At 33.4% G+C, this 72,089-nt stretch overlaps 2 protein-coding genes across 2 annotated transcripts; one reads left to right on the top strand and one right to left on the bottom strand.

The window, feature by feature from the left end:
• Positions 1–26,477: 26,477 nt before the first annotated feature.
• LOTGIDRAFT_229327 (hypothetical protein) lies at positions 26,478–51,234 on the top strand (the record flags this gene model as incomplete). Its single annotated transcript, XM_009063885.1, has 6 exons — positions 26,478–26,984; positions 43,454–44,178; positions 45,774–46,066; positions 46,468–47,065; positions 48,100–48,865; positions 49,183–51,234. The coding sequence occupies 6 exons, from the start codon at positions 26,478–26,480 to the stop codon at positions 49,366–49,368; spliced, it is 3,075 nt and encodes a 1,024-aa protein (XP_009062133.1). The 3' UTR covers positions 49,369–51,234.
• Positions 51,235–69,342: 18,108 nt separating this feature from the next.
• On the bottom strand, positions 69,343–69,876 carry LOTGIDRAFT_97844 (hypothetical protein; the record flags this gene model as incomplete). Its single annotated transcript, XM_009063884.1, has 1 exon — positions 69,343–69,876. A coding segment is annotated over one exon (534 nt), but the record flags the coding sequence as incomplete, so codon positions are not given.
• Between the last annotated feature and the right edge of the window lie 2,213 nt (positions 69,877–72,089).

Raw genomic sequence — 72,089 nt, 5'->3', positions numbered from 1 at the left:
CTTGATTAAAGAGGTCGGCATTGCTATAGACCAGTGATTTTCAACCTGTTTTTGTATGTGTCCCCAAATCGAATCAGCATGAAAATGATGTTCCCTAATATCGAAAGTGTATCTATGATTGGATTCCAGGCACGTTCTGATATAGTATGGTAGTAATAATTCTCCGAGTACTCAGAGACAATGTTAATTTAGGCTGTATATAGTGTAGTCATCATATGAGATGTTGTATATATTGTAGTTGGAAAGTTTTTATTTTTCACAGCATGTAACTGGCTGTGACACATCAAATGTGCATGCCGTTAAAAACCTACACTATAGGCAAAATATCAGAGTAACCTCATATTCATAACGGCTTTTGTGACAATGTATGGACCGTAACGGTGACGGGTAATTAAATTGAATGATCAGAATCTGCAACCATCCAGTTTGACCAGTCGATCGCAGTTACTTCAATGGATCGGATGGAATTCTTTTAATCTTCGACGTGAACCCTGTTTACTTAGACCTGTTTAAAATATATCGTGACCTAGATTTAAATACTGGGTATGTGGAAGTATATTGGCATTGTCACAAATAAAATGTGACGGTTAAATTATAATAGTAGGAAAAATTATTCTGATTCAACGGAATAATTGCGAGTTCGGTAATCGCCTTAACAATGGATTTTATATTCTTTGGAAATATTACATTATTTCATATAATGTGTTTCAATGGTATCTTAAAGTCTCAGAAACAGGATTTATTTTTAGCTATGCCAATCAGTAATAGTGTTAAGCATCGAAATTTGAGTTTTCAAAAGCATGTGTCCAGAATTATTCGCGTTTGATTGTTAAAATTACGACTCGTCATTTTAAGATACTCTGTAATATATAGAAAAGACATTTAGAAATAGTGAGTAAATCTCCTAGTTTGAAGTATTTTTGAAGGAATTATACGGTATTAGTACTTCTGAAGACTATTTACATATTTTCAATAATCAAATTAACCCCCAAAATGGCGCATCTGTCCCTTTAAGTCTATATATGACTATATTTGCCAAGAAGTTCTTGGAATGTTTGATCACTTATGATCTTAAAAGAGTTATTTATAGTCTGAACTATTTTCGTTTTATAGGAGTTACTTCCCGTTAGTTACAATAAATTAATGTGATATAAAACCCTGAAACTCTTGACTCTTGAAGGGGAGATAGGTTGTATGAATGTGTACTGAAATACAGAATGATATTCATTTGATTTCAAATATTATAAATTTGAGGGTCGTCTTCAACATTTCTTTTGTTTATAGAACAGGGTTCACTTCCTAAAAGTTGCTGGGCAGTATAATAAGCCTTATTAATAGATAATTTTTAAGTTAATGCTTGAATTATGTACCTAAAATAATTGTTTATACATGTATATCATTTTTATGAAATGCCACGGAGCATCCATCTAGTCTATGATCTTGAAAATGAATTGTAAATGATGAAGCCTACAGGCACGACATTTTATGACATATAAAATGGTGAAGTTCAGAATAGTTGGTACAATTTTATACATGTTTCCAAACAGTGAATAAATATGGAGGTTTCAGAAATCGTCATTTGAAGAGAAGTCCCAAAGCTGGTGTCTGGTATTTTGGACTTTGTATTTTGTGTTAGTTGATAACCATTACGACATATAAGAATTGTCACATTCTTATGGTTTCTGACTATACAGCGGTTGCATTTTCATTGACAAAAAATGTTTCCAACAAAATCTAGAGAGCATTAAAGGATTGACGTAGTTATAAGTGTAAAGAAAAGTAGAAAAGGTTCTTGGTACCACTTGTGCGCTGCATGTGCAAAGATATAATAAAAAAAGACAACAATCAATCACCATAAGGGAGGTAACTATGACAACTTACTTATTCAACGCATCTATTTCGAAAGGAGATCAGCGTTAATTACTTTAATAAATTTCCGATGCCACAAGCAAATCTGTTACCGATATCAAGACCGAAACTGTGATTGAAACATGCTGTTCTTGTGAATTGTAATGCGATAACGACCATAAAACTTTCACAAGGATGTATGCCAAAGTTGACGATAATCATTTTAGCTTCCTTTCATTAGAAAGATCTATAATCATAGTTTCTGTAAGAGTAAGGGTTGCTCTTACGAGAATATTTAACAGGACTAGTATATTTCATCATAATAAAGTACTATTACAAATATTCATATACTTACACCAACCAGAAGTTAAGCTTCTAAGAAGAAGAAGTTTCATATGTTGGTTTTCTTGTAGATATTTTAACACACGCCTACATGTTACCACGGGTCTATAATTTCACCCAACAACTTTTTTTATAATAGACTACGGTACATCTATTCTCATCTTATATATTCTGATCATAAAACATTACCAGAAAAAACTAAGTTGATTAGAATATAGAGACAATTACTGAAATGTCATGTTATGTACATGATAATATTGAATCAAATATTTAGTGCTGTGTTGATTGTTTTCATTGATTAGGCTAAATACTGGAGCTTATTAATACCATCATTATAATTAATTATCACCCTGATTATACTCACATTATCTTTGTTATAACAATTAATTTTACATATTGCAAGATACATAATTACTTTAGGATTCAAAACGAAATGTCACAAGAGCAAGAATTATATATTTTATTTCGATGTAGGTGACAAAATATTGCGCATTTTGTATCATTTTCTTCGATGGGTTAACATGTGTCCAGAATTACTTCCAGCACTATTAAGGTAAATTATATTTTTTTCTTTTAGTTATCTTTGGCTTTAAGATTGTAGAATAAATCGAATTATGTTAATTCCAAATACGATAAAGTGTCACTATATCTTTCTGGTGGAAGAGCGAAAAATATGTGGATTTTCTTAAACTTTGTTCTACTATCGGTGGTTGTTGCTTATACAGAACAATAGTTTCAGACGAATGCATTTTCATTAATGTGACTCTTTCCAAAGTACAAGATAGCAGAAATAACATAAATTTGACCTACAAAGAAATTTGGTTGCTAGTGGATTCTTTTGTTCAGACAATACCTTATCGACCTCTATTTTAACATTTTCCGAGTCGGAAATAAGAAATTGACGCACTTCCGGTAACGAGCAAGACAAGTAATTGAGATGTAGGGATGTCTGACGAAAATGGACAAATCGTTGGTTGCCAGAACTCTTATAATGACATCAATATTTCTACAAAAATCGATTTGTCGTGAAACTTGTGAATGGAAAATTATAAATGTTGATAGTTTGGCATCAACTGATGATAAAGGAGGATATCATATGGTTCTGATTTTAGGACTTGAACTTGTGAAGAAACCACGTTAAGGCATAGGATAATTTTGTAAAGGAACATCTTTAAGTATCAAGGTACCAATATACGATGTACTGTGTTCAGTTCGGGTTTATCCAAATCTAAACAGAACGCAATACAAGAAGCCACTTGTGTGTTTACCAATGCCCCATGTGTATTCTATTTTATATCCTATTGTATAACCTCGCACCGAACACCGGACCTCGTCTATAAATTGGCACCTTTCCTCTTGATCTATCTACCCAATCTTAATGTCATTTCAGTAGTTTTATAGCATGCTTAGTAAAGATCGGACACAGTTCGAAGAATGACAAAATTCTATAAATGATTAAATTGCTACACGAATCTAATTAAGTTAAACATCATGAAATGATCAAAGCAATTTATGCGTCTCTATTTTCTTAAGATAAAGATGACTGGAGTCTTAAGATGATGGTATGATCAGATAAAGCATTGACGGTATCACGCTCTGATAATTTCAACCTAAGAAAACAGAACCGTCAAAGACGAGAATAAAACTCCCAATTAGAAGCAAATTAGCCAGTTTCCTGGAATAACGAAACGCTTGTAGATCTTAAAAGAGTCGTGAGTTGAAAAAAACGTGATTGCGTGATGAAGTTAGATCAATTTAAAGCCAGCCAATGATTTATGATAGTATGTTGTTGGTTGGATTGTTGTAACAGAATCGATATTGCTATAGGATATTAGCAGACAACGGCCATTTACTTACACTTAGATTTACATCCATCAAATTTCAATTTGAAATTGTTACCTTTGTGGAAAAACGGATACCTTCAACTGAGTTTGTCGACTCGGTTATCAGATCAGACAACCTTGTAACCCGGTCAATGCTACCAATTACTAGTATATATAGTCTATAGTATGTATTGACAATATAAGCATACTTACCTGGAACAGGACTGAGACCTTCAATAATAAACGTTACTAGCGCCCAAATATACCCTCAGTAAACATTTTGTGCCTATCATTATTTTATGTAATTATGAGGTACACCTATCTCAAAACTGTGTGAGAGTAGACTCGTACCAGAATAATATTCCGTGTTCAAGAGGTATAGATTTGAAGTTTTGTTCCTTTTAGGATTGTTATTTTGTTTCTTTTTTTTTCAATTTATAAATCGAATGGTTTGATAGATGGCATTCTACAGCTTACAGAACTCAAATACAACCTAGAGTACATAACACATTTTGTAAAATTATAACAAGTGCGCTATATTCCGCTATATAGTCTGTGAAATATGAATTATGCAAATACAGTTATCATAATTAGTATTAAATTTCATATCGTGGTTAGAATTAACAGATGATTCACAAATAACATATTATTCATAACATGACATTTTAATATGAAATAATTACCTCCCTTTAAAGGAAATCTTCATCTCAAGCATTTTCTTCCGTGTACTCAGAACGTACAACATTGTAAGCGTGCATAACCGTCGGAGATGGAAAAAAAATTATTAAGGGAATCATTCTTGCAGAACAAAAATAAAAATCCATATACAACCAATAAAATTCTATTTCAAGTTACATATGAGAAAACATATATGTTTGAAAATCAGTAATATGATTTAGAAAAATACTTCGGAGAAAACTATATACATCCTTATTGTAAGGCATGTAGGCACAAACGTTCAGTTGATCGGAAAATAGTCGAATGCAGTTGGCAAAACTAACAGACCAGATGCCCCATTAAACACTGCATTGCTTTGCCCGTCTACATTTTCACATAATAATGTAATTGTTTAATTTTAACGTTTTAAATGAGGGATAGAATTAATTTTGTCATATTTTTTTTTATACGGTAACGTTATTTATTCACCATTGTCCGGATCGTTACTATTGTTTTCTGAAACAGGAAGTCAATTTGATCATCCTCGGAAGAATCCAGAAAAAAGTCAGTGTGTTGATTGAATTGGGAGAGAAATAAAAAGTCAAGTGTCAGTTTGATAGCAAATTTAATTGAAAAACAAGGTAAAAAGTCTATTGACAGTTTGGCAGAATGTCGTTGATTCTGTTGATTTGATTGTATTACCGTCAACCAAATAGTCTAGTTCATATTATACACGTGTTAGGATGGCTGAGATATTGAGCGAGAGAGAGATTTAGTTTCGCCAACTTTCCACGCTTTATTTGTAAAATCTTTTTCTATATGGGCTACAACGGAATGAATTATGGATATGGGTGTTGGTTACTACATAAAATACCCCCTGTTTGCCCCCTAAAGATGAACGATAGCTATCTTTTACATGCACAGCCTGTAGCCCTAGGGAGCTTTGGCTTAAATTTTGATTCGAACGAGTGGACGATTTTCTTCAAAACAGCCCTTCCGACATGGATCACTGACAGAGCGAAGCCGGTTTTGAAAACCGAAAGAACTATCTCGTTTTAGGCTGGGATGCAGTTGCATTGTGATATTTTTGAATTTCATTGTAACCCAGATACATTCTATACATCATTCTGATATATGTGAGCAAATTGAGCTGTGGAAACAACACTGTGTGCGGGACGAAATCACTTTGGGTGCCTTCATAGTCGGTTACATAGGTTAGAAGCTGAAACATGGGACTGGATTGATTAAGCAATTGTTGTGTTATATCTGACAATTGTCGTTTGAATCAAACGTTTGTTGTGGGTAATATAATATTATTGCTTGATAAAGCTCCATATTTCATACCTTAAATAAGTTAACCTACTAACTTCTCGTCTCAATCCTGAGGCTTGAGTCGAGTCATTGACATTTATCTTCTTCTTACTTCCTAGTTACAACATAATCGTGTCTTTATCAGCTTTAACAATATATCTTAATTCATGGCACAATTCTTACAACAGAAAACTTGTCTTCTCCGTATGCCAACCCGTTGATAATTTCTCGTTGGTTTTTAAGAACGAAAAGAAAACCCAAGTCCTAATGATCCGAACCGCAAAACAAAAAAACGGTACGGAAGTGTAGGCGTGCTCATTTAATAGAACTGCCGATTGATAGCGTGTATTTTTTTCAAATATGTAACATTCTTGTTATACATGTATCTCTTTGGAATACATATAAAAAAAGTCACTGTATTATTCTCTTTGTTCGTTGTATAACAATTATCGCTTTTCAGTAAATAGTTTATGTTCAACTTACAGTAACGGCAGATTCTTCTGGAACTATTTTAACGGAATATATAACCGGAAGTGTATGCATGTTCGCTTAAGTTCCGTTGTCCAAATATCGTAAACCTACATGACATCGACAAACTCCATGGGATGAAAAAAGACTTAATAGGATAATTTCTGATTATCGATTAAGAATTATAGCGAAGTTTGAAACTTGGTTTTTTTCTTGTAAAAACAAGGGAAAGACGAATCACGAATATTTTAAGTAGAAGATGAGTAATTTACAGAGCCATTGTTCAGACTGATAATTTGCGTGACGAGGAGACAAAATGGAGAATCAATAAAAATAGAAACATGTCGATTTGGTAGAAGAGGCTATTATTCCTAATAGACAAACGGTAATGTCTGCCGTAACTAAAGCAACGTGTACCCCCATCTCTTCAGCACGCACTATCTTCAATTAAATTCAGTCACGATCGACAATTAAGTTTTTTCGACACTGGTGAATTTCGTGAGGGTTGTGTCGAGTTACGGAGTCGTAAATAAAGAGTAAAAGATAGCCTGGGGAATCAGACGTTCAGTAGGTGTTCGTAAAGAAAGTCTCTAAATCTAGGTTAATATTCGAACTCGCTTCTAAACTACTAAATACATCACTTTATTAAACAATGTACACTAGGTTAGTCGTTCAGGGAATATTCCTACAAAGAGATTCTTGAAGATTCAAATAAGATACGAAAACATCTTGATAAACAACTTCTTTCACAATATGATTATCCATCGACCTGGATATCCACCCTCTTTGGCTATGTTTTTGCAATTTTACAAATAGGGTATATTCTTTGGATAACTGTCCTTTACTTGGTCGAAATCTTACAGAACTCATCGTCAAATTATTTTATGAACCATGCGTTCAGTTTCGATTTTGAACACAGTTAAGAAAAACTCTTATGTCGTTTGTCACCTATTGTGATGAGATGCCACGATTTGACTCACCAACCGAGCGATTCGTGCAGTCAATGTAAAAGGCCGGAGCTTCTAGCATTTTGCATGGCTGATATCCATCGCCACATGGGCGTCATACGTTGTGACGCAACCACTTGATCTTTAAATATATATCAAGATGCGTAGTAACTTGAGTTGATGACTTTTAGTATGTTTTACAATGTTGATAATATTTCGAATTATTCCTGGGCTTCTGAGTTACTTCCCTTCGATTTCTGTTCATTAAAATTAGAGTCAATTTAATTGCAATATTTGAAACTACCACACCTTAACCACTTGTTTAGCAGATACAAGTAGTTGCCTTTGCAATTATATAAATCATAACATATACTTGTTGTTCTTAAACTATTGATGGTAAAGATTTTTCTTTTTTACTAATAAAACTTAAAAACCATTTAAAGCTCTGCGAAAGATGGTGATTTTGCTGAATCTTTGTGTGATCAGTGAAATTGTTGATAAGGACGAGTTCGAATTTGACGAGTTTTTTACCGTTTTGACACAATCGGACATGATCAGGAATTTTATTTTTCTATGAACGATTCTGGAATTGAGGCCCTTGGCTAGGTTCAATGATCCTAAATCTGATTTGGATGGAGTTCAAGGTTGACTATTTTTGTGTTTTCCTTGCCTAGCAAGCGAGGTTACATATTGCACATTATTGAACAATATTAAGGCAGATGGAAAGTGGTTTCAGTTTTGATATGAAGGCCCATAGGACATGTTTTTTCAAACTTCCGTTGTGTTTTTTATGTTAAGACAACATTTCATTTAATCCCAACACAATAGTCAATGTTTGAAAAACGGTCGAAGTAAACTTGTGAATCCGATACATGTTTCTCGATGCCCATTTTTTACAAGTCTGTTTTCTATACTTTAGTGAGAAGTTAAACAATACTTTTGTCAGGTACGTTTTGATTTTAAAGTATTTGATGTCCATTAGAAGGTATTTCAACTATGATATTGATGACACTTCTGTTATGAACGTTCAATACAGAAACAATGTCTTCTGTTCCTTGTAACACGCTTCTCAAACAGACTCCTCTGTTATTCTTCATACAAAATAACCGTTTTTACCTTCTGAACATATGTTTCACTGTATTGACATGATCCCATCTGACCATTTTACCGCAAATATTGAACCTTTAATTAACTCGCAGGTAAATTTACTTCTAACCGATTTTCACCAATAATTGGACATATCATTTGTTTGAGTTGTCTGCTCTTGCCCTCATGCACTAAACCTAACAACTATTATATAAGAAGCAACAAGTTTTCTATGACTGTTAAGAGTCAGGACTGGTGAGACAGCGAGACTTCCGGTTGTAAGTACCTTGGTGGTGGTGTTCATTGTATCTGTATTATGATAAAACAAGATTATCAGTTTATGCCTTACCATTCAACATTTTACTAATCTGAATGAAGTACAAAACGACATCGCAATATATTGGGTTTATTTTTAATCAGGTATAATTCGCCTGTGGATGATACAATCAGTTAGCTGTTGTATACCATCATAAGGTTAAGTATGGAACTTGTATTGAAATCAGTCTGCGTTCAACAATTAAAGAATAATATATCTTGTCTTGATGATTAAAAAAGACATTCCAGTCTACTTTTGTGATGGATAACGTATTTTAATTGGTAGAATTCCCGACCCTATATATTCCTCGTCATGGAGCACGTGTATTAGCTGTCATCATTTTTAATATAAGAATTTTGATAGTTATTGATTAATTCTTTTTCCCAAATTTTATTGACGATGAAACTCGTAAGTCGAAGTAATTATGTCTTATTTAAAGTTTATTATCGATAATACATTCAATAATTAAATAATATTGTCATTTATTAGGTTCCGAAAAAATTACATTCATCCTTTGATCTCATCTCCAGCAATACCGAGGACAACATCAACCCATTAAATCATGTTTTATCAATTATAAGGAAATATTTAGCCGGCCTCGGTTACCCTGTAAAATATTTGAATGAAATATCATATAATAATTTTCATTTGAAAAGCTCACGCTTTTTTGCAAAAAGTTTTTATTATTTAAACGTCGTAAATTATACCTGATCATTTTTAAAAACATAGAGTATATTAATTGTTAATTAATTAAGCAGTTTTGGTGTTTGGCTCGATATTATTAGTTGAAACCTTTATAATACGTAGGAAACATATTTCTCTACACTAATATTTTTGGCGTTAAAAAATTAACGGACGGATTTTTTAAGTTAAAACTTTCAGATACGTCAAATGGCACATTTCTCTAGATGTTGGTGTATAGTTTTCACAAATTTGAGCAGACTATTTTTTCGGCCTACAAAAAGAGCGGAATGTCTACAGTAGAACTGTAGAACAATGTTATTACTACTATTGTTGTAAGAAATCACACACAAAAATTAATCAGTGCACACAAATGGGTACCAAAGAATCGTTAAAGATTTTCAATTTTGTAATCAGAAATTATTTTCATCTGTTCAAGTAACTAAGTCTCTGGTACATAGATTAATGCAGAGTCGAAACGAAACCTATTTCAGAAAAAATATGCAAGAAGAAGTAAAAGTGGCCAATATCAAAACTTCATAATATCTTTTTCAACATTTTTTTCAAACTTTTAATGTATAATTTAATTTATTGCTTTTCTAATAGAATACAAAGTATATCTTTACTTTTCTTTACTATCGTCCTGTAATTCCTAGTTTTCATGAATATTTTTTGAAGTTTCTGGAAATAAAATATATGCTTGTTTTTGATGTTATTGTAGGCCTATCATAATAATTCTCTAAAATAACGTTATATAAAACTAAGGTTACAATAAAGCATGTTTTCATTGTTCCTTTCCTGCAAATGGCAATTAAATATATTATAAACCTCTAAAAATTCATTAGGCCTTGGATATCCATAATTGAGGGCGTCTGAAAAATGTTTTTTAGAGAATATTTGTTTTGAAAATCTGACCTTGAAATGATGCATTCTGAATAATATCTAGATAAATATGTAAACGGCTATTTCAGAAATAAATCTAAGCGGTTGTTTCAACATTTTATCTATGTGTGAATTAAAAGGGATTGTTAAGAGTTTTTTAAAAAATTTTTATGTGTATCGGGGACACAATTTGCACCATGCCGATTTTCATTTCGATGTCTGTGGTTCTTTTAATTCCACTAAAACTAACGCGTTTTATGACGTTTTTAGAAAATCTTTTTACAATCCCTTTAAAGATTTAAGAGACACTCGTGAAGAAGATGGGTAGTGGTCACAATAGCTATTTTGACTGACGATAGGCATCATGTACACCTCTCACCCAACATCCCACCAATTCAGTTTTTCATATTTTGGCTTTTGTTATTGTATCTAGCCCGTGATGATAATAGGCATAGAAGTCTCAAAACATAAAAATCAGATATAGTGTTTCAAAAAAATGTCCGATTTTTTATAATTTATATAAGTCAATTTAAGCTAAATTTGTCTCATCAAAAATTAATACCCTCAAATTTCACAACAGAAATTTTTCTTTTTAATTACAAAATATTTTCAAGATACCCTATTTCAGTCTCTGTTGGCCATTTAAAATTGCGTGCGCAGCCAGTCATCGTTAAGGTAATCTGATGCTAAAAAACACATCTTCGGAGGTTGAAAAATCCACATGGTCTTTTTTTCTGCCTCTACTCGAATATCTATTAGAGGCTGCAATAAGGGAAGATATTTCGGACTAGGGTATAAAGAGAAACCCTTTCATCGGTGATCTGATTGTTGTATACAAGTTTCAAAATTCAACGATATTACTGCGTCCACAAGTCAAGTCTAAATTCTAAATTAAGGACAAAAAGTCAGAAACCATTATTCAAGAAATCGAATAATTCCATGGCACCAATTACAACAAAATAAGTAAATTGCCATGGTAGAAATAAGAATTATTCAAATTTCAAAGAACTATTATTAAAATCTCTTTTTATTTCATTTTGAACAAATTATATGCGCCATTTTCTTTAAAAACAATAATTTATGCAATATTGAGTTTTATTATGAAGAAGGTATTTGCCACATACTAGAATAATAGCCTCAATAAAGCCATTAATGATAGTCTATTAGGAATGAAATCGCGTTCTAAGAATAATGGAGTTTTCACAAGATCACAAGAAATATTTAAAATTTTGAAAATGACCTTTAAAAAAAGACTTTACTAGCTACCTTACGCCTTGTTCTTTCATAAGTCCATATAGCTACTGTAGGTAAATATTCGCTTCATTCTGAAAGATTTTCTCACAGAATGTCAAAAATTTGAAGGGGGGCATTTTTTCTTGGACGGCTTTTTTTAGTTCCTGTTATTGAACGAAGTACGTTCAATGTTTAAATCAGACAGACCTTACAATCGTAACACCTCCACACTAATTGATTTTTAAAACACTAATATTAATAGTGTTAACAGTTTGACACGTGGGGTCTTACAGACATTTTACTGTATGGATACAAACGTTTACCAACATTAGTAGGTTTTTTTTATGCACCATTCAATGACTTCGATTTCGTTACGTACTATTACTACTTCAGGTTCAGTTCAGTTTTTAATATTTTGTCCCTGCAGAAATAACGGAAGGTGAATGGAAATCTTTTAGGCTAACAATTTGGTGAAATTGGTTTTCAAATACAAATTAAAAATGTTAAATGTTTTTAGTCCTCGGAAATTAATTCAGCACCCCAGTCTCTTTTAGGTGAAACACGTGTTTTTATCTCATCAGTTCTGGTATTTGATTTCGTTTCGATGTTTCATTGTACGTGACCAGACATCGGTTTCGAACAAATTTTGAACTCAAATACACGAAACGAACAGCTATTTAAATTTTAATCAGATTGCACCCATGGTATGGTAATGAAAGACGGTATAATAATATGAAGTTTGAGACTGGATTGATTTGTCAAGTCTCTGGAGATCAATATATATTGTCTTGAAATGAAAATCTCGAATACAATTGTTTGGTTAAATTCTATTCTATGCAATACGTTTTCAGCTAGAACTTGGAATTGTTTAAGACGGGTACCCTTATCATACATATTTGTAATGACAAATTTCCATCCCATATTGAAAGAATGATAACATTATAGGCAATAATATTAAACTAACCTTTTTTCTGGAAGATGTTGAGGTTCCCAACCAATCTTATTAAGAGGTTTTCGCAAGGGCTTTCTTGAACACTCTTGCAATAGAATATTAGAACACAGAGAGATAACGAGAAAGACGACGGTGTTGCTGGGAGTGTTTAACAAAAAAAACGGGAAACAAATCCGTAATCAATACACATTATTTGATTGTTCAGTACATGGGTTCAGTACAGTAGTGGATGTCTTGTGCGTTCGTAACAAAGATCTCTTTTATGTCGTTCTTTAGTGATCAAGCAAGAAGGTTCGAGAAGACAGGAGGAGGGCGATGGTAAGCCTATGTCTTTTACCAAAGGTACTGACCACGAGTAAAATCAATTCATATGTCTGAGTTCTTGGATTCATCTCCAAGTGGCGCTCAATGTTGTTGGTAATTAGTTCAATATCTCATCGATAACCCAAGATAAAATAATTTCTTCAATATTTACATTACAAATCATCTTTGATTATATTTTCGGTGTATCGAATTTACAAACTTTTTTCTCGATGAGCTGTCACGTTAATTGTTTTTCCTCCTACGACAAAACCTATATACAGACGTCCTAAAATCAACAAAGTTAAATTTCAAGTTAACAGATCAGGCAGAAAGTAAAAGATACTGTTGACAATCATTGTTATATTTTCTTCTCGTGATATGCTGCGTGTTACAGCCGTACTGCCTCATTTACCTTGCTTCTCAATGTCTGTTAAGAGACAACGAATGACAAGAGCTGGTTTGGTAGGGTCAATATTGGACTCCGTGAGATACTATATTATTAAACTTGATGGTGTTGACAATTCTTCTAGTGTCATAATATTGTCTCAAGTCTTGTCTCTATTAAATCGTAATTTACTCTGATCTCTCACCCTTCAACCGGCCATTTACATCATCTCTAACTCCGATATGGCGAGTTTCATTGCTTATTTTACGTGATGCACCATCCTCTAGCCTAATCGATCTAAAGACCCTCTGATTTTACTGATTAGATCGATGTAACAGGACATTTTTTCAAAAACAAAGGTGTGCTTATTTCTTCTTATTCTGTCGTTTAAAAACATCCTTCTGGGTTCTTTCAAAACATCTTTCTGGCTTGAGTTTCAACCAATCTGAGAAATCTGGAATCGATGGTGTAATGTAATTAAACATGATTTTTTGACGATCTGTCACATCTAGCCAACGTTTATGTTGGACAAACTGTATTGGCAAATCTTATATTGGACATGAAGAGGACCAATGTACAGGATGGTTTGAGTTCTTCAGAAGGATGAATACTATATGTGTTTTGCGAGCAACCAACATCTATAATGTAAGTTATTTTCATTTATCACAGTGCCACAAAAAGTATTTCATGTAATTGTAGGTGACTGCAAGAGATCCTTTCCCTAACTTTTCACTTACTATCAGCGTTTCACTTGTGATTACTAAGCGAAGTGGAACTGTTGACAATTAATAGATTATCATTAACATTTACCATTTCAGTAGAGTTAACATGAAAAATGTTATTTTGTGTCATGGATTCGAATTTTATTGATGATATATTATCATATTAATTAGAATGTAAATCAACTAAAATGATGAGATATTTCGATTTCCCAAAAATGCAGATTAGAAGCTAATACGGACAGTAGTGTTGTAGGGTCGAATTGTGCTCAATACAAGATAATTTAAATCGTCAGATACAATTGACAATAATTGAGTAATCGGTTCTTGTTATGAATTATGCAGAAAGTATCATACAGGGAGACTGTTCGTGTTTCCAATATAGATTTATATTGGCTTAAGGCTCAAGGTTTGAGTTTGACAACGCTCAGCGCTAACAAGTTATCGTTGTAATATATAGACAAATATGATAAAAGGACAATAAGATTATCTATGGTGAACTGTACGTATCTTGCTAATACTGACAATATTCTTAATCCGGGATTACCTTAATCTTCTTTTGTCTTGTACAGGTCTATCATTCTTCATAATCTACCATACACGTCATAATATTACCTTACTATATACTGAAACTACTCTCAGGCAGTATATTTTGACGGGATAAGTTGTATATATCAATAGATTAATAACTATGATAATGAATAAGGGATATAGAGATATGATTTTGGTGTTATTTAATTGTATTGATCAGATTATGACAAGCGTGCCAACAAGATAAGTGAATCTAAGTTTGATACGTCGCCCTGTCATTCTACTTAGATTATATTTCTGAAAAACAATGAACAAAGTAAGTCATTATTTCTATTCACATTTTCTCTAAACCATCCTATCTCTTGTTGTCTAGTTATAGCCACTCTCTCGGGATTCAATTTTGAATATGTTTACTTTATTTTAACTCGAGGTAATGGGAAGTCTCTTAAATAATAATTACTATTTACAATATCACTTTTATGGACATTTAGTTTTTATGGGAAGTTCCAGACGGCATAAAAAGTCACTTCCGGTTTGAAATTATCAGTGATTCCGTTGATGTCTGTTAGAAGATCAGATCTATGAGCTCACAATTAGGAAATGACTGTTGTATCTCACAGGGTTCTGATTAGGGTTAAACACTACCACTCCGATACTTCACCGATTTGATTAACCTTATTATATCGATAATAATATTTATGGTATTTTGGTGTTTGTTATCTGCCTGTGTGACAATTTGTCAGTTTAACATTTTACTACAATAAGTGTTTTCGCCCTGTTGTGCAGGAGATAAAGAGGTAAACCCCACTCACAAACTAACTAACTAACTAACTAACTAATATTTTCATGTCTTTTAACTGTTGTTATGTTTTGGTTTTCAAGTCCAAATGATGGCACAGTTTTATAGTAATGGCATGCTTTCGAACTTATTTGGTGCAGATTTTAATACTTTTGTGAGAGTGTTGGTTATACTAGTCAGAGTGTATATACAATCGAATTGAAAATGGCATAATCTCTGTTAACATAGCACATTCTTGCAACTTTGTAATATCTGTTAAATATAGCTTTTGTAATTACAAGATGTTCTTTGTTAAGTGATTTAGTTTTCAAACATTCTTCTCAAGGATTCACTGAAGTAATATTGAAATATCTTCATTTTGTCGTATGACTTGCGGTGGCGGTGGAAAGTATACCGAATCGCCTGGAATAATAAATAATTATGCTAATCTATTTACACCATGTATACATGCCTCTTTATAATAGAAACAGATAATGGAATTATAGTAACAGAGATTTAACTTCCTGATTATAAGTACATCCTAGTCGAGTATTTTATTATCTACTTTGTTTAATTTGCTGCATTTCCCGGGTTATTTAGATATGTCTCTTATCTCTAACAGGATGATTTCTGATGTATGGGCCAGATATTATTCATATACATATACATATCAGACAGGTTTGAGATTATTGATATCAAAAAAGTCCTTTGTATTTTGAATCCTTCCATATATATATGAAAAACTATTGGGTCGAGATAGATTATCACTTCGAATGCATTCATTTATAAATACAGTTTGTCGTGAGGTTAGGTATATTACACAAGGATTTTCCTTAACTTGCGTACCTTACAAAATAGCAAGAAGAACCTACATCAGAATATACTTCTCGTGAAACTCTTCGTAACTAGCAGGCTCTTGAACAATGATTTACAGGACGATTAAATTAGATATCTGACGTTTCGCTCAACACGTAACGTATTCAACTGTAATCTGCGTAATCGTTTAAATATGTAGAAGATATGACCTAGTGTCTGATTTTAACACAGATTATTGAAATTTGATGCACGAATTATTTCGCAACATCTAATATTCAAGTAAATACTCTTCTACATCTTCTATCATTTATAGAAATCGGGCTCAATGGTTTATGTACATGTCCTTCAAGGCCTACTTAACATTGACTGGTATTTTTAACTTGCCAAACCACCAAAATATTTACAATTATTGATAAGGAACTGACTTTAAAAAGGATTAAGTAATCATATAATAACAAGATTAGAATCAGTTGGTAGTTTCATTTTCCGTTAGAGGGGAAAAGTGTGTCGATGATTTAGAATCATAAGTTTGTCTGTTCCAGATTACAAGTTCCCAATTAAATATGGAGTGTTAAGAACTTAACTCAGATATGACTTTTATATTTAATATACTGTAACTTCGACAATTTCCTGATGTACATGGTCAGAATAAAGACCTATCATATTATGGAACTAACACAAACATTTATCTATTAAACTATTCCCACTTTTAACGTTTCTTTGATTTGCGTAACAACCTTGTGCCAGTGCCAGTGCCTTCTGTTGGAGGTTGACTAGTTGCTCGTCAATAGTAATTGGTTTCTTTTCTAAAACCCCAATCCATACTAATGTCACTGTCCTTATGATAATCTTTCTAATATCGATTTTACACCAAAACAAGACTATTTGAATATTTCACGCCTCTGGTGTGGGAATAAAGATCTTGTCGATCTATTCAAGTAATTAAAATTGTAACATCGGGGAAATCTGTTATGTAGTGAAATGACAAAAGTAAGAAAGCAGTGTGCAAGAGAAAGATTAATGACTTTTCAAAATTGACAGTTTATATTTGAAGCTGAAGTACGATTCATTAATCACATTCAAATTCTATTCAATTTATTGCTTTACTCGACTACGCCGTATACATATAACTATCAATTTTTTCAAAATCTCCAGTATTCTTCAGATTTCACTAAGAATACAACAGATTTCACTGACAGCTGTTGAAAGTATCGATAAAAATGATATATATCATAACTTTGAATCATTTATCTTCAGATATGTCCTCCAATGTCTTGGTGTAGGTTTTTATTGGTTTGTCCTCTGTGGTATAGCTATCCATAAAACTATCATTCTAGTAAATAAACCCAACCCACCGATATAATGTATCTTACAGGTATGTCAGTCTTCATGATATTGAATTGAATAGTAGGTAGTTCCTATTGTCATGCCATGCATTATATAAAAAACTTTCTTCATGTAAGAGTAAGGCTACATTTATAGTTCATATTGAGCTACGAAAAGCACATATATTGCAATGCTTTTCATTACTGAAATTTGTCAATGAAGATTGATTCCAACATTTGAAGAGTCGCTGCAAGTAAGTGTCATTCTTAACACTACCTTTGAGTACTTAAACCGGAAGTGACCCTCCCATTGACTATCAGTATGAGGGATGGGGTTGAATTATATAAATTATGCTCCTGCATCTATGAATAGGCGGTAATGAAATATGTATTTATTTCTTAAAATCTGAGACTCATTTGGTAACGAATAGCATAAAAAAATTGAATATGTTGTTCGAAAATCTGTATCGCCAACCAAGTGAAGATCCAAATGTCTTTTTTTTCAGTAATACATTTTCAAAACAAAATTATTTCGAAATCAAATCATTTTTTTTTTTGTGAAACTACGCTGAAAGTCTCATTAGGGGACAATTTAAATGGGTTGATTCCGATTAACATACACAGTGTACTTCTACAACATTCAGCACAGAGCAGGGTTTAAATCGACATACAGCTATTTTATGGTTTGAAATTAAGTTAGTTATTGATGAGAGACTATATGAAATAGTATATTATACTCTATACTGTCAATATCAGCACAATAAAAATATGACAATTGTTAGCAAAGACAAGATGTCGCCGCACCAATAAGAATTATATTAAAACTTTCAATAGAAACTTAGTCTTGGTAATTGATCGTGTTTATAGTTTACAAGTTTCAGATTTTGTAAAGATGAATCAGGACTCCGGCTCACCTAAGTTAAGTATTCTTTTAGATTTGGGGTACCTGTATTTGGTAAATGGGAATCTTTCCATTGATACACAGTGTCGGGAATATTTAAAGGAATATGAAACGTAATGTTGTACTTTGATAGTGAAATAAAGGTGTTTTCATGTCGACAGTCGGTAAAGCTTGTTACGGTGTTCAAATGAATTGAATGTGGATGATAGTAACATGACGCAGGTTCCTTTGCTAATTTGTTGATGCCAACGTCATAAATTATATAATAAAACACGGAATCCTTTATGAACCTTCACTGGTGTAGAAAAATTTACTTTTTTATCATATACGGAAACGTTATAGTTTGAGTTCTTAATATAATCAAGGTGTTGGTCCAAGAAGCCAAGGTATTATAACATATTAAGAATCGTCGTTGGTACCTTAGTGTGAAGGTAACATCTTCCTTGATATAGTTAATTTGACAGGTCCTGAAGATATCTGATTGGTACAACTCAGAATGTTTTGCTTTATCTATCAGATCATATACTAGGAGTGGAACCATCCAACCAGACGGAATGAAATACATGGAAATGCATTATCATCAGTTTGGTAACAATATATGATGCCATTGATAAATTTTGAACACTATACTGATAACAATACAGAGAAAATATAATCTTTCTCATTTCTTTGCGATCCGTATGAGCATTTTTCCTAGTTTTAACATTGATGTTGCTTTAATATTTTTATGTGGGGTAAAAGTTACATTTTTCACAAGATTGAAAGCTACGGTCTTGCGTCTATGTACAAAAAGAATTATATTCCATAAATCATAAATAAAGTTGTTAATTTAGTATTATGGACTCGGACCATTAATTCAATTGCCATTAATGTTCTACGTTCTATATCTTCACCTCCCTCAAGGGAGAACCGTTGAACCATTAAGCTGCAACTTGGATATATAAATCCGCCACCATTTCAACATACATCCGCATCTCTTTCCATGTTAAATCACGAAATTGAATCTTCTATAACCTTTTCCAGAAATCTCGTTGAAACCTTTCCAATATGTGGAAGCTTGACCAATAATTGTTTCTTGACAAAAATTCAATATATCATGACCATGAAAATCTTGAGCTAATCAAAATGAAAGTAGACTACTACATTTTATCATCACCCGCTCGACTGTCGCTGCGCATAAAACAACCATTTTTAGAATTACCCTTCCGCCTGCAAATCTCTTATCAGCTCACAAAATCTGAAAGAAAATGTAATTTCAGTCATCAAAATTCAAAATCTAGACCAAATATTAGTAAAAATAGGAATGTAAAAACCACAAAAAGGGAGGGAGAAGGTGGATTGCTCGGACTACATTCGTTACAATCATTTGCATAAAATGTTTTAGCGGACTGAGTCCTATATCTCAAACTCCATCACAAACTGGAATAAGAGTTATTTCCCTTTTTAAACCAATATAGCCATTTATGGTAGCCCGTTTATAATCTGCGAAAAAGAGTTACAAAGTTACACAGGCCGTTTCTTTTTTATAAAAAAAAATATTATTGGAGGTTTTTTTACATAAAAATAAGAGTTAACTTTAATTAGTTGTTGATGTCAATTTTGAAAGTTTCATAGTTTTCATTTTATGAATTAAGAGTAATTTCTCCTTGTAAAATTTGGTACGTCATCTGTTTCCATTTTAAATCACGAAATTCAACCTTCAGTAACTTTTTTAACTTTTTTTCAGAAATCTCGTTGAAAACTTTCCAATATGACGCATGAAACTTGAAAGTCACTTCACTTCAATGTCACTGTACACAAAACCAATATTTTTAGAAATATCCTTCCGCATTTAAATCTCCCAGCATCTCATGGGCATGCAAAAAAGGGAGGTAAAAGAGGATGCTAAAAATTACACGGACTACATTCGTATACAATCATTTGTATGGACTTTTTTAGTGGTTTGAGTCCAAAGCTTATTTGTCAAAATAACTAGGAGTTATATACCTTGTTTCAGCCTGAAAGGTATTTGTATTTATTTGCATTGCATGGTTGACAATTATTTCTGACATAAGAAGCTATTTTTTCTCTGCTTTACAAGAGATTTTTCAAATAGAATTACTCTGGTTTACCATGATTTTTATCTTTACGGGTAGTTGTCCTGTACAGCTCAGGCAGTAGACTGCATGTAGGCCTATTCTGTTTTGATACTTACCCAAAAAATAAAATTAACTGTGACTTACAATCGAGCTTTCGTCACACGAAGATGCAATCTTGGTTATAGTGACTGCGGCTGTTTAGATCCCAATCTCAACATTCACAAGGTCGTTTAGTCGAGATTATTCATCGAAGTATTACAAAATACAGGGCTGTGCAGTCAAAGAGAACAGTTTACATCATATCCTGCTTTTTAATAATCTTTAACTATTCATTTTGTGGGATCAGGTATAACATTACATCTCAAATGGTGTGCGGAATACTGTGTTTTTCATTTTAGTTTACTTATAATACAATACAATATCAACTGAAATGAATGTCAATCAAATTATAGTCTGTGCATTCTGAAGGTTAATGAACGATAGAGTTACAGTTTATACGATCATATAGCTGTCCTGCACGAAAGATTATTCTTTTTTCAAAAAGATTATTCAGGAAGAACCCAGTGCGATTCCACAGAACTACTGCATTTTGGATCTCAACCTCGACAGTCGACCCACCACCACCCCCGATTAAGTCAGTCTTACTTGTATCCCCCCCCCCCCCTCCCCCCTACTTTTTACTAAATTATTCGGCGAAATATCAGGTTCATTGGGCAGTTTAACATGTAAATGATTTGGAAGTAGTAGATCATTTCCGTGGACGGACCAAAAAGTTATTTTCAGTCGAGCTCGACACGTTATTATTAGTTTGAAATGTGAAATAAGTCACTGTTTATTCCGTCAGCGGTCAACCAATTCAATGCATTATTACATGATAATATCGTTGATTTACGTCAATGAATTTTTTTGAATTTTGAAAATCCTCTGTATGTCTATTATGTAATCTAATCTTCTCTTGACCTCGTTAGACATTAAGTTCACTGCACGAATAAAGTTAGCGAATTAGCTCAGTAAACTATCCATTAAAGAGTTGGTATTGTGGAATATTTGTCAAACCCCTAAAGTGATCCACTCGAATAATTACTCCCAAATGTTAGGTTACACAGTTTAATTATATAAGTATGTATAGCGGCAAGTAAAGGGTTAAATTGCTCTATTTAATCACCTATAATGTGTCGTGAGGCAAGATATTAACCCTGAGCCTACAGCTATCGTTGCTAAGCAACTGCATACAATTTCATGAGGCTTGACTTAGGGGTCCGTGTGGATTTCCTCTTCGTGCACGTTCGCTTTTATTTTGCGTGAATCAATTAATTCGTTCCGAGATATTTATGTGCAAATAGTATCAGCGTGTCTCTTTCGACTGTTGTGAGAGATCGTCTTACTGATGGTCGAAAAACTTGAGATATTCACAATTCTCAATTTGTATAATACTCTTTTCATGATTGTTATTGAATGGAAATTAATACACGGTGATTTGTATGCTGATATTACAAAACAAGCCGAACAATGCATCTAATAAAGAAAGAAGTTTTAACGATCTATATTTTGTTAGGACAGAAATGATATCTATTCCGAGTCATTTTCAATTTCCTTGTTGAAAAAAGGAATTTTGATGGTGAAGACTTAAAAATCATTGATTTATTTTCAAACGGTAGACGTCCAGAGTAAACTTCCTTCAGAGTAACTCCAAAGTCGAATATTGGACACCTTAATTAATTAATTATGATTTATTCGTACACAAAAATAGTACATTACAATAAAATACAAATATACAATTATTTTTAGATTTTAGATAAAAGATCCTTTAGTACAAGCACTTCGTTCAAGTCTTTTGTCGCTCAGTCAACGCCGTAACCGATTTTATTGGACATAACGACAATAGATTTACCAATCAGTATTGATGTCACGAATTATTCATGTAAATTTTTATAAGATATTCGTAAAAGAATATAATAAAAGAGTGTACGATTACATGTAATAACATGCTGCATCGTTTACTTCGTACTATAATACGTGCAAAACGTTGCATAGGAATAGGCTTGCTTCGTGCTCTGCGTGTGGAATTTTTTTTAAATAATTGTTACTGCGACACTTATCTGTAAACAGAAAGAAAATGAAAAAAGACAAAATTCATACAACGGTTACCAAGTCATATATCCTATTGACTGCTTTGGACTGAAATGGAACCACCATCTCTTTATTAAGAGACTTTAGGGTATGACCATAGTGACAAACTGATCTATGTAACTTGAACGGCAATATTAACGTGGAATATCAGTTTTGCCTAAACATGTTGGTAGCCTACGTGATCCAAATGGTGCTGTAGCACTTCAGTTATCATCTGATTTTAATTGACCTTATTGATTAGGTTTAATACGGTATCGCATTTGACGATAATAACCTGCAATTTAGGGATGTAATTTTCTTATAATCTGAAAGCCATTATGTATTAGTCAATTTATACACAATTTACATTTTAGCAAAGGTGATATTTTCTAACCCTCGGAAGATACACATTGTAGACTTATTCGTAATATTTGGAGTAAGTTGCTTTCAGGTTTGATGGGGTTTTCCGCATCTTGTGTCGCTATTTCAAACCATCCAAGTGCAAAAATCGACCAACGCTTCCTATAGGTTTATTTTCCGTAATTAATTTAATATAAAGTATGGCTTGGGAATTCTATATTAGCCGATTTCATTTCCCCATTTTCATATGACACTTAATACTTTCTCTTCCGGTAGTGAATACTTCATGAAATTTGTTAATTGAATAACTCATTCCAATTCCTCTTTGGTAGAGATGCAATGATTAAAACGTATTATATCAAACCGTTAAAACCAATGATATGAATATAACCAATATCGTATTTGTTAACTGCCAAAAGCGTATCTGGGTTAAAACGCCCTGTCTATTGTGCAGAGCTAGTCGAAATTTTCAATCGACTGACTATAAAATATTGAAATGAATAATATGGGTTTTGTCAAATAAAACGTATTTAATTACAATTTGAAAATTGTCGTTATTATGGCCCGATATCGATTGCATTGTGTATGCAATAAAGCTGACACAAGGCTAGCCTGTTGAAACACGTGAACCAATATTGGGTGTGTTCAATACAAGCTAATATCTTAGTTCGTTGATTGTCTTTAGACTGAAATTTATTCTACGATTCTCACTATGACAGACATCTCGAATAATTAAAATGACATAAAAAAAATTGGTGGTTATTGTAGATTTTGGCAGCTGTGTAGATAATATGAATAGAGGCCATATTGACGTCTCGGCGTCGTAACTGTTCGATTTTCACGACAAAGAGTTCAATTTAAAATGGCGTTTGTTAATCTAGTTCATCTGATCATGATAAGTGGAGGAAACAAAGGTTATTTATATGCTGTATATCCGTGTAATTAATATGTTTAAAGTTGAACAACACACATATAATTTCAGTAATATTGTATGTACACCGATCTTTGAAAACTAATGCGAAGTTTGCAAACTTCCGGTCTGCTAAAAATAGTATTACGAAACGGAAATATAGAAATTTACTCGTCCGTTTGGCTTAAAGGGTTTATTCAATCCAATTTCACGAAGTTTTAACGAGAAATAAAGCGAATTTATATGGAGATTTAAAGAGCATGACTAATTCTCCAGTCTTGGTTTCAGAATATTAATATTTCCTCAACTTGTCCTTGTATATGTTTCCGAGTGCTTTCGAAATACATTTATCGAAACGGGCATGTGATAACACGGATATCATTGAAAATGTTGCCTTTCGCTTCCGTTGTATTTTTGGTTAAAAGACGAAATTAACCTACAGATTTTTGGTTTCACACAGAAATTGATACAATAATGCAACCATCCACTGAAAAGTGTGATCAGCAAACTCAGTTAAAAAAAAGTTATTAATGAGTCGTGGACAATCCTACTTTAAAATATTATTTGTACATTAATGACCTTATTGAGTGTAATAACGCAATAAGATAACATTGTTTGTGGTATGTCTGAAAGCATTTCAAGTCGTGATCGGCTGATCGCCTTCCTACAGATGTCATCGAACCAGACGACAACCACCTATTTATTGTGTGCCTTTCAGTTTAAAGATGGTTGTTCTAAATAACAAAATATATATCAGATAATTAGACTACGGGATTTATTTACGAATTCATCTTTGTGTCACGCAAATGCTTCCTCGGCATCTGCGTCATTATAAATAAAATACTGTCATGTCGCCATTACTTATATCGAATATTTCAGTTGGAAAAGCAATATTCCTCTTGCCTTTTCAAAGATTTCTCACAATCGATGAGAAATGCTTATAAAAATCCGTCCAAAGCATGACAAAATCGAGAGTAACAATTGTATAGTAGTGATCACCTTAAAGAGGTGTTTTGAAAAGAGTATATTTCAGGATATCTTCTCAGGTTGCTGTTTATCTATCAACCTTAACAGATAAATGAAGGTAATATCCTCATTTCTTGAATACCTTTTGACCTTGTGACAACCATGTAGCAAAGTTTTAGTATTCCATTGGCATTGTTTAAGTTGATGCATCAATTTAATTCTGAAGCACATTATTAGACACCAAATTCTTATTAGTCTCTAATTGACATTGCAAGCACTCTCATGCAACTGTCAATTATTTAGGATAAATGGGGGAAATAATGCGTCAGACAAAACCTCCAAAATAACCTCAATTTCCCTCAGACAACTGATGTCCATGATAGTACATTAGGACATGATGAATATAATCTATGAAGGAACATTGACGATTAATGAACACCTCGTCTGCTACGGTTTCACTTTTCAATCGAGCTCTTTTCACTCTTTTTTCAAATCTACTCTTAATCACATAAATATCAATCATGACGGTTTCGTGTATCTTTTGCCTGGTTTCTCCACTCATTTCGTTCGTTAATCAATGGTACGTGTCTGTTTTATTTATAAACTATCGATATTATCAACAAGCCTAGAGCAACTTAGAACTATATACATAATTTTACTCTTATTTTCTATCTTCTATTGCATCCTCCTCTTTATACTATAATAGCCGTCTGGTTGCCATATATAAAGCGTATTAAATGATAATCATTAGAATTTCACGTCACGTATTTGCCTGATATATCAATTCTCCGTCTATTTTAAATCGTTATAAATGTTTTAGAAAATTTATTTATGTTGATTCATATTTAATATCATTTCCGTTTAGAACGTTCGACCATTTGATGTCACGCTTTGTGAATAGGAAGAGAAGAAATTAGTTTTTTTCATCGAAACGCTTGGGTAAAACGTATAAAGTTTCTTTTAAGTCGCAGTGTTACGGCTCCGTGGATTAACTAATGTGAAGTATATAATAAGAAGACATATTTAGGCGACCGTTTTTCAATTCGGTTTTCTTTGTGCTGATCTAGAGGAAAGGCACGTGAATAAGTAAACAAAGAGTCGTTATATAGATACGACGTTCGTGGTATATCACACGAAACCTTTTTCCATACATGTTTTATTGTCTTTGTCTAACTATTATATGATTTAACAACAAGCTGTGTTTAGATTCAAATATATATACTAACAACAACATATGGATAAGTTTTCATTTTCTAATGGCAGGTCTAATGAGGGTAGGCTATTTATTACTTAATAACTAAATTAAAATCCGGCTTTATCGAGGAGATAAGAGACAGAAAGCAGGACGCACGTGAGCAGCAAGGCGTAACGAAACTAAAGTGTTAATTATTGATCAAGTACAGAGTGTGACGTTATTGGGGTTCTAATCGTCGACGAAAAGCGAGGATGGTATTCTAGAGTTTTGTCATTTTATCGGCCCAACTCTTATATTTCACAATCAATAGCTGATAACTTGCGTGGCTTTGACTCGTGCAATTCAGGACCAGAGTGGAGTCGGCGCCGTAAATAAAACACGATTAAAGGAAGTGAAGAGAGACTCGGTCGGATAGTTTGAGAATCTTGTATTACTAGTCATTACAGTTTTATCACTTGACTGGGGACGATCTTTGTCGTAAATACTAGAGGTCATCGGTTAGTGTAACATTATAATCCTTGCTATACATATGGTCGTTTAATCTATAGCAGAAAAATGAGAAGAAAGAAAGGAGGACGAGGACGGCCAAAAAGTGGGACAACCATTTCCAAAGCATGTGCAAAGAAAGACGCGGAACTTTCCACAAAGTTGATTGACAGTGCATCTCCGGAGCCTGATATTAGTGTACTAGGATATACCCAAACTGGACCATCATCCTACAGAGTTGGCAGTACTCATGTTCTACTGGGCGGGTCTGAAGATGACATTCAGCCAATATTTAGAGATTGTGAGATAATTCTGGAAGTGGAATGTGGTTCTAACAGTGCTCTCATGTATTTATCACGGTTGTGTCAGGGCAGTAAAGGACAATGTATAGAATTTGAAGGTGCCTGGATTTCTCCTAATGATTTTCAGATGTTAAGTGGGCGAGAAACAGCCAAGGATTGGAAACGTTCTATCAGACATTATGGACGAAGTTTAAAACTTCTGATCAACAAGGGAATACTGACAATTCATCCCACTGCTTGCCGATGTGACAGCTGTCGTCTGTTGACTCAAACGGTACGTCTGCTTTTTTCCACGAGATTTTATTCTACCTTCACTAACAAAAAGCCTATTTGAATTGACACTATTTAAATCTCCTTTATATAAATGACGTGAATGTTGAACTGTCCTCAAACCTATTGATATTTATCGATTTCATCTTAACTCGCTTTTTATCTTATTTGTGATATGAACTTCTACTAAATCACTAGTCATCAAGCTGTTTCCTTCGATTTTTCTCTTTAACTCGTAATCTAGTCGTTTACGTGGCAATCTAATTGCATGACGTACATTGGGCGCTACTATAAAATCGTTGAATTCATGAATATTCATTAGGGATTGTCATTAATGTAGTTACGGCACCGTAACTGTCTACTGGCGTCAGGTTTCCACGATTCCAAGATGCAACCTCGCATGAAACTTAATTATCAAATTATATACGCTAGATTGTTTCTACTTAATCAGTTTTTCTAATCCGTTTTTGAATATCAAGACAGTCAGAAATATTTATGAAATTTTCCTTTATTTTGCACCGAACACGTAAATGAATTGTTTGTTAGTAGAACATTACGAAGTTTGTTTACGTAGTTTGTTACACTATAGGTTATCTACCGTAATCTTTCTGCATTGTACGCCTATCTATTTCGGATATGAGTTCTAGTTCAGTAATTGGTCGAAAATTCTAAACTGGTATCGCTAGCTTTATTATGCATTGATAGCCTAGGGTTATTTCGCTCACTAACTTATGTTTAATAGTCGTATGCCCCAATAATTCGATGCTAGAGGTTATTTTTAACGCAGTCTATCGATTCTGGCGGTATTCATGCCAGTCGATTCAGCTGTAGATAAGAGATCAACTTCAGTCGATTTCTTTGTGTCGTGTGCTGGGCGTTTCATCACATATAATGTCAATTATTTTGCAAAGTATGCTTCAAAATGTCCATTACGCATTTGATCTACGGCTTAAAATCTACTGTAAATTGTTTGAAGCTTGACGGTGCATACCAGGCATTTGACCTATCCTATCATGTGCAGATCAAAACAACTATGTAATTGTTATACACATCCGTATCTTTTAAACAAACCGGAAGTAGAGTGGTATGGCAATTTACAATGCGAATATGTTCCGGCTTGGCTCAATTTATATGACATTAAAATACGTATTTTGTAAAGCATTATTGAAATCTATTGAGACATTAATACATGAACCTTAACATGACTGAAATCTATTCAGACATTAATACATGAACTTAACATTATTGAAATCTATTCAGACATTAATACATGAATTTAAACATGATTGACTTATATTCAGACATTAATTCGTGAACTATAACATGATTGAATTCTATTCAGACATTAATACATGAACTATAACATGATTGAATTATATTCAGACAGTAATACGTGAACTATAACATGATTGAAATATATTCAGACATTAATACATGAACTTCAACATGATTGAAATCTATTCAGACATTAATACATAAACTATAACATGATTGAATTCTATTCAGACATTAATACATGAACTATAACATGATTGAATTCTATTCAGACTTGAACTTAAACATGATTGAAATCTATTCAGACATTAATACTTGAACTTAAACATGATTGAAATCTATTCAGACATTAATACACGAACTTAAACATGATTGGATTCTATTCAGACATTAATACACGAACTTAAACATGATTGCAAAACATCTAATAGCCAATGATCAACTAACATTTTTTTACTTTTGTTTGACACTTATAGCTTTAGGAGATCACAAAACGTAGTACTATTTGTAGGGATGAAATGAGAGTAGACCGCTAACAGTGTTCGACTCTGACTGTGTCATCTGATGCTGATGTTGTCTTTAGAGTTTTAAACTCATGGCAGCTTTTGTCTTCCTAATGGAACTTAGTACTGTCCACTATCCAATATAGCCTCTCGCATTAGACCACTCTTTATCCGGCTGATGTTCGTTAATTCCAATATAACGATCATTGAAATCATTATCTAGGACATCCCGTGTCATAAATTTAGCCGGTTTCACAGATGGTCGTGAAGTTATTTTCTCATCAACATTGAAATCGGCGAGTTTATCTGGGTAGATACGTGGACTCATCAATAAGACGTGTGTAATAGAAGTTATATTTAGTTTAGGTATTCAGATAGTACGGCTACCAGTTTATTTACCTTCTTTAAAGTTGGTATATCGCATTTTGTGGAAATATTTGGGAAATTTGCAGCTCGTTTATTACGCTTTATTTAATGTCAAGTGCAGTTTTAGATCACTGTTTGAGATGTCGTGTATTGGTTTGTAACATCAGAATGAGTTGCGATCACTGGCTGATATCAATCAGTCAGTCATCGCTCAACCCAAATAGATAGCATTGTTGTATCACATTTTAAATGTTTTCAGTAAATTTCTAGCGTGCTAATCAAAGTTTACTGTGTATGCAGCCTAAGAACAGAGCGTGTCTTTCCCTTATCATCACTATCATCTTATTCCATTCAGGAACTTGAAACAATTATTATTCTAGTCGTTGTTTAATTTTGGACAGTTTGTTTATATATATATATATATAAAATAGGGGAAAATGGGGAAATATCTATTATGCTTACTACGGGGGTTGTAATGTTCAAGGTCTAATTACTAGAAACGTCTTGACTCGATTGCAGAAGTTTCTTTCCAATAATGTTGGTATAACTTTAACCTTCAGATTTAGATGGTTTGGGGAACATTGTGTTAGGATACTTAAACGTTCCATGCAAATTATTCTTAACTTATTGGTTATTTTCCTATAGATCGATTAGCTTGTTTGTTAATGTCTTTTGAATGCAATGTCTTGAAATATATCGATTTTGTACATTTCTAAGTGTTTGTCGAGATGTTCATACCTATTGTTCATATAATTGTTGGTTGGTTTTCAAATGGAAATCTCGTCGATATGAAAAATGCATAGGGTCAACCTAATGCATTAGCTGACGTCATTGTGTAGGTATTAAAACGTGTTCAAGACAAAAGACAAGCGGAAGAATACATGTCAGTATATATTTAAATTAACCACATATTACGATAACAAGTCGAGCGCATGTGTTTTTAGTTTTATGTATTTGGCAGATTAAAGGGACGTGTCTTTTTGTATTGTCCCTGTAAAAAATGTGAAAAAGAAGTTTTTCAAAGTCATCACTACCGCAGAAGAAGACTTTTTAATAAGACTAACCCGATTTCATATTTTCATTTTGCCGAATTCTACTTGTAAATAAATGGGTTCCGTGAGTTGTTCAAGTGAATAATTAGAGAGAAGTAAAGTTTTAATGTGCCTCTAAGTAGAACCTGTAGTATCTTCAATTGTGTAACCATAGCCCAAAGCATACAGTATGTAATATATTCTAAACAGACTAAACTGTGAATGGATGTGTGTTGAATTTATTAGAAACTGCACTAGAGACACACCTCACGTGACAAGTTTCTCCCTAGCGCATTTCTTTTCACCATAATGTCATCTTACGTTAATCAAAAGCAGGTTTAAATTTTAATGTGGAAATCGCATACAGATCCACTGGTCTTTTAAAACGTGGAATATAAATAGGTTGTATGTGGGTAACGGCTGGTTCTATCTGCATATGGCGATGATTGTGGCGGGCGTTGTCAAGATTAGCTCTCACACGACTAGCAGACGATAGTTCGCCTCTTTGTTTCATCTAGTCTAAACGATACCAGCCGTTATGGCTTTTAGGACATTTTCTACATTTTAGCTGAAAACAATAAAATTTGACTTTGTTATTATTAGGACGGTCATTGTTGTAAGGTTTGTATGAAGATAGGTGTCGTGTACCGAGTAGATGACACATTAGACTAAAAACAGCCTATCACAAAATAATAGTCGGTTCTCAACACTTCAATAGACATTGCAAGATACTTGTCTTTGGAAAGTGGTCGTAGCACCGTCAACGTATAGTTGACGTTATAGAGGTACTGATCGAGGACGTTTTTAGGATGCTATCTCGTAGACCATTGCAAAGAACGAGAATATCGAATTTAACCGTAAGTGAGCTTATCTGTCTTCAACCTATAATCAATATAGCACGATATTATAACCTTACATTTACTCCTAAAACATCACAGAGTTTGCCCTAAGCAACCTCTTGTTGGACACATTTCCAATTATTTTATGTACATAACACTTTCTTGATTTGACCGATGTAATACTGACTGCGCTTGTCAATTAATAGCATGTCAACACAGTAGATTGATTCATTCTTGTCGTTTTTTATTTCACCCTGCTTTTCATACGATTATACATACATCAGAGACATGTCGTGAAAAATTACTAAATATTCCAAGAAATTTAGTCGTAATTTCAGAAAATCAATCAGTCTTGTAGCGCAATCAGATCAAGAACAGTATGGCGTAAAACTTCAATTATTTATTAGTCACGCAAAAGAATAGTAACTTGTAAAAACTCTTTAATATTAAAAATGCTTTAACGGAACTCCAGAACTTTCCAACGTTTATAATAATAAAAAAAAACAGATTGGTTTTCCTTGGAAGGTAAAGGTGGCGACGTTTGAATTTTGAATTTGCCTTTCCGTTTGTGAATTGATCGGGTGTACTTCCAAAGATTAAACCGAAAACTATATTTTGGAAAGGGTTATGCTCCAAATAATTCAGCTGTATTCCTAATAAGCATATTACTTGATCCTTTAAATGATACTCTGCCAAAGCGATTTAAATAGTGATAACCATATTGATAGGGGTTTATTGATAATCATACTTTAGTTTAATCTTCAGAGAGCCCGGGTTTATCAACATGGACACCATTTCACGTTCACTTAGCTTCCAGGCTTTTATCTTATATTATTTCATTACTTTATAATCACCGTATTTCAACCAGACCGTGTGATATTTTATCTTAACCGATGTCTTCCTTGTACCGAAACGAAATCAATCCTACGTGACGGGAGGTCTTTTCTGTTCTAAATAAATTCAACTATAAGTAAATGTTTAGACGACATTCCTTTCTTGTAGACTGTAAAATTGATCCCTCCAGAGGATTTGACCATTTTGTAATAATTACTAGGTCAATGGCTGCAGGACACATGTTTTCTGATTATAATTTGCATCAGCCTGTTCAAAGTGATCAATAAAGTTAATTTCTTGACCGATTTAAGATATAATACCTTTCAAACGTCGTCGACAGATACCTACCTATATGATAATAATATATGAAGTATGAAATAGAAATTTCTTTTGTGAATAAATTCTTGTCATCATCAAACATGGGCTGTAAATTGATTGATTTAATTGACTACTAGTCTTGCTATCAGTTACGCGCTAACGCACTGCATATTTTGTATTTTGATGTACACAAATGTTCATATACTAATTTATTTCTCATGATACAGTCGTTATAATGGAGGGGCAATCAATTAGTTCAATTGACTAAACCAACGTATGAATATAGACTCGAGTTTAATTTGGATAGTTTCCTGTCGGCGGTCGGCAGTCGGCAGAAAGACATCAGACCGGTCATACCTTATTCTCGAAAAACGGGAAGTTTTTTTAGCTAAGCCAATCAGTAAAAGTATTCACAGAAATTTGAGCCTTCAAATCCGCGTGTGTCCATAATCATCGGCGTCACTGCCACATATAGAATAGACTTGTTTATGTTTTATATCTTTATTTCGGCCATTTGTTGCAAAGGAGAGCACTAGCATTTCTGGGAATGGACGATGTATATAACAAGTGCACAGAATAGATAAACGATTGGCTATACTATATTTCAGAACACAAGATGACAATTCTCTTGAGCCTTTCTACTCGTCATTCACTTTAGAGAGTTACAAAAATGTGGATCATCTCATTCCCCTAAGCCACTGGGTTTGAATTCTAGACGATGTGCGCAGAGATCAGATGATCATAGGTACATGTATTCTATTCTACATACGATACAAACTGAGATAAGTAAATAAATCTAGTTAAGGAAATCTCGAGTATAAAAAGTATGTAATTAACGATGGTGCGTGTGTGATGTTGATGGAAGATGTAATCACGAGTATATACCAATCGGAATGTGTCTGTGTAGAACTGTCCTATCTGTACACACAGTTTATATGACAAGTTAAAGCAGCCGGTTGCACTTGAGGGATCAAGGCGTTGACTATAAAACCAGTGTAAACAACAAGACAGCATTATGTAAATGTAAAACATAAGGCATATTACGTGTGTCTATATATCTCATATCCTTTCTTAATACATTATGTAATAGGTCACGACCTGTGTGCAATTTCTGTCCGTTTTTTACTTTGAATACCATCATTTTCTTTCTTCAAAAAGAACTTCACAGAACTCGCCTGCGCACATTTGTTGTTTTATTTCTAAGTAATTACTGAGTCGAGACTAGCCAGATATTTAGTGTAAACGTATCAATAATAAATGTCACTCAATCTTATTAACATGGTAACGCTGTGTAATTCAAGTTCGATAACTCTGCGTACAATGGGTGAGTTAAAACTAAAATTTGTATTGTTATAAATAAGCAATCATCTGGGACCAATTTAGTTCGGTAACACGATTACGTAATAGCCGACCATCCGATCACCATCTATTTATTGGACTAAGTCTCGCAGATCAATATTTAACTTCCATATATCTTTCTTACAGGAGGATCGGAAGCGATGGAATCTAGCACCTTGTCTGGGCATTGGGTTAATTACCTTTGAAATTCTATGTTAGTTTTAAGATTAAATTAGATCTCGTTCAAATGTATGAAACTATTCGCTAATACATGGAAGATCATAGTTATCTAACCGGAAATCTCGCAATTTCAACATTTCTCAATCAAAAAGCATCATTGTTAGATTGTACTCGCTTTTGTATATCTACAGTAATATTTTGGGTTTATTTGGCCTCAGTTTTTGAGGGGGGGGGGAGGGGGTTATCTTGTAGCCATTTGTTGCTCAAAACGGCTTCTGTTACTCGTTTGAAACTTGATGTATGTATTTCTGTAACCTTTGTTACTGTAAATTTTCTCTTATTTTTTCTTTCTAAATTTCATGATCTACTAGTAATTGTCCAGATGAAAAGACAAAATACGTCAAAGTGTCGTGTTAGTCTGGAAAATCATTTAGAATCTAAAGGGATTAAGTGCTTCATATAAATTATAATTGGAACCAATATCCACTTGTCATGAACAGTTTTCAACTTTCACTCACGATATTTACAAATTATGTTTTCAGTTACATCTATAATTCACGATTCTTTTATAAACAAATAAGTGCAATTAGATGAACCGATTGTATCTTTCTTCCTAGCTATATTCAAACTATGTTCGCTTTGCATGAACATACATATACTTAAAAGATGCGACACTTGAAAGGCATCATTGTTGGCATCATAACCTAATTGTCACTATTGTTATCTGTGAGGGTATTATAGCATAAAGACAAATTGGCAAATGCAATCGAACGTGACATCTGCGTGCGTTTAATAAGCAAGTCGTTACCCGTTACAAAAGGATGATTCTGTTTGCTGATTCAACCAATCGATTTCGCAACGAAACGAAACCTTTTCTAAAACAAAAGGTTCGTTTGTCAGCTTTCTGGAATTGATAAGATCATCTCTTATTTGACTCAAGTAATTTACTCTGTGGGTATGCGTGAATTTATGTGAAATATACATGTATAGACTATACCTGTAGCCTCAAATCTGCTTACGATATTTTCCCTTATGTCTCGTACGTTTTCATGGATGTTGAGATTTCAGTAGAGGAATAGAGAAAGATTAGTAATCGATGGTAGACAGGCCTTTGTCTTTAAAGCGCAATTCATTATTATCACGTTCATTTCGATTTATCAAGTACCTCAACACCAGTTTAAACTTCGTTTACAACGATAAATCGCCCAAAGAGGTATTAGAGAAAGAGATAAATGAAATCGTATGTATAAGTGCAACAAAGGAAGATGTCATCTTGTTCTCATTATCAACAGTATATATATTCACCGGCTTAAAGTAAGAAATGTACACATCCTCCTCTAGTTTGTGGAAAACTGTCTTAAAAGCACAATTGCTTTCACCGTATATTAGAGTGATCTGTCGGAATCTTGTTGAGATCAGTATCTTGGCAGACTTTTAAAGGTGTTGAAATATGACTAATTACAAGAGAATGACAACCTGGTATCATACAATATGGAGGATGATAAGTTGGTATATCCTTATTTGAAATTACAAGCTGACATCATCCTTAACCTTAATGGCCATCTTTCCAATTTAAGATAAGAATTTGTACGGCTTTTCCAAGTGTTACGACTTTAACAATTTTCGTCAGATATGGCTCATTAGAATATTTTTGAAGTGCAAAACTCAAGGGATTATATCTTAGTTTGCATCATTTTTTCTCTCGAAAGATGTCATTTTATCTCGAGATAATCAAACTGTTATCATCCAAATTTCACACATACATGCAGTATCATGCTATCCTGGTCATACCTGTTGGCATCCTGTCACTCATTCGGATTGACCTGTAATGAGAAAGATTTTAAAATACCGTTTCATATCCTAGTCTGGATGCAATAATTTGATATAAAAACTAAATGAATTGTTTTGCAAATAACATCATACGATAAGTAATGTCATTGATTTGTCATCTGATATAACCGATGTCGTTTCAACTGGCTATATCCTGACTCTTTTTTGAGTGAGTTAAAATTTGCTTATCCATGAAATGAAAAATTTATATAATTATCGATTTTTATTTCGAATTTCTTAATTGTTATTTTCTAAAGTATAGTCTAAAACGAATTAATTTCTAAAGAAAGAATTGAGAGCATGATGAGATTTGATTGGTGTTCATTATTTTACGATTGTAAATAGGGCAATATAATTCTAAGAATTGTCTTTTTAATGACATTTAAGGAATATCTATTATCCTGTAACACGCCATATTGTCATCTTCCTACCAATGTTTAAAAAGAGCTTCCTTTCTATCTAACATTAATAGATTCGAGAATATGTTGACGGAAATTTGATATTCTGCCGCTTCAGTTTTCATGTTGAAAAAAGACAAGATTGACGTTTGCACATCGACAAGATTTTAGTCTTGAACTTTGAGTGTCATAATCAAAATAGTTTGTATCTTCGTTAAGTGTTTAGAATAATGTCACAGCTATCTACAGTGCTACAAGTGAGGGTAATGTAATTTTATTAATTAGTATATTTTAATTAAGATATGTTTATCTGTCTATATGGAGTCAGAAGACAGTGGTTATGTTGTCTATATTTCTAACCAGTGGTTGTTCTATTTTAACAGATGAGTTAGAGATATTATGTTTTAAGTTACATCTATGTTATGTTCTCACGCCTGTCTCTTTCTCTGTGCTGCTAACATCATTACGTGGCAATGTCGGTAAATTTTCAATCCGTATGTACTTCTCTATCATATTTTACTAAATTCAGTATATTTTTCTATGAAATTATCATCAATATTATAGGATATCGTCAATTGTTATTATGAGGTCTCAGATTATCGTTATGATTTTACGCATCATTTTTTTCAGAGTTTATGATATCTCTGGACTGATGCAAATTACTACAATGACATTTATTTTTAACAATATTTTGTATGTATAAGACTTGTGATAGATATGGTCTACGCTATTTCTGATGCTGGGATTTCCAATCGTTACCGTTTCTATGATATGGCTCTTAGCGCTTATCATTAGCAAGGCAGAGAGCAGCAACTCTCTCTCAGAACATCTGACTGCAAAGCGAATTTCATTGTCAAATCGTCAGCTTGAATGTGTATCAGATATTTCAGTGGTTTTATATAAAAATCATTAAGGTTGAAGTGATGTCAGACTTCTGATTTATATATTCTGACTAATTGTCTCGTGAGGTTGTCTATAGTCCTATATAAGTTTAATCTTGTAGATAGATAAAAGACGAGCGTATCTATAGTTTAACATAATAGTCCGTTATCAGACCATGTCTTCGATATACAACATGTAATAACTTCGATGATAACAGATTATCTTCTGTTATTATTTATATCTACTTATTTCTTTATCTATTTTTTTATAAGCAATGGTGGGGTTCTTTTCTGTATACAAGGGGAGATTAGCATAATACCCAGTTATTTAATAATATGCATTATATACGGTATGAATTAAATGCCATCTGTGATGACGTTCTGAAAAAACTCTGGCAGCATTAGATGAGCTCTTTAAAATTAGATATTTTGATGTGCAATTTTGTGCTCAAAAGTATATAGGCAATGATTAAGATATGGTTAGGAAGAAACTCCATATACGGTGGGGTGTAATAACATATATCACAATAGCGTTTTATTTAGATTCTGTTTATTTCTGTGCTGTCACCATGTTGAAGACCTGAATCATGTCATTGCTATTCTACCTTGGGTTATATGCGTACAATCTACAATAATAACTACAATATGTCCACAAGCTAACAATATCACCACATCGTGTCTTAATAATATCCTTTTAACTATTTTCAGTCTTAAAGACAATTGTCTGAAATAATCGGGACATAATTTCCGTCAATTAGGAGATAATTCTGACACACCCAATGGAATAAAGTCATTCCTTATAGTCTTGTTAGTTTTATAGTCTCAAATATGCACTGCGCTGTTTATTTTTAACTAAAAGTACAGAGAAATGTCAATAACGTACGTGTTATTGATGTGATAACTATTGTGTCGGAAAAACAAAATCAAATTATTACAAACTCTAGAAATAAGGTGTTTATTTTGTGAGACTAAGGAAGACGGACAACGCCATGATGTATGTCCTTAAAGAAGTACATAAATAATTTTGATATCTTTTTTTCGCTTTAGATATTACGGGTAGTAAGCCAACACTAAACCGACTCACGAAAGCGCTGTCCGTTACGTCTGTTTTACAGGATAACGTATCTTACGGTTTATCAATATTGTCACTAGGAAAAATTCTCAAATACTTGTAACTCGCTCAAATTTTTTAATTGTTGACCAAAAAGTTACAACACATCACTGTTGAAATATGAATAACGACTTTCTTCACTTCATGTCGAAATAGATCTCATTACCAGATTGTAATATTCTAGGATGATTACACAAAGATATATTTGTATATAAAGTTTGTAGTAACATCCGTATTAAAATGGTTATATCATATCTTCCATGTCAATATAAAAGGCCTGTGGTGCATTAGGAATATGACAATATTTAGATAAAATAACAGAACGTTCTTCTGTAAAACTCATCTGTATCTAGATTGTAAATAAACAGGATATTCATAGATTATTTCATTCTAATTATCATATCACCATCTGATTAAAATACATCTCTGAGCTATTACTCATCGTCATTTAATACGATTTATTTTACTAAGTTACTGATGTAGCCAACTTTGCGAACGATAAAAACGAAACGGGATCTCTATTGCCATTTTATTTCATCATTGGAATTAAATGATTTTATTATTGATGACAAATAGGAAATATCTTACCTTTCCTTCAGATGGCCGTGGGCAAACTTAAATATCAAAATTTAAGTACATATTTTTGTCATCTTGTCATTTTGACGATGAAAACAAGTTGAAAAGAAATACTTCCGGATCGGTACTAAACTAAATGAGCAATTTCTCAGTTAGCATGATGTTTATTATCCCAACCAGGTGCAGAAGAGTAGGGCGTAAAACTCTTTATTTTAATTTCTGTTATTGTATGAAGGAATAGGATGTGATCGCTTTTATATAATATGAAATCTTTTACTGTTATTTCACTAAAATAGCACGAGAGCCAGACAAGTCGTACATCTACTAATTTCTCGGAAACTATCTAGCGTCCTTCTGGTCTCATTTGTTTCTTATGTAATCTGTCTTGACATTTTAGGAATTGGAATTAAAACATGAAACACGAGGACATTGCGTGTTTTTCTTGTAACGTTTGCATAATGCCTTCATAGAATCAAGCATGATTGAAATGATGGAACACTTTGGACTGGAATGATATTTTTTTATAAATAAATTTTCAAATCAATAAAATATTTCAAATATGTACTTTTCTTGACCAAAATTTCGTAAACAAACATTTGAAACTACTAATGCTGTTCTAAATAGTTATCAATCCGTTGTCATTTTGCATAAATTTATATATAAATGAAACTGGTGCAGAACACAATGACACGGTAAAGATAAAATATCTCTAATATAATTGTCATGTTTCTATTTAGTTTGATATCCTTAACTAATTCCCGATCATTACTATCTAGTCAATCTTATTAGAAATCAAAGATTATCGTTTACGTCTTAAGAATAGAAATTTTAATAGAGTCAAAGCTTCCATGTGATCTATCATACCTACTGACGGTTACTATCATTTTATACTTAAAGCTACATTCTATCAGAGACGATATCGATATTGATATGAGTTATGGTTCTAAGGAAATGGACAGATCGTAGATAGGACTAGTACAAACTTTTGACTATCATTTGAACAATTTTACTTTGACGTACGATGTGCTCAGTAACGGTAAAAAAATGGCAAGAAAATTTATAAACATCTAATTAAGACCAAATCGCTTGCTATTGTACTTTTCCTTGTCTGGGTTAAAATTCAACCTTTGTTCTTTGTTTACTATGAAAATCAACCTAGTCGCATTGTTATCATGACCCAATCAGATGCTGATCAGTTTTGTCCATTGTGACTTTGTTACAATATTTGTCAGTTGATAGTTTCATTTAATAGTTTTTCTAATACCAACTATTCTCAAGTGAATTATTTAAAGGACATATATTGACTTTAATCAATGCATTATTATCAATCTATTGTGTAGATTAACACTCTCACGGCCGCAGAGACTAAAAAATCTCTTTTAAGACAAGTTAATTTGTTTTCTATCTTTATGAGTATGAATACCATTGAAAGTGATATCTCATTCTCGAATTGACAAATAATTATATCTTAAACACTGATATTGAATTCTAATTAATATCTCCTTCATTGCAAAAGTGAAAAATTGCGTTAGTATTGTGATTGAGTGAGTGTTTCTATTGGTAGTTGTATTGATTCAAGGTAGTTATTGTGTAAATTACCTTCTGAAGCAGGTAATCGTTTAAATTATATTGTAATTTGAAGGTACCTCACTGTAAACAATCGTTATATGACTAGTGTCTATTAGATTAGTGAATGCCTAGTAAGAGAGTATAGAGTTATGTTGTATGATATTACAGTTATACAGGTCAGTCATTATTCTTAGTAGTTAAAACTACTTTCGTTTTATTCTAGGCATATATTATCGGTTTCTAAAAATTTCGACGATTTATCATAAAACGAAGCTTTTTAGTATTTGTTGAGGAGTTCTTTACCTTGCAATTTCAGTTGATGTATTTATGTTTTGTTGCTGGCGTAATTCAGAAAACTAATAATCTTTTATATTTATAATATTACATATCAGACTTTCCCCATCTTTAATTTATTTCTGTTTAAGAGACGCCGTTTTGAATCATCCTATTATAATTTTTAAATATCATTAAACTAAACACCGTCTAGTGACAAGAACTTATCTGATTTATACAGTCATAAAGTCTTGAATTAGTTTCCCTTTCCTTTATATTTGTAGTCGTTGTGTAAAATTATTGTGTATTGTATATCATATGTATTATTTATTTGTGGTCTTAACTATTTGCCCTATTTTATGTTAAAAAATTGAATATTCAAATTGTAATGATATTTTAATGACTGTTCGATACACGGGAAGCAAGTATTTCATTATCTATGCGTAATGCGAGCAGGTGCTTGTTTCAATGCATTTTCTATCAATTAATTTAGTCCGTTTAGTTCCCTGAATTAATCATATAAATGATAGACAATAAATATGTATCATATTTCATTGTATTCTTTAGAGTATCTACAGGATTTCACATGCTCTTCTTTATATTGCCAATATTTTAAATGTATATTCAATGACGTCACAATGACGTTTGATGATTTGCTATGTAGGTGTGAAGAGTTAAAATATGATGAAGAATCACGTTCTTCATGTCTACTGTGTCTCTTATACCTGGCTTTACACTCAAATTAACCAAGTTAAATCACTTCCATTTCACTTAGAATACAAAGACCTCTACTCTATTGAAGGAGATAGAATATTGAGGGTATTGTTATATTTTTGTCAATATCACGCAGAAAGTGTAACATATGTAGAGAGGTCGTGTGAGTTAGATTGTACCAAACAGATACAATATTATATTCATCATGAAAACACTGGTATTTAATGTTTTATCACCGCTAATCATCTCCTATCCTTTCTTTATACACCTGTTAATACGTTGATTTTTATCTATTGATTTTATCATAGAGCATATTATATGCATGTATTAGATATATGATGTGGAATCAATATTTTCAATGAGCAATGATGTCCACGTTAAGGCTGCGTCAGTAATGATAGGTCTACTGTCCACTGTTCAAGCCTCTAACATGACTTGAATATTGATTGATTAACAAGATTTGTAAGGAACCCAAGGTGATAAAGCATACTTAGTGTGACGTCATCAAACACTTTTAGTGGAATTGCAGGAACCACAGACTTCTGATTGAAAATTGGAATGGTACAAATTGATGCTATCAGAGTCCCCGATACATGTAAAAAAAATTATAAAATCCCTTTAACTCAAATATGCCATTCCTGTTGAAATTGTAAATTTTGTTCAGATGTGATGATGATGATATACGATTGAAGAGGCAGACAGATATCATTTATAATTATATTCACATCTAATATAATATAGAATATTAAATTAAAATTTGAATGATTTCCAATTGTCGAGATATATTTCACGTCCACAACCTGTAGCACACAGAGCCCGGGGGACTAGTCATTTACGAATGACAAGACGCGTTTTCCGTGTCGGTTTGCCTATCTGTAAGAAATTGATATATATTGTTTTAGAAGAATACGGTGTTTTTTCAGGCGATATCAAATTTTATCTATTCTGGGACTATAATTATTGAAATAGGTTTACGTTGACATTCGATCAAATGTCATGCTGCTTTGAACTTTTCACGCTACGAACCAACCAGTATGTAATGATGGTTGATCTCAAAATTGTTATTACCTTTGACGTCATAATATCATAAAATGAGTAGGTTAATGACGCCCCGGAGCTGATGACAGTCTAACTCGTTGCGGTAGTTTTTGGTGCATTATATGACAATCGAACGCTGGATTTTGATTCGGAAAAATGATAGGTATAACTGAAATTTTTAGACGCGTGCATCCCTTTAAACCTCTGGAGCCATACCTCTAAGTATGAATTGAATACGCTATTGTTATTAGGTCAACGAATCCACCGGTCAAGTTTAAGCTGGTGTTATCTGAAATCGATTTATTATTTCTAGTAATCGTAACCAAAACACATTTAACGAGAAACATGTAACGATAGAGGGTTTTCAAATGGTAAAAGTATAAGAATATATTGGGGTGTATATGAGATGATACGATTATGTGGATAAATCTGGTCTAAATAATCTACTGAAAGGAACATTAATGTATTATATTGTCCAAATTAAACGTAACTGCGACCCGTACGATGAAAACCCTTTGATGTAATGATGATAGTGAAAAACTGTAATATTATTATATATTCACGCATCTGAAAATGATGCGTTTTGTATCCGGGCATTACACTATTTCATACCCTTTTAATTCACTCTTTATCAAATATAACAAGTTATATGAAAGGGAACCCTCATTGATAGAGGCAGGGGATCGGGTGTACCGATACCATACCCACAGCAGTAATTATGAAGGAGGAAACAATAGTTAATACAGCTGGGAATAGTCGAAACCCGAACGCATTGAGTGTGAAACCTATGATGTAATGATACTGGATATTCAAAGAGAAAAAAAGTGGTATTAAGTAGTTAAAAATGATAAGATACTGTAGTAGTTACCCGGTTCAAATAATCATTAGAATCACATCTAATTATACGTTTCCTGACAAATTATCAAGTGTTGCAAAGTGTCTTTAAGAGTTTTTGTTTAATTGTGGATCTTAATTAAGAAAGATATAAAATAGCATATCCTCTTTACTGCATGTTTCATATTTATCATTGCCTTATATATCAGTAATTAGAGACTACTATTGTAACACTGTGGGTAGACGTGACATGTATTCGTGGAAGATTTCTAGAAAAACTACTAAATGGTCGAAACAGGTCAGAAAATAGGTATCTCTTCAGATTGGGACTAGTCAGTGGGTGTGTTTCTGCTGAACTATTGTCTACGTTTTGATTTTTTTTCTTTTGAATGCTGATATGCATAAGTTTTTAAACAATGCGGTGTTCTTTGGCGAATTTGGTTTTTTAGAAATAGATAGATGAGATATTGTTTGTGATGGCATAATATGTTGCCTAATTTTGCGAATGATAGGTTTCGATATATGTATTTAGTAAATGCTTAATTTGATTGCTTTATCTTTACAGAACGCCTGTGAACCTCCCAGAAAGATTGACCAAAGTTCGGCAGCAGAATTAAAGAAACAAAGAAAATTGAAAACAGCTGATGAGAGTGACGAGAGTTTGACAAAAAATAAAAACGATTCTGAAATAAAAAGTGCTTCTAAAACGCCGTTTGATTTTGAATCAGATGGATCTAAGGTTGACTCGGATTCCAGTGAGCCGCATTCCCCTGGTAGTTCTGTGAGTGAGGAACTTTTATCAACACTAGCTCCTAAAGCCACATCTTTAAATGATCATATAGAAGAAACGCAAACGGCAAAAAGTGAGCCGACTGAAGATCACGATTCCGATTCAGATTGTGACCAACCTTTACAAATTGTGGACGAACCGGAGACTAAACAGGGATCACTTGATTTAGATACAGACTTTAGTACTAAAGTTAGTAACTCTGACGTTGAACGTGAAGCACCTGTTTGTGAAAACAGTGACGCCGAAGATGATTCTAATGATGACGTAGATGACGTTGCAGACGACCAGTCATCGGATACAACAGACGATACACCGTTATCACTGCTGAAAACATCTTTAAAACAGGAGGAGGATAAATCACGTGATGAATCTCCACAACAAACTGTACAAGGTATTACTGTAAAGGATGAAAAGAAAGAGCCCATTGATTCAAGATCTGAACAACTACCAGTAGATTTCAAAGAGAAGGTTATTCTACGTTCTCCAGAAAAGCCACACGGGTATGTGTATTATATTATATCACTAAATCTTTTTTTTTCAAAGCCAATTAGTCCTATTTATTATTTAAAGGATGGTGTAAATATTAATAGGTTACAATGTAGGCGGAACCTAATGTATTATGCATAGCTGGAAGAGCAGCATCTTGGATGTGACCCTTACCTACTATATTTAAGTCATGACTTGGTTAGCTGTTGAAAATTTTAAATGAGTTGTAATGTCCTCCTCCAGAGCATATTATTTCAATGCCTTGCAATTTAGTAGTCAAGGTGTCAGAGCACAAATGGAAGATCGTGAAATTTGAATCAAATGATAAAAGCTTCGTGTTCTGACGATTGATTTTTGGAGACAATTAATAACCCATTTAGTAATATTATATAAGAATTTTACGAGCGTTATAAAATTGGGTATATAAATTAATATTATCAATGTCTATAGTGAATTGATCATTCAGGGACCATTAACATCTTAGATGATATAACAAAAATAAACAACCACCAATATCGTCTTAAAGGAAATTTCAAGTCTGATATAATTTTTTATGGCATCATAAACCATTGTAGATATTTGACTCGCCAATTCCGATATTGCTTGTAAGAAATCCTGTGCTACAAAGGAGTCTTCATCGGGTCGCCTAATCGTTATATCAATAAATACAAATATGAAAATTTTAAATTACTAATAATTCTATGGCAAAGAAATCAAGAAAAATTCTTTCTTGTGACCTTTAAACCGAAAAAGGGAGCAGCTAAGTATTGGTATTCCCTTATAACATAAAATAACAAAGCAAATTAATTAGTGAATACAAAAGGAAATTTATGGTTGATTCCCGGAGACAGTATGATACAGACATGTATAACTACTGTCTTCAGTCCATATGCTTCTATTTATTCAATATTCAATCTACACCAGATCATGGCTTTCTCTATATACGACTTGTTGACATTGATAATAAGCAGTCATATGACATTGACAAGACTTGTCTATACAAATTGACATATTTTTAGATTCTATCTGTCTTTCTCCATTGTCTGGTTTGTCCGTTCTCAGACACTTCCGTTGGAAACAAAGAATATGAAAATCAGATTTATCAAATAAATACAATTGGGGATGTTCAAGGAATAAAGGAAATTGCAGTACCGCATCTGACCAAGATTGGGATGGTCCAAAAGTGGCAAAGTGCAATCCTTTTTTAATACATTGGTAATAACATGGTCACCTTTAAGTATAGATTCTTTACTATGTTGACTTTAAACTAGAATTCATAGCTCAAACATGATAACTTGAAAAATATACATCACAAACTAACTAGCTCATAAATTGCACCGAAAAAGATAAAATGTTTATAATATACATCTAATAGGACTCCAATATAACATGGACAGCCCACTTAATACGGAGATTTGTCATAAGTCATTTTTGCCATCATTCGATTGATAAAAGAACAAATAAAGTCATGATATTGATGTTATATGAGTGTGTCACCGTGCACAGGTGGGCCATCAATTTTTCTTCTATAACATTAGTTTATGTGAATGATATTTATATTATATCTCTTGTTATTGTAAGCGTGAATCTGGTGGTTGTATTCTTTCAGACAACACCGCGAAGCCCGGTTGAGTAACATTATTAATAATTTAAGAAGCTCGAAAGAAAAATCAGCACCAGTTACCAGTCAGCAGAGGACAATGAACGACACTGTTTTTCCTACTACACAGCTTCTAACAACTACACCGACATTAAATACAGATAGAAATTCACCAGATGAAACAAAAGACGAAGCTCTAACTGCTAAAGATTTAGAAATGGGTGAAATCAGGCGGAATTCTACTTCTGGGACTGGTATTGATTCGGTTCCAATGACGCCATCGACTGTACCTCAGCCAATAGGTGAGTTTAATGTCTTCTTACAGCTTTGTGAGTGTTTGTATCGACAGCGCGTGTCTATTATATCAATGATTGATTGCTATAAAAAGGTGATGGTCCTGTCTTTTATTAACGTTCAGGTGTCGTATCCCTAACCTTGCCATCCTCACTAACCTTTTTCGAATTTCTATCTTCTGCTTGGTATTGAATAGGTTGATTCGCGTGGCGTTTCTATTCAGATTGTAATAAGAGGTGTTAAGAAGAGATATCGATTCTATATGATACAATATACCGTCTTTAAATATTAGACTCGCACCTGTCACCTGACTGGCAAATAAATCTATTGATTACACATACAAACTTTATAATTCTTCCCCTTTTATCTCTCTGTATTCTCGTATTTATATCTTTTCATATTTTTATAGTTCCACCACCATATTTTGGAGTTCCGTTTGATCCCCAGTATCCAATGTTAGGATTAAGTCTTCAACATCTGTTCGCCCAGAATCTGGCTAATTCATATGGTATGAATGGAGTATCACTACCCCCGAATACCAGCTATCCTGATTTACATTCACGAAGTAAACAAACTCTGAAATCGCCGGCAGCTACGATGACAAAAGAGGAATATGACAAACAGAAAAGTACATCACCGACGTCACCAAGTAATCAGCAACCTAGATTTACTTCTAGCCCTGTAGGCTCAACAAGTTCCAAAGGTTCCGCCCAGTCGTTATCCTCGCCTACATTATCAGCCGAGAAAGCTGCAGTAATGGCGAAATTAACAGAGAAACTAGCCAAGATTAGTGAGAAACCGCCTGAGGTGATAGATAAGACTGTAAAAAGTGTTATCAAACGAGCGAAAAGAATGCAGCAATTTGAGAAACTGCAGGCTAAATTGAAGAAGAGTGATTTTGTGAGTCCGATAGCTGGTAAATCTAACAAGGAATATTATAGAGACAGAAGTCCGGAAAGACAACCACAAAGATATGGTGACCCTGATATCAGACGTGATAAGAAACAGTAAGTTGAAATCATTACTTATATCATTATACTTATGCTATCAAGATAGTTAAAAACATGTACGAATGAATGTATTTAAGCTCTTTCACGTTTTTTGGAACATGATATCGCTCTGTAATTGCGTTTGTCGAATCAGCATCTTGGCTTTGGTAAAAAAAATAGATATTATATTGAATGTTAATTGATATTTAATACTGCATACTAACTATCCGTAAGTAATACAGCTTATCAGGAAGACGCTCTTTAGCTTTAATTAATGTGTTATATTAATATTGGATCATCTTGTGAATATGACAGACAGACATTTTAAAAAAGAGAAATTATTATTATATGCGTCATCGTACTTCATCGGAAGTACAGAGATACCTAATCCGACGTTCTAAAAGACTAACAAAAACATATCAAAAGACAGTTCGTTGACTTGCGATGTTGTAAGAACTACATATTACGTGGAATGGTATCTCTATTAAACAACAGGATGCCGATTCCATACCTACTAATAGAAACTATTATACCACCTCTTCTTACATCAATAATGAACATCCGGCGAGAGAAGATTCTGCTATAAACGGAGACAACTTTATCCCGGTTGAAAGAAAAGACTCAAAATAGATCTGACTAGACTGTGATATCCTCATATACTTTGTAAAGGATTAGTCCCACGCAAATATTTATTGCATCTTATGCTAAATGTATATTTATTTTTCTTGGGTTTGATAGCTACAATGACAGCCGTTTAAAATTAAATCGCAGTGGACGTTGACCTTTCGAATTCTTTCATTGAATTAAATCTGTGTACTTGTGTTGGTTTACTTTGACAATTAAAAATCAAATTCCACTAACACAAAATAGGTCTGTGATTCCTCATTGCAAGATAATATGCAATTTGATAAAATAATAACAAGGATGATGATTGAAGCAGCCTCAACCTGTCGGACCCTTCTCTTTGTCTTATCAAGCTCGATTTAATGCTCAATCGCATTTGAGATAATATAACCACAGGTTTTGATGTACCTCTATCTCTTTCTTTTCAGGTTAACAACCAATCCACCACCAGCACATCAACATTCTAAATTATCCAGTAACACACCACCCATGTTACCTAGCCCTGGTTTACCATTTGGTTATCCAGTCTCACCAGAAATGATTGCAAGCATGCCACATTTACCATTTCCCCTACCATCGTTACAGATGTGGCAGAGTTGTTTCCCCTTTACCATGCCTCCACCAGGCCTAGAAACAACGCGGTTTACTCAATTCTTTCATAACCTGAATAATGGATTTATGGGAAATGCTGCATTAAAGAGATCATTGGAAGAATCCGTTGTGGACTTGAGTTCTAAGAAACAGAGATTATCATACAGTGACTCCTATCAGGACAGTAAAAGTGAACTTTTAGTGACCAGTTTACAGACAATGCCTCGTATGAACAGTGTTCCTCACCTTGCCTCTAGTCCCAATAATAGTTCCAGATCCCCAGAAAGCAATTCATCGTCGCCTTTTTTATCCAATGGCCCCCAGTTAAACTCTAGAAACGGTTCACCTGTATTTTCTTCTGTTTCGAGTTTAACTGGACAAGGGTCTATGAAAATTGATGAAAATGACAATTCTATCGAGGATGCCCATGAAGTGAATTATCGAGGCCATAAGTTAAATGGATCATGGTCGGACTCTGAACGTAGTAAAACGTCTACTGAGTGTACATGTGATTATAAAAATATTGACGATATCAGATCGTGGAGTACTGAGGACGTGTGTAGATTTATGAAAAGACTTGATGGTTGTTCACCATATATTGATGTAAGTAGTCATTGTCATTATAGCAAATGTGAACAGACATTAGCTCTTCTATTAACTTCTGGCTAGAGTAGCAGAGTAACTCAGAACGAAAATTATTATCCAATTAGTAATAGTGTTGTAATCTGGAGAACACCTGAAGGCTACAAACCTAAATGTTGATCTTACCACCCATTTTTGTTAAGTTTGGTGACGACCGACACATTATTTGGACACGTTGTCAGGAGAGTCTTCGAAATTATTTGTCAACAGATCTCAGGATTCTCAGATCAATCTGCAATAGTGATTGACTAAAATGACTATTTTCTTTTTCATTTCAGACATTCCGTAGAGCTGGTGTAGATGGTAGTAGCTTACCATTGTTAACTACTGATAGTTTAACTAAATCATTGGGAATGAAGCTAGGACCAGCATTAGTATTAACAGGAGCTGTAGCCAGAAAAGCCCGGGAAATCAGTAAAATAGTGCCATGTTCTTATTGTAGGAAGAAAATTCAACGAGGATAACTCCTACGTTGAAGAGGGCTTCTCTAAGAGAGCATCGTCGAATCTTAACGTGTTTCCAAACATTATTCCTTGGATTAGATGTGTATTATATAAAGTATTTAAATTGATTGGAAACGACAATCTTAATCGCTAGAAAAATTTAGAATTGTGTTGAAATTAAGTGCAGATGTTTCCGAGTTTTGTGACGACCTATCTAGTGGACCAATTAACTCGAATATGGATAATTAAATATTTAATTAACTGTTTGTAATATAAACCTTCACTCTTTATACAGTATTATAGTTCTTTATTTTTATTTATATGGTGTGGTAGCTCTTTTCAATCAAATTTAAATATGAGCGAAATTAATGTGAATATTATAGACACGACATAAACAAAGTTTGTAGTTAAATTTGTCTTTTGCAACTGTCCAAGCAACAAACGTGAGAAGTAACATTGCAGCGAGGCTCATGTTTTTGTAAATGAAACTGGAAGAGACATTTTTGAGTTAATTTTTTGTGAATCGAGCTACCATATAAAGTAGATGTTCAGTTTAGGAATATTTTCCGTCCTCTGTATTTTATCCTTGTATCTTAGTTTTGAATTAGTTTAACATAGACACTATGCAATGATATAGATACAGATAGTCGAACTGTTAACCACTGTAGATTGTTTGATGGTAGAATTATATATATCGGATACAAATTTCACCACCAGGAAAGTCGGTTCGGAAACTAAGTCAAATATACAACATTTTGAATCTGGTTCTGTGGCTGATGCAACTTTGCTGATTAAAATATTGAAGATCTTGTTTTAGAGTGTGTGATCGTAATCTGCACTGCATTCGCTACTGCTTTCATCGCCCTCTATTTACTACCCTAAGTCCAATTAAAATCTGAATGAAAAAAGGCATAGCCTACGTTGTGTCCATTGCACGCCTATTCAAGAAAAGTGCATAACTATCTCTCCCAACTACAGTAATAGTATAGTAGAAAACATAGCCTATAGAACATATTTATTCTGTATATAAAAAATGATAATAAGATACTAACAAAGCAATACGATTGATTCGTTTTGCAGCAAATGAAAGTTTGTATATATTAAGAACGATCTGTCGTAATGGTCTCGAGTCCTTTAAGCATTCCCGTACATGATGGCATGCAATTTTAAACCACAAAGCTGAACAATATAACGAAATCTGCTCGATCATATTACATACATTCTGTGTCATTTTTAGGACCATGATAATCTGATTTTCCTAACAGTCTTGCTTTTGCCTTCACTAAAACAAAGGTACAAAAACGAAAACAACATACGCAGTATGGATTTGTATCATCAGATCTACAAGTGTAGAGTCTCTGATTGCATTCGACCGCTTTTGATAACCATATCTATTGACCACAAGCCCCAATTGTTAATAAATTGTTGATTGTAGCAAAACTTATCATTTTATTGAAGCAAGTTACTTAAGTAGAATGTGATTATTTATTTCAGCTTCAATAGTACATGGTCAATTGAAACATTGTAGTATTGTTTTCTTAGAAACTGCCTTTAGTACCCATAACATTAGGTGTTTTTAATAATATAATTAGTTATCAGAATTATTTATCTGAACATCTTAAACGCCTATGGTTCACTGAAGTAGTATCAATGAAAAGATTGAAGTATTTATCTTAGTCCCTAAAAAGAGCCGGAGTAGAAATCAATAAATGATAGAATGAAATGCCCGGCCTGTCAATTAGAAGCTTTTAGACAGATAATAAATGATAATAGAAGAAAGAAGAGTATAATCTATTTACACTGTAATTGTTATTTATGTTGACTGTACATCCATTATTGGTAGTACTCAATAAATTAACCTTTTAATAAATACAATCATCCTTATCCATGGTCTAGTCTTTTTTTTAAACTCCCGCTTCCTCGAAAATAAAAATATTCAACGGCTGGTTTGGGGACCTTTTTTCTCAAAAACTGGAATTTTTGGCAATCCTGTGATCGGATTGTAATTCAAACTCATTGAATTGGTTAACAAATCAGCTGAAGAAAATGTCACATTTATTTACTTTTTGTAGTATTTGTGAATAGGGTCCTTGACTATTTAGCTATGGAACCACAAAGCTGTTAGCATTGTGTAGTCAACTACTATTTTATTCTGTGTATGTATCTTTCATGAGCTCACTCTGTTTCTCAGTTGATGAAAATGTCACAGGACAACGACAATGTTCAGAACCGAATTTTACTCAATACTGGTTTAACATTCAGTGGTTATATAATATGCAATATGAATGTATCAGGCAATGATGCGGAATAGGATTTCCTTCAGTTATATCTCTCTATGGAATGTTAAATATGTCAATAAATTTCTTCCTAAGCTGTTTTCCGTATCAGAAGTGTGAATATCGGATCTGTGCACTCTACATATTAATACCGCACAATGCTCTATATTATTTATGAACATACCCATATCTAGTATTAAGTTTCTACAATAAAACATGGGTTATTATATAGTTTATTTATTTCTACGGAAATGACTTAGAGTTTTATGACTGATATTATTATGGGAATCGTAAAAATGAGTCGTGGTTGATTTATTGTATTTATGAGAATGTCGTACATGTTCGATAACATATTTGATGATTTGATCAGATTTATATCTGCAGATCTCAGCAATTTTCTTACTTTGCTCGCATGAAATCAAATTTTGAAAAGTTAACCACTGTTTCCAATAAACTTGTCCCGACGAGGAATATTTATCAGAAACACGTGTTGCTAGCATGGGATGTGTTCTACTGAATTCGAGGAATCTAGATAGGCATTAATAAATTAATGCATATTGCGTTTGTTCTAATTTGTATGAATATATCACACGGAATTGGCCGCCCTGCTTTGATTTAAAAAAAAGATGGCCCTTTGCTGCGATAGCGAACATGACCCTTTTTTCATTTCAGGCATATCTTTTACAATATTCTACAATGTATATTGCCTTAAATTGGACAATAATGGCATCCTGGGAAGTTTGAGTTTGGCTGGCGTTTCTCAAGGGAATAATCACACAAGGTGAAGACGCTTCTAGTGAACGTTCTCGTGATAAAATAATGTGACTATGTGAATTGGCAAGTTGACCAGCTGACGGTATAACGTGCTCGGATTGTTTTAGGCGGCTCATCTATACACAATTTAATAAATCGAATGAGATACTGTAGAACGCAGGATTAACGATTTCTAGCCTTTATCTTAACACAAGTTATCAATATCACTAACATTAATAAATTAACATGGTCAAAATAGGTCAGTTTATTACTGTGAACTTCGTCGATGCTTAATATACATGGACACACTAACTTTTATATGGATATTATAGTATCCAAATAAAGTAAGCACAACTACTCTGTTCTACTACAAACTTTTGCTAATGATGTCTGGTACGTTTAGATAACCATTGGAGGTGGCCTCCATTAATGTATAAGAGCTGCAATGTCTCTCAATTGATATCCAACGGAATTCGATATCTCATCAGAAATACAGACCCTCCCAGCAATGTTAAAGAGATAGAAAGGGGAAGTACAAGGTGTTCCAACTGGATAACAAACTATTGCATCATACGTTGCTCAATTAATATCTCAGGACCGTCGAAACAGCTGCAACGAAAATTTGTAGTCCGTGTATTTAACAGAATAACAATACTATTATTATTGTTGGATTCTGTGGTATTGGGACGTCATTGGTTCACATCATTTATAGATAGCGTACTAATATGAATACATGAATATAGAACTGAGTAAACCGATTCAACTGTATAATAAAAGACTTAAGAAGAGTTAAAACAATACTAATATTTGTATATAATTTTTACCAGATGTCTATTGTACATCCATTATATAGTCACTTTACCATTATTATTACTAGTTTATCATACAAACACCATTAGTGATAGTTCGAAATATCACTACTTAATAGAAATTCTAGAACGCACTTAAAGATCCCATTGACTTGGCTTTGCATTCCGTATTCAATATTCTTGGAAAATCTGAAAGATGAGAATGTCTGAAGAAGAACACTATTTCAGTTATTTTAACAATAGCAGTTGTAGCATGATTTCTGTAATCAATTTAAGGATTATGTGTGTTGTAATTTAGCTATAGTGGCCAGTCATGCAATTGTAATGGTTTCAAAATCCATCAAAATACACCAGATCTAAGATAATCTTTTAGTTCAATGCATATATCTGATTTTTTTCACCAAATCGGCACGACAACATTTTTCTTTTGGACGTTATTTGGGTCTGTTGGAGTGTATCGGATTATAACTAGACTGTCCTGTGGGAGAAGAGTAGGACGGTGTTGACAGTGATATTGTAAGGGTAAAACAAATAACAACTAGGTATAGAATACCAGGGTATTGTATGGAACTCAGATGGTAACAATCAGGTTACTTACGTATGGTTACCACGTGTTTGTCTAGATACAGGTTGTCAAACAAAGCTAAGACAACTCTAATCTCAGTTTTTATACCTTTACAGAGAAGCCATATATTCATAAAAACTACATAATATATAATTTATTACAAACATGTAATCAATAAAATTGATATGTTCTGTCGTAAATACCACGTGGATGTATCATCAAACATTATACTCAACCACAAAACTTTTTATTATCTTATCTAGATGAATATTTTAGCTTATGTCAATTCGACAATTGAATTATTATAGGCAATTTCTGGACAGTTCTTTCAATGTCGCATACATTGGTCTGGCATTTGGTGGAGAAATTGAACTACGGCTGACGCTCGTTGTTTTCTATTAATGTTTACCTGGACATTGATAGCATCAATTTGCACCATTCCAAATTTCAGTGAAACAGTTGTGGATCTTACCATTTCAATAAAGCGGATTATGCAGCTTCCTCTATCAAAGGATATTATTACGATAGCAGGTTATGAGATACAGTGGCGTTTCTACAGAGGAGGAGGTGGGAATGGGAGGAATACCCCCCCCCCCCCTTAAATTTATACCCTGGAAAATGTTGTTCGGCTCCCACATCTGATGTTTTCTAGAAACGCCACTGATGCGATAGCGACCTGGTATACTGCTAAGCATTTTGTAATAACAGGAACCACAGACATCTGACGGAAAATTGAATTAATGCACAATAAAAGCCATAAATGACTCCAAAACACATAAAAAATCTAGAAAACCTCTTCACAAGCCCTGTAAAGAGCTCGTATTTAACGAGCTTATGACGCCAAGTGTAAAAAGATTCGTCTTTACCGGAAATACCGGAAGTATCCCAGAGACAAGGAATACGTGTACATCTAGTATACAACTTACAAATGGACGACATCTTGTCATTTGTGTGAATCATATATATTGACTTATTGTCACGTTTCTGTATTTATTATTATCATATGGTCTATTTCGAGCAGTAGTAAATCTTGTATACATATCACTGGCAAAAATTTCTCTTAAATTTACCTACAGTCAACATTTTTTAAGCATATTACACCCACCCCCTTTTTTATTACACCGAATTATGTAATAGATTTACGAGCACCCTACGCCCAACATGTAGATATCGGTAGCGAATATCTCTGAAAACAAATCATTCAAAGAGTTCTATTAAAATCAAGCCATTATTCACTGTGTATTTATTTCTCTAGGTTATTTGACTCTGATTGACAATTTGCGTGAATCAGCTCACCCAACTTCTTGAAAGCCTCACGAAGATAACAATTAGAGAGAAATAATCATTAAACTTCAATTAAACACTAAATCAGAAAAAACTAGCTCACAGAATAAGACAATGTTTATTGTCCCAGATTTTATGGATCTCCTTTATAGAACTCTTCAATACCGACTGATAGCAAAACGAAATCTGCTCATTAAAATCTCTTCTATAATATTTTTTACCTGTCAGTTCCAATGGAATTAAATTGATAGGCTATAGGTGATATGCAGAATTTGATATAGAGACGTTTGATTTAAACCAATTGCAAACATGAAAGAGTATGTATTCAGTATTGATATACACAATACTAGTGTTACCTAGTGACACAGTGGTCACGAAGTATTATAGCAGTAATTGGAATAAAATTTTATAGCGGTAGTTTTGACGGTAAATAAGCACTGTGATCGAATACTCTACAAACAAATGTTCCCATGAGTGGAGCTTTTTAGTTTCAAACACCTTAATTGAATATAGGTTCAGCTTAAGATACTCTCATTCATGAAAATAATCACTAAAAATAGTGCATGTGTGGAGTTGGTATAAAATCTGTACCGACAGTGTCGGCTACCCTTTAAAAAATGTTTGGTACACCCAAATGCACTCCACATTATTTCTAACCAATTGAAAAATATTATGCGTAAATATTCGTCAGAAGGCACAATTCAATTCTATTTTTCAAAAACGTGTTGCGCCTATGGTGCTTCTACTGAGCTGTCACATATTAAATATCAATATTGACATTAAGTCAGTCTGCTCCCTATTTGTACCCCAAGTCTCGTTGGGACTGGCGCTACAACTGCAAACCGGCCCGAGTTGAAATATAGCACGAAAAGGGATTACTGAAATTAAGGTTTTTAAATTATACAATGAACCGATTCTTTTAAAATTAAATCATATTGTCATGGTTTCATTTTCCGAAAATCCGAAGTCGTTGCGTTGTACTTCAATTTTGTAATCACATATATATTGTATGCTGTCCTCTATGGTACGTAGATACAATAAAATATCTTATCTTATCTTATCAATAGTAATGCACATTTTAGAGCCATATTGCACTTCCGGTTTGTGCAGTTGATCGGTTAGATTTTTGTACGAACCCCGCATTTTAAGCAAAGTAGCTGCAGTTACCCACACCATACAGCTGTAATATTACACTTACATGCCCAAACCTAGTAGAAGAATATTGTCATCGATGGCGTACATAATTACCTCCAAGCCAGGGTTCATCTTGTAGATGTAAGATTTAGTGACGGGGGTCTGTTATAAATGGGCATCATGACAAATTAAATTGACATATTCAGTAATCAGTTTGAGTGACTAAATATATCAATCATTTACTCAAGAGTCGTTGACCTACATTATAATTCCCTTAGAATCTATTGTTATAGATATAAGTTATCTCCCTTAGAACTATAAATTAAGTCTGTTCAAGAATGATTACATGTACATGTTTAATCTCTGTCCGTCACGAATGATATGTGCACTTTATCCCAGGCTGAACACTTTTCTCGTTTTCATTCGAGTTATAGATTTGTGTTTTCTTCAATATAAACATTGGACATTGTGACCGACACATTTAAGTGCTCACGTGGCGTGTCACCCAACTGTTCTTTTTGTTTCTTGCTGGGAATTTGTAATCAGAATGTGACAGGCTGATTATGATGGCCTAGGGCTGTTAGTAGTTGGCTAATGCATTTTGGGAAAGCTATTTATAATGTGGGATTTTCTTATAGCTCTATCCTTTTATTATCATATCGGCCTACGTCTTGTAGCACCGCTCGAGCTTTCATTCTTACAGACTGTGTGTGTATCGGTCGTGTTGTTTACCCCATAACAAACGGGTGATTGGCAAAGACTACTGAGTTGTGTCCGAATATTGTATATATTATTGACGACTGATGTGGACGAGAAACAGCTTGTACGACGTGTTGTATTTACTGCTACAGATCTACATGACTTATTGTTAATCAATAGACGAGTAAATCGTTATGTCAATCATTTTGTAGGCCTATCTTCAATCAGATACCATTCCAGCCTTGTAATCGAGCATTTTATCCTTTTCATTTTCTTGTCATGGTCGGCACGTTTGGAAACAGCAAAGGCGTCAAATCATTCAAATGGACCTACGAATTGAAGCTCCATTTACAGTGCCATATAGCGATACATGGACTTTAAAGCAACATACGGTGCAAAATATTGAACATAAAATTACATTCAAGGCAAAAGAATAATAAATCGAAGAATGATATTTTATTGCAGGAGTTTTTAAACTAAGTAATAAGATTGTGTAACATGTGGACAATGAAATAAAATGAATATCTAGTAAAAATGAAGACATCAATAATTTTAATAATGCCACAATTTTAATAGATTAAATGTAATTGAAATTTAAGGATTTTGAAAAAAATATCGGTCATATTGGGCATGGCCACTTTCGTGATGCCACTTCACTTTCAAAAATGTAAACAGTTTACCTAGTGAAAGCATAGCCTGTGGTCCCCAATGAAAAATTTTGTGGACCCTGCTCGACCCCCTCAACTAATTTTTCCTAGAAACGCCACTGCACCTGTTGTATTAAAACATTATCAGGTAAATGATACACCGATTGATTGTAAGTCAGATTCAAATATTTATAATACTTTTTTCAAGAGAAAAGCATAAAGTGTAAGGGACATAACTCTGTTATATCAGATTGTTTTTAGACTACAAATAGTAAAAGAAAGCCTATTATATTTCCTATGACCACAATATATATTTTTCAACCACTTTAACAGTATAAAAAATATTCTTACAGTAAATTAATCCTTCTTTCATCATGCCACTATATTCGCTTATTACTCTTCAGGAAATTGCGTAATAAAATCTTTGGACGGAGAATATTCTTTTTCGCGATCAATACTTGATGTCCGATTATTGCATGACTAATAACTGTTTATATTGATTTTTAAACTAGTTTTATTTTACAAGGTAATTTTAAAAAGTTAAAAGTCTTGTCGTTGTGATAATAAAACTCAAGAAGGTGTCATTATCCTTTAAACTTCCATCAGCTTTTTCTTTCATATGATTTAAGATACAACAATGGTATTAAGTGGATTGTAGAAAAAAAGTATTTCTATAACGTTAAAAGCTTGTGAGGCGAAAACAATTCTTAGACCGACACTGTTGTTAATACTATAGAACATAGAACTTAGACAAAGTTCTGTATTTTCTATATTTTTTTTTTTTCAAAATTATAGTTCGGGAGAAGTTTGTGTGGAACTGTCAAGTTATTGTTGGGGAAGGGATGTAGGACAGTTAATAAGAGCGTTGGAATGACATGATATCATTTATGTGGAAGCCTGGTCGCCTTGAATAAGTCATCCTTATCATTCCAGTCGACCCAGCTGTTCATAGACATGGATTATTAGAGAAAGATGAATTATAAGAAGTTTGGCTAAGTTGTTGTGTTTCAAAAAATATGTCTGTGAGCGTGAAAGCTCGAACTTAGCCTGGTCATCTAATATCAATAAGTAATCATTGGCCTTGAAACCGCCTTTAACTGTTTATTTTTAATCCAACGCGTTTAATTATTGAATAATTCATATAAAAGTTGTTTTGAAATCGATTGATGATGAAATATAAACCAGATGTTACTACTGAGAAAGTATAAGTTATCACTGTACAGAATCTACATTGTACTCGATACCCTTGCTTGCAGGATTATAAATTCACGAGCACGGAGTGTATTTTATGAAAACACACTTTTGAAGGCAGGAAATGGGATAAAACTACAAAAATGGCAACCCACGAAGCTCAGATTTCATCTTTAGGTCATAAATATTCATGTTTGAAAATTATTTTAACGAGTCGTTTTTTCTAAGAATGGTTAAGACTATTAACATATATTCTAGGCCCAAATCAATCCAAAATAACCACTGCCTTTAAGACTGCAACAATCGTGTGTTTGGAAGATACATTCTTTAGGTGGGGGCTCTTCTTTCCTGATTCATCATTAAGAAATCAACAATTTTACATTCGACTCTGATGGAAGATACATTATTTTAGGTGTGGGTAGAAATCATCTGTTTCATTTAAAACAGTTAAGAACCAACTGTATATGATCCTATATCAAGCTTATATATAGCCCCATATGACCCCATTGAAACTCTCTAGAAATCCGTTTGACTTGAGTTGTACTTTAGAATTTTCTTTCAGTAACCTAAGCTATGATGATAAATGAAATAAAGTGTTTAGTGAGAGAATGGTGTATTTATGGCACTCATATTCAAAAATAGACATGCGTTATCTCTTTTCTAAAAAAATCTTCAAATATAAATGATTTAATAAAGGTTAGAAAATGAAATGTTTTTTTTTTTTTTGTAATGTCAAGTTTGTTGTTTCAGATGGTCTGCAAGTACCGTCTCACCCCATGTCAAATATTTGTAAACCATTTGTACTTATCTTCTAATAGATAGTGAAACCCACAGAATTCTTTTATGATATTACTTAGAGTAAAATATGCCATTCATTAGACATCATACTCGTCTGATGTTATGTTTTTAGCTCGTTTGTGATATCTTTAACATAATTATTAAAGGTACTAGTAAAGTCAAAATAGTTTTAACATTTAGGTCGGGCTTCAAACAAACTTTCAGCAACCAGCAATTGGTACTGTTGCAAAAACTATGTACTTGTATTGCTTCAGAGATTAGGACAGAGATGCCATTTTTTGGGGTTTGATTGGGGTTGAAAAAAATTATGAAAATAGTCTTCAAAAGTACTAGAAATCACATAATTTCTTTAAAAATACCTCAAACTACGAATTTCAAGTCTTTTTTATATATGGCAGAGTCTCAAGAAAAAACGAGTCGTCATTTTAACTTTCAAAGACGGATAATTCTGGACTCATATGGATATGAAACCTCAAATGTCGACGGGGAGCTTTCAACACTATTTCTAAATCAGCTCAGCTAAAATATTACCAATTCTAAGACTAAGGTACAATTGGTGAAACGGATGGCGAATCTGTGCCTTTAAAGTTTTACGATCAGAAAAGTGTTAACTAAAGCTAACAATTCCATATACATGTAGTATACCTTTTTCGCTGTTAGATATTGAATATGTCAACGAAACCGCTTTGAATATCGCTGAACAACTTGACCTGTCTCTGAAATTGGTAGAACATTAAATCATTCAAAGAGATGTAATAAATTTATCAAAATATATTTGTGAATGTTAGGTTACAGTATATGCATGATAAATCTGTATATTATATGACAGTAATATATATATTTTATATGTTGACAATAGTTATCGTGTAAAACATGTAATATGATTCTTTATTATCTCTGTAATTAATCTTAATAATTCATCACAATTCCACATCATTTCATTATCATTACCATTATTATTATTCATGATATTAAGTACAAGTTCCATGGCTTTATTTTATCTTTATTATACTAAACTATCAGAGGATGTCGAACCGATATACTTATCATATCTGCAACCCATAAGTCTCATTAGTCTAAACGTACCATCTTGGCAGACACAAGATAGAAGTGAGTGGCCAATCCGTATGTATTCGGAAGATCAAGCTTGATTTTATTTCACAAAGTCGTGTGATGCCTAAATATGGGAGATGAAATTAAACTATATACTTTTTTTCACCTGATTGAGCTAAATATGTAAGCTTTAAAAATCATTGCGTCCACTCACTGGGTGTTTCTATCATTCTAGCTAGTAGTCCTCTTAGTTATTTTTACATGACATGGACATGACAGGAAAGTTGTGTACCTCTATAACTCTTACAATATTCATCATTCATTCATTACACGTGTGAATATAGAACAATGGAGATATTGTAAGATATAACATGAACAAGTTTGGACTGTGTATATGAATATGTTCTGAATAACTATTGATGTATAAATATGAATAATTTCTTGTCATTGAACGCATCAATATTCGAAATACTACTTATTGGTGTTCAAATAAAGAAAACTTTTCTTTCACTTCGTCCAATACAAAATCACAAACTGACATAAGCAATGACACAGACTTGAAATGTTTAATTTGATAGAACCCAATGCATCTAGGATAGCATCTCAAATCTTCAAGCAGGACCAAACGTAATTCGATATGGCTTTCTGGTTGTGTACGCACGGATTTAATGTTGAAGGGAGGTAATCATAAAAGGGAAAAAAAGATGATATCAGATGAGCGAGGGTAAGCAGGTACCGGCGTTACGCACCTGTTACTGATGTAAGTACAGCCACAGCATTGACAAGCTTCATACCTTGGAATTGCCATTGTAGTACTGAGTGCATTTAACTTTCAATCTGAAAGGGAAAGGTGTGCCATTTTGGGGTGTCTTAGATAAATGTACATAGTCTTCAGAAGTACTAGAAATGTTCGAAAATCGCACAATTCCTTAAAAAACACTTCAAATTTTACTCATTATTTCTAAATATGTATTTTTATATATCACAGAGTATCTTAAAATGACGAGTACAAGTCGTCATTTTAACATTGAAACGCGGATAATTTTGGACACACATGGATTTGAAGACTCAAATTTCGAGGGTGAGCTTTTTACTGATTGGCTTAGCTAAAAAAGAAATTCCTGTTTCTGAGAATAAAGTATGATTGGTCAAAACAAAATGGCACATCTGTTCCTTTAATAAACATTATTGTAAAGTATTAAATCAGAGAGTTCCAACACAATAAATGAAGCTAAACTATGTAGGCGAAAAAATGATACGTAACTACTTTATGATAAGGAAAGTAAGTTGATATTCATTAATACACAGCAAGAAACATATTATCCTTATCATAAAAATATTTACCTTTTTCCATGTCATGCAACATTGTGTTATATTGCAATATTACGACTATAAATTAATATTATTGAATGTAATAAAACAGGATTGTAGCAACTGCGGAAATATAAATGTGCACGAGAATGACTTGAGAAATTACTTCTATAGAAAACTTCTTATAAGGACATTGTTGAATTAACTTAGTGAATGTAGCCCAATTCGAATCAGTATATAAATTGCTCTCTAAATAAACGAATTCTTAAGGAGATTTTCTGTATTGGTAGTTAATGTATTCAGATTTATTTTGCAGAATTCTTGATTTCCATTGTATGTGTGTTCAAGTCTGTTGTCACTTTCAAAGTTTTCTTGGTCAAAGTTTATGAAGTGTTATTGATGGTGACAACGGTCAAAGAAAACTTTGAACGACTTTGATGGAATGGAATCGCATCCTTCTTTTCTAAAAACAAAACAAAACGCACAAAGTCTAAACGGCGGAAAAAGCTAATTTAGCAGGATGACTCCAAGGCTAAAAAAGTTTGACATATGAAATGACTGAAGAACTGATTGAAATGGTGAAGGTGAAGGGTAGATCTGTTATATGAAATATAAAATCTAAAGAATATTGTGACTAAGATAAGAAAAGTGTAACATTAAATTTCCGTCTCTTCTTGCACAAGTCATTAGAAATCTTTGATGCTAATGCTAACTTTGATGGAAAACCGGTCTTTAGATGCTCAATTCCAATTAACTAGAAGCTGATATGTCTGTAAAGTGTAGACAAAATAATCATCTTGTTAAGCCTAAAATTTAGTGCGTCATTTCCGTTCGAGTTGTAGTGATTGGTCTATAATGACACCATAAACCTACTAGCTTAATTTGTATCATTAAAAAAAAGCCTCGCAAGTCGAATTTCCTCTTATATCAATTAAAATCCACGCCTTCAGAATAAACCATAAAAATGTCACCTTAACCGGTTTCTTTCTCTAAAGATATACATTAAATTCAATTATCCATCTTCTTGACGTTCAATTTTGTTTTTAATTGGCCCAGACTGGGTTATTTGTGTATATGAAATGAAAACTCATATCGTCATATGGTCATATTGATTGGGAGATAATTAGTTATTCAATGTCTGGCAGGTAGATCAATTTCAGGTCTGCTTCTTACACTGGATAATAAATTTCCATACCATATCTCAGATCTTTATATGTCTACTGTCAATATCCGAGAAAGCGAGCCTAAGATAAATATAAAAAAATTGTATATAGGATGAAGCATGGCAAAGATTTTATTGTATTTAAAATCGACAGGTCTGCCAGTGTTTTATCTCGGACAGAGACTTTTCTGGCAAAGGGGTGCAACTCGTATCTACAAACGTAGGCGGCGACAATATTAACATTATATTTGATAAGATCTAAGTGATTTAAAGAGGGTTAATAACCTGTTATGTGTTTTGGGGTACGCTGATAACATCGAATTGCACTAATTCAATCTACGTGAACGTCTTCATCAACAGCATTTTTTATTGTAGAAAGAAGGAAAGTAATGATATAGATAGTCAACTATTTAATGCCAAGAATTTTTCCCTATTCTGTCTCAAAATCAAATTAATAGAATTGAGTAAGTGTTGTTTTTAACTTCCATGTTAATAGTGCACTATGAATATCACGATACGGGTTCATCATTAAGGAATATTCAACATTCATGGAGAGTTAAAGTGCGGGCACACGAGCGGATATGGTCAGAGATTTTTGTCTTATCGTGTGACAAGACTGTAGTCGACGACAAAAATCTCCCGCACTTTAACTCTCCATGAATGTTGAATATTCCTTAATGATGGACCCGTATCGTGATATTCATAGTGCACTATTAGATAGTTAGAAAGTTTATTTCCCAGAAATTATGATTTATTAGCAATTATTTTACAACAACTGGCTGATCAATCTACTGACTGTAGTTTCACTTGATAACATGTTTCCCTTCCTTTATCTTAGTCATTACCTTACACCTCACAAATTGCAGATAAATAATACAACTAGAAAGAACCATGTAAACATGGAATTTAAAAACAACGATCCGTCTAGGTCGGAGATTTTTGTCTTATCGTGTGACAAGACTGTAGTCGACGACCAAAATCTCCGACCTAGACGGATCGTTTGCCCGCACCGTAAACGTATAATACGGATTCCTGCTAAAAACGATTAGCTGAGACTTGATTTGTTCATGGTAAAAAGTTTTCAGGATCATACAAAGTAAAGCGACATAAAGAAATTATTACGTTTGTTTAAGCTTTTTATTTTCGTATCGGGGTATCTTTTTCGATGTGCCGAGGTTTATCGTCGTATCCAAACCATTGAACTCATTTCATGTCAGCAATCTGAGATACGTCACTGAATATGGGACACATCTTTGTAAGTAGATATTGAGCTGTTCCGACCCGACCCAAACGAAGGCGCACACGCACTTGAGCTGCATGGTCACTATAACACCCTTAAACTATTCAAGATTCAGTGACGTATTAACCTGTTACAGAATACATGGTACTAAAGTAGTATATCGATAGATTGATCAGGCATGGTTCTTAATAAGTCAAAGGTCTAATTCCACGTTGTTTTCACTAATTGACAGACAAATATATCACCATGTCAGAATGCCTGTTTCTTACAGAGAAAATATTATTAATTAATGATCATGGTCGACCAACAGTTGGTGCTAGTATGTCTATTATTTCAAAAACTTATCGTTTGATCTCGTTCCCGTTGTTGTGTGTTGAGGTATGTATGCTTATGATGCTGGCACACGAGAGGTCTTGGTTGTCGATTTTTGTTGTCGGCTAGATTCTTTTCATGAGTTTCGCCGACCGGCTGCATGTATACACGAAGCGACAAAAACCTCTAGTAGGTCGTTTTCCACGCTGTCGATAATTACATGCGGATCATGCAATTGAAAGGAAAATAATCTGATTGATCGTCTTGCAGACGAGGAAACAATAGGCGACAAATATCACATATTATAAATCCTGTCGGAAACGCGATAATCGTGTCGTGGAAGAGCAGGCAAAGGTGAGATTTTTTCAAACATTGGCGACCAAGACCGTTCATGTGCCCGCACCCCCAATCTCAGATGCAATTAACGAGATAACTTATATACTAATCTCAGATCAACAACCTAAGAAAGGAACTAAGGAACAAATCACGACTTAATCGATATCGTTCTTTCCTTTTAGTGTAATTTGAATAAACCAATGCTTGAAATAAGAATCTATCTAAACTATTGTGTAACTGTTATCTTCGGAAGTTTCTGTTGGTTTGAATTTAAAGTTCAAAGCTACAGGAAGGAAATATATAGATAGTAAAAATTAATATGTTACAGGATATACCGGTTTCAATTCAAAGTATTTACCGGAGAAAGACTATTCAAATAATAATGATATAATGTTATATTTAACAGACTTTGCTGTTACCAAAGCAACATATCAGCTCAAGTAAGATCTTTGACAATAACACAGATCATATGATATTAATATTACACAGGCTATGTAGGTTTTAATGAATCAGTTTGAAACTACCAATAAATAGTTTATCTTATCTCCCCTATTGAAACAATGTCTTATGTCATACAGGAGATCATCAAATATCTCGGATATCCCGACTAAGGATTGGTCTCTTTCTGAATCTTACAAATATTTCCGTTTCGTCAGATTTCTTCTCCAACCAGTGACTAACTGCACGTTAATTTGACGAAAATTCCACAAATCTTTTCGCCTTGTCTGACGTTAGATTTTATACGATATATATAATTTACAGCATTGTGCAGTAACTTACACAAGATAAACCAAATGAAATGCCTAGAGCTGTATTTTAATCAGAGGCAATCCAATTTGAAGTTAAATGATACATAGATAACCTACCCAGTTGATACCCAATATCTGTTTTATCCCACGAGTTCACTTTTGTTATTTGTCTAACCTTTAAGTGATGTAAATAACATTAATCCATTGCTTTAGTTACCAAATATCAAATAACTATGAATGTTAGTTTCTGTAACTATGCAGAAGATAAGGAGTGAGTGATAATGTATTGTATGCATGCATGTCGTCAAAGGTTGTGAATCGTGTAATATAATATTATAATTTAATATGCAGTGTTAATCACTCACAATCCTAATACTTGGAATAATCGTTTTCTCCGGATTCTGCAAAGTAAAGATTCTTCAAAAGTCAGATACGGTGTACGGTGCGGGATTATCCATGCAAAATGTGGAAGAAATGATTACAGGTACGGGTCCTGGCAGGATGTGGACCGGAATAGCTTTTTTTTTTTCAAATTGTTTCGATTAGCCCTCCAACGAACGTCGATCAACAATGTACCTCTTATATTCCAAACTTTACACGTCTTCATCAGGACATAGCAAGGTATTATAATATCGTAGCCTTTCGGAACTATCGTAATAACAACCTCTGAATGTAAGGCAATGTTATTTAATTGATATAATCAATAAAATCTATCGACCAACCAGTGATGACTTATTTTTAAGACGTTTCTGAATTCCATTTACTTGTATTTGACCATCCTTCATTCGGATGTAAAGAAGGATTATATACGAATATCTGGAAATATATTTGGAATGAGTATACTGCGTGGTAAATAACGGATACCGAGCCAAACAAAATGCCAAATTAGAAAGATCACCTTGAGTTGATTGGTTTTAATAATAACACGGCCGAGATGATTTATCCTATTAAAAATATAATGTAAATAATTTTAGCCACATGTTTATAAAATTAAAAGTAAACAAACGGTTTACGTCAGGTAGAAAACATGTCTCTAATAAACAAACTTCAAGTTAGATTGTTTGTTCTGGGGTTATGGTAAAAGGATTACAGCCGTATTTCAAGACTTATGATATGATTTGTATTTGCAACTTTACTTAACATGTTTTCATACAATATAGCAGTGGGTAGTTTCCAACAATCTGTTGCATGTGGAACTTATGGTGTTCTTTGTAGTCTCTGTGGTTATTTTTAACTATTCCATCCAAATTACTTTATTATTAGGAAGTACTGTCCACCGACTTGTGTTTTCCACGAATACTTAGTAATAAAAGTATAAAAATATGCTTTATGACTATAGGGAATTACTTTACAACATTCTGATCCGATGAACTCAGGCATTATACATCGAATGATATATCATCTTGCTGTACTGGATACATTTTGTGTTCGCAGTTTCATAGGGTCAGAATATGACCTGAGGACGACGGGGGAAACACGTCGAAACGTTGCATAAAACTTTAACCAGTGATAGTTGTTCCATAAAGCTGTGTCTATATATCGTACTCACTATTGCTAAATGCCATTCAAAGACAATATGAACTATGTTTTAGGACTATGCCTCACCCCTTTGCCTGCTCTCGGCGTTCAATTGTCCTGTAGTAGGACGCAGAAGGGCTAACCAAGGGTGTATATCTTTTATGCTAGCTGGTACAAAGAAATGGGGCACATAACACTATAATAAAATAAAAAGTTGAAGAAATAACGATGGTGTAATATAACAGAATGTTTAGGTTTTTTAGAGTATTGTTTACAGGAATAGATGAGTTTACCATCTTAGTTCATAGTAATTTATAAATATCCTTACTATCCTCTCATATCATACACTCTAGAATAGTAGCCTACGCTGGTGGTAGATGTGCCAAACTGCCAACTGTACATCATATACTGTTTCATACTGAGTAGCGACTGGTCGAAATATAATCAGATCTTAACAGGATATCACTTCGATATTGGACAAAACATCACCTTCGTCGATCATCCGATAATAAGATTCATTATCAGATGTTCCAACAAAGCATGTGGTGATTTTCATTCGATATTGCTAGGGTGTATGCTCTCCAAAACGGTTTACGGTTGGTCGTAAAAACTTACCCCTTTAAAACCTGTTATCTATCCACCTTTACGATATAGGTTGACAGTTGGCAGATCTACCACACCAAACTTACACCAAATAAGAATTGTTTTAGCCATAGTCATTACTATACACACCTTACAGTAGTAAGAATGTTAGATAAGGCGAAGATGAACCCACGAAAACCAAAACATCATCTTATTTAGCTTAACTATGTCACCTGATTTGAAATGTACAATACAAGACATTTTGTCTACAATATTGTGAGATTCTTTAGCTGTTAATGGTTTGGAAGGGAAACGCGAATTTAAAAAAAATAATAATAAAAATCGTGGACCAAAGAACCAATAGATGAACTAAGTGTTCTTAAAAAACATTAATATTGGTCAATGATGAGGTTTCTTTGAATAACAATTTGTTTTTTAATTTTCGTGAATTATCGAAATATATTTTGATATAATGAGGTGAAGAAATGCGTTCGACACTAAAACCAAGAATTGTGCCAGGACGCAAAAACAGGTGTAGATATCTCATCAAAAATAGTGTAGATCTAAAAGAATATAAATAGGTCACCTATTTCTACAGACGTTAATTGAATAAAGCACCTGTCCAAAATTTACACATTCACTAGGACCTCAAAGAAAGTGTTCTACCCTTATAAACATGGTTAGTGAAACATATTTGAAATAATGTATCTGATAACCATGATGTAATTAGCAACACATATTCCTAAACTGATAAAAGTTATTCCTTTTTAGTAGCACCGTATCCCTAAGTATGAATAAAATCCCGTCCTGAACATACTCATTACACTATACAATAAAAAATATTGAAGAATGTATAAGTGTACATACTGTACACAAGTATTGTAAGGAACATCATCAACTTCAGAATGTAATAACTAAATAACGTTTAGATAAGTCAATATGATTACTGTTGCCTTAATGCACATTGAAAAGGTTATTTTGATAGAATTATCTTCAGTTATGATGTTTCTGACAAGAACTCATTTTATCCTTCTATATATGGCCACAGTATCCTAAAGTAATGGTGTTTTTACCCCATTTAAGGCCTCCTGAACACGCAATATATCGTGTTCTTAAATCTTATAATCCTTTCTATATACAATTAGCTTTACATTTCAACCTTAAAAACCATTATATCTCACACAAACACTGTTATCCTTGGCTTATTATTCCATACTTAAACACATTGACAGTCTGATTATAACAAATAGCACTTTTTACACGTCCACTTAGAAAGTAGGTCAGAAGCGATTATATTTGATCACAAGCTTAATAAGATTACATTGAATCTTTTGAATGAGAAGAAAATAGTCTTTATATCACATAATATATTCATAATATTATTAATAACATCCTGTTTTTATGCACCAAATATTATGAATAACGTTTCACAAGGTCATAATTTTTCCGAACGTGACGTCGAATCTTCGGATATTTCCGAACTTTCACTTCGCCGGATTTCTAATTTGTCTGTCATCATATCGGAAAGTTCATTTGCGGACACACTTTTAGGCCGAGCGAGCATTTTAGGCGGCTCTAACTTGGTTACATGCACAAAACAACATGGTTGAGATATGTCCGAACGTTTTGGGGGTTTAAATTTCGGTTTCTTTTCTTTCTTTTCCTTCTTCTTTTTCTTCTTTTTACTCAAGGCTAGTAATTCGTCATCCGGGTTTTCCATAATGGATTGAATAAAGGTATAGAATTCCGAAGCAGCATTCGTGTCGTCAAAGCTTAATCCGGCTAATTTAGAATGATCCTTAGACACGTGCATTGTATGAAAGTTGGCACTTGGACTGGAATATTTGGTCAAGTGATCTATCGTGTCCTTCCACAGTGTAAATCCAGTACCTTTCTCGGCAAGAATAAAGGTTAATCTCCTATGACGATGATGTTCCCCAGTGTCTAACACAAGGAGAGGAATTCCGGTATTCACAAAATCCCACTTTTCAACGTTGTCCACTTTCTTCTCCGATCCGAAATACAGATTAGCTAAACACTTTCCAACCGTCACTTCAGTTTTATGACTTCTATAAAACATTTCCACTTGGAGTAAATCTTGTTCCTGAACACCGTCAGCGAAAATATTTCCATGTAAGGCCGATCCGGGCCAGGAAAGTTCGCTAGAACCGTCTGACATAACTGAACCATTGACTATCATATTAGACTGGCTAGCGAGAGAAAGGTTTGTATCAGAGGTATATATAACGGGACTAGTCGGTTGAAGAGTTTGTGTAGAATATAAAGGTATACCAGTATTAAAACCACCGCTGGTTGGTTGAGTCACAAGATTACCTGGCGAGTCATATTTTCCTGTGATACGTCGTACACCTTCCTCTTTACTAATCCTTTCATCTCCTTTTAAATCACTTTTTGAACTATACACTGACTTTTTATCTTCATTCTTGTTGTTTAGTTTAATAGAAGGCTTCTTACTCACCGCTGGGGGTTTATCAAAGTCTAGTTGTCCACAAAATACGGAAGAATATCCACCCTTGCTCATATTTTAAATTTAACTTCATAATTTTCACACGAGAACAATATAGTACGTGTTGATGTTTACAGGTGATAAAGTCATTAATAAAAGATGGGTTTTAAAACAATAGAAGTTCTTTATCAAAGTTTCACCCAGTCAACTATTTCATGTATTTCCCACTGTACAGTATAATGGTTTCTATATGATGATAAACCACAGTTGATCTGGAATTTCCATATAGCAATTAAATTCAATCTACCATACACTTTTTATTATTCGACTGAACAGTTTCTGTTGACAAACAAGTTCTTGTGTTTTATGTCCGAATAAGATTCACCAAATAACCATAAAATTTCACAGCTTTCAAAATCAAGTTGTCAGAACCTGCAATACATAAAAACAGACCAAGTTAAATTCAGTCTCAATCTGAGAGCCAACTAATGTCTTTGATTCGAATCAATACCTCTGTAGAGCCTGGTTTGTGTCGACTCTCAATGATGAGACACACAGAGGGTCCACTGCCTGCTGTGTATGTCAGCGTTTTTTCATACCTTTTAGATTAGAATAGAATGGCATAACACAAAGCAGACGTGGGTATTAAAAGGTGCGTATTTCATAGTATTAATTATTGAGCCTTCAGGCAATATAAATTGTTGAAATACTGTATGTAATCAAATTCAACATAATATTATTAGTATCAGATAAAGCCCATCACAAATCTGTGGTAGTTTTTCTAAATCTAAATAACTTGAGACCATAAGAACTTATATTTGTTCACCTCAATCTATAATTTGAACTTGGTGATCAAATGAAATGAAAAGTAAACAAAACTGTGAGTTTATGAAGACCCTAATGTCAGCTCTGATAGATTCAATTTCAATCAACATCAAAGAAGGTAATAGATATCTGGTATTGTCCAACATTTCATCCTAATGGGGTAACATGAAGTATGATTGGATGTCTTTGCTTTAAGGTCTGTTTAAGATCAACATGGCGTTAAAAAGTTTCAAAAGATGATGTATGTTATTGTAGAGATACCAGCATTAGACTCTCTCAATTAGTAATATGCCATCACTGAATACCCCCTTGCGACCCTATGTAACTCTATAATAAAGGTTTTTTACCAAGTTTAATAACTAAAAACTGCGTGATTTCCAGTGACGCTAGAGCTTTCGACAGATCTCACTGAATATACATGCAGTGCTAATATGGTTAAAATTGACCGTAAAAAATCCAAATAAAATAGAGTTTATCAATGCAAAACATTTTACCCATTTCAAATTCTGAGTTTGTACTGACGTATCTCAAGGCTATCAGAAACTAAGTTAATGACAATTTCAAATATTCACAAAATTAATTTACCGTGAAAAATACATTTCCTTCTGTTAACCTAGTCACCAAATTGTTATCTATTAGATTACTGATGTGAACAGACGATGTGACTGGACAAAAAATGTTTTAAAAATTTCAAAAGTGGAAAATCAGGTTTGAGAAAGAGCGCGGTGTAGTCTATAAAATTAAAGCTCGAAATTATACCTCAGGTATATATGTAAGTTCAAGGTTTTTGTTTGTGAGTAAAAGATTATGTTGACCTAACAAACAGTTAGTCGTCATCGTAATTTACATATTCAACATACTTAGTCCCTTACTCGTCGCTTTACTTACTTTATCGTTATGTAATAGTCGAATTGTCGTCTGCTAAACGATTAATTGTCGTTATCCCCAATTAGCCTACCCCAAACTATAAATATAAGGTCACAACACTAATATCATGTTATATCAGTAGGGTAATAGATTTATAAGTCATA

This window comes from Lottia gigantea, assembly GCF_000327385.1.
Source record: "Lottia gigantea unplaced genomic scaffold LOTGIsca_6, whole genome shotgun sequence".
Taxonomy (NCBI): Eukaryota; Metazoa; Mollusca; class Gastropoda; family Lottiidae; genus Lottia; species Lottia gigantea.
This window is presented reverse-complemented; position numbering and strand designations above follow the sequence as displayed.